The 58878-nt window shown below is 37.1% G+C and overlaps 3 protein-coding genes and 1 long non-coding RNA gene across 4 annotated transcripts; 1 reads left to right on the top strand and 3 right to left on the bottom strand.

Moving 5' to 3' along the window:
- Window positions 1-1119: 1119 nt before the first annotated feature.
- Window positions 1120-7822, top strand: LOC110870357 (auxilin-related protein 2). The gene is made up of 8 exons (XM_022119546.1): window positions 1120-1943; window positions 3148-4384; window positions 5754-5895; window positions 5987-6084; window positions 6197-6262; window positions 6959-7048; window positions 7224-7400; window positions 7638-7822. Exons 1-8 carry the CDS (start codon window positions 1384-1386, stop codon window positions 7674-7676), a joined length of 2409 nt encoding a protein of 802 aa, XP_021975238.1. The 5' UTR covers window positions 1120-1383; the 3' UTR covers window positions 7677-7822.
- A 20698-nt stretch (window positions 7823-28520) lies between these two features.
- On the bottom strand, window positions 28521-29223 carry LOC118480958. Its single transcript, XR_004864258.1, has 2 exons — window positions 28725-29223; window positions 28521-28638 (listed from the first exon to the last, which is right to left on the bottom strand). It is a non-coding gene; the product is annotated as an uncharacterized LOC118480958 (long non-coding RNA).
- A 3429-nt stretch (window positions 29224-32652) lies between these two features.
- LOC110870347 (MLO-like protein 1) lies at window positions 32653-38635 on the bottom strand. Its single transcript, XM_022119536.2, has 14 exons — window positions 38261-38635; window positions 38022-38079; window positions 36892-37103; window positions 36603-36719; window positions 36451-36511; window positions 36043-36143; window positions 35848-35922; window positions 35041-35129; window positions 34768-34817; window positions 34464-34504; window positions 34130-34339; window positions 33976-34043; window positions 33734-33794; window positions 32653-33207 (listed from the first exon to the last, which is right to left on the bottom strand). The coding sequence occupies exons 1-14, from the start codon at window positions 38384-38386 to the stop codon at window positions 32989-32991; spliced, it is 1488 nt and encodes a 495-aa protein (XP_021975228.1). The 5' UTR covers window positions 38387-38635; the 3' UTR covers window positions 32653-32988.
- Window positions 38636-42481: 3846 nt separating this feature from the next.
- LOC110919363 (uncharacterized mitochondrial protein AtMg00810-like) lies at window positions 42482-43393 on the bottom strand. Its single transcript, XM_022163661.1, has one exon. The coding sequence runs from the start codon at window positions 43391-43393 to the stop codon at window positions 42482-42484; it is 912 nt and encodes a 303-aa protein (XP_022019353.1).
- Between the last annotated feature and the right edge of the window lie 15485 nt (window positions 43394-58878).

Raw genomic sequence — 58878 nt, 5'->3', positions numbered from 1 at the left:
TGGTGTGGCATTGGTGCTATTTGGAACGGTTTTACGAAGGTCTTTAATAAATTAAGTTCGCAACATGCATGTGGGGTTCAACGTTTTTTTCGTCTGTGCTTTCCCGTTTGAAAGGCCCGTCGCAATGCGTCAATTTTTCCCGTTTGATAGATTCGTAGCAACCTGCGGGTCGTAAATCGATTTAGTTATTTTTTTCTACGTTTCTACGTTTCGGTCTAATTTCTTCGCACTAACACACCACATTGAGCGTGTGTGGCTCAACGTTTTTACGACCTTTTCTGATGTTGGTGGTCGTTGGCAGTGGTGTGGCACTGGTGCTACTTGGAACGGTTTTGCGAAGGTCTTTAATAAATTAAGTTTTTTACTAATAATTTGTTTCGAGTTTACCCTATACTTTCTTTACTTAAAAAAACAAATTATTTACGTGCATATTTTTATGTACGTCTCGGTATAAATTTGATTTGCTCTACGTTTTGACGTAAACTTTTTTCGAAAACGAGTTAGCTCAAATATAATACATTTTCTTTAAAAAAACATTTTACGTGCATATTTTAATGTACGTTTTGGTATAAATTAGAGTTAGTCTACGATTCAACGTAAGTTTTTTTGGGAAACGATTCAGGTCAAATATAATATGCTTTCGTGCTTATATTATGGATGTTTCGGAATTTTGTTTCGAACCGAGTGGAGTCAAATTGTGGTTTCATCTTTTTCTTTTTTAAAAGCTCTAATTAATCCCTTTTGATTTTACGTGTCAATTTTTTCTTTTATACTCGTTACGTTTCCTATGTACGATTTGGGTCACATACACGTGTTAGTTTTTTCTTTTATATCCGTTACGTTTTCTATGTACGAGTCGGGTCACATATAATATGTGATGATTGTACATTTAAACTCGATTTACTTTACGCTTTGAGCCAATCGCAATGCTTATATAAGTTATATAGAGTTCACTTGGATATGTTGAAACGTGTGTTTTCATATGGTTAACATATCATATAACGTTTGTACTAATTGATTCGATGTTTATAATGTACCCCGCCGCAACGCGCGTAGGTGTTATTCCTGGTTTAAAAAAAAATATATAGATCATCTTGAACAATTATTCGTGACAAAATCATTCGGTTGAAAATGTCATAAGACCAAAAACCGAGCTTTTAGGAATTGGAGATCCACGCAGAAAGTGAAATCAACAAGTAAACGAAAAAGATTCCACCGTCACCATCATCAACCGTCGATCAACCACCACCGTCACTAACCCTAACCCTAACCCTAACGATCAGTAGCTTTATAACACAACACACATAAAATATCACATAACCAATCAATTTCACCGTCAATAACCGCTCATTCACGTCCCTATTACGAGATCCGATCAATCAAATGGACGAATTCGGTATATTAGCGAAGGATTTCGGCTTCCGACCGCAAGGAAAATCCGCTCCGATGAAATCAACCGGCGGCGATCGCCGGAGCCGCCCTACGTCATCGTCTACGACGTTCACGGCGGACGGAAACGATATGTTTCACGACGTGTTTGGTGGAGGTCCGAAATTCACAAACAGTAACTCGAAATCAACGTCTTCGATGACTGATTTCGATTACGATTCAATATTCAAGGATTCTGTGTCGGTGAATAATAAGAATAATAATGAAATGAAAAGTAAGCCTAGGGTTTCGAATTCGCCGGTTTATGATGACGATATGTTTGATAAAACGGTGTCGTCTTCTGCGAATTTGAGATATGATGATGATGTTTTTGCGTCTGTGAGTGGTTATTCGAATAAACAGAGTCAACAGAGTGATCAGTTTGATGATTTGTTAGGGAATTTAGGGCGAACGGAGAAGGCGGAACCGAGTGGGAATTGGAGTGATAAGAGTTCAAGAGGTTTGGATGATTTGATTCCTGGATTTGGAAGCAGTAGTCCTGTGTCCAGTAGCAGGTACTTTGTTTTAACTGCGGTTTAGTTGTTCATGTGTTTAGAAAACGAATACTTATGAACAAAGTTGTTTATCGGTTTATACATATCAAAGAATTTGTCAATCTTGATCATGATGTGCAGAATCATTAATATTGTCCTCAGCTTTGAGATTGCATAATTTAGGTTTTCACATGGATCCGTTAGTTAAATTAGTAGTTGGCGCTAGAAACCGATATCCTCGGATTGTATGTATTTAGACAACTTGAGTAGGTTTATGTGTTAACTGGACTCAGTTGCGTCGTTGTTTTATTGTGTGCTCTTTATGTGGCCCCAGTTGCAAGCTTAATTTGTTGTCCACCTGCATTGGATAGTTATGAACTTTGCAAGTAACTATTGTTGATGGCTGTGATCAATGCATAGGGTCATGCATTGGAGAATGACAGTCAATGAAAGAGTCAACACACATCTTGCTCTTGAACCAATTTAGATGTGCTTTGGAGATTAGCTATAGCATATGTATTATCAGAATCTCTAATACGATCTTTGATCGATCTTTTATGTTGACAAGTTGCGCGTCTCTGATGCATTTGTTATAACTTGTGGGGAAGATATTGATCAGGAACAGGATTTATCACTGCTTTTCAGTGTTTTTTTATGCTTATCATGTTTAGCTTAAGAAACTAGGTTGGCTGTTGTCCTCCTCAAGAAGTACAATATTTTAATAGTGCTTTCAGATTTAACCATATGGTACCTCTTTGTTTTGCTTAAACAAGCATTTGGAATATGATTTTTCCTTCTGTTCATGTTTATTCTTCTATACTTTATAGCATCTATAGACAAATCACACAAAATGTCAATATACTTCTCGAGTTTCCCAGTTATATTCTCGAACGCAGTTTGTATTACTTGCATAATTATGCTCTCACAATTGTATCCATCACACATTTACATCATTGTTAGTCCAATCTTAGCTCAATTGACTTAACATACATGTTCAATTCGTGACAAGAAGTTGTCGAAACTCGATTTGGCAGAGAAACTGTTAATTATTTCAGCCGCTATTGATGATTTATGTAGAGTAATTTGATATGAGTTAAACAAGAGTGATATAATTGATAAGTTTCATTGTAGCATATAACTGAGAAAAGGAATGAAAGTACATAGTCAAGTTTATCTCTTTAACAGACTTAACAATTTTGCACATATATTATGTTTTCTTGAATAGGTGGAATTCAGACCCAAGTCCTACGTCAACTAGCAACCCAAAGGAAAAATCTAACGCAGTGGATGACCCGTTTGCCTCATCTGAAGGTTTCTTCACAGATCCACTAGAACAGTTCAGCAATATTGATAAATCGAAGAGCACAAAATCTGGAGTAACATCACCAAGTGAGGATGTGTTTGGTGACATGGACTCCTTTGACAGCTTCAATAAATCGCCACCTGCATCTTCAAACGAAACACACATCAGGAAAAAGGGCCAGAGTCAGAACCATTCAGAGGAACGATCCAGTGTGGGAAGTTTTGTAAGCAGTGAGCCAATAGAAGAATATTCTTTTGGATTCACCGAAAACCAACCACAGAAGATGCCTTTTGATCAAACCGGTACAAGTTCTAATGTGGACACGCCTCCCAAATCAGAGGAGCATGCGCAGCATACAAATGACATATGGCTCACTGTATTGGAGATTCCTCTATTCACGCCAGTTACTCGGGACCCACCACCTTCGAGGCCCCCTCCTCCGATACCAGCACATGGTTCAAGTACCAGAACATTTGATGATGATTTCTCGTCATCATCAGCTTCTACGAAATACTCCCATAATGCTAATGCTTCTAAAATGGATGAAGAGATAACACAGAAGAGGCTAGAAAGAGAGAGAGAAGAGGAAGAGAGAGAGCAAAGGAGACTTGAGAAAGAGAAAACTAGGGAAATTGAAAGGGAGAAAGCAAGACAAGCTGTAGAGAGGGCTAACAAGGAAGCCCGTGAAAGAGCAGCCACTGAAGCCCGGTTAAAGGCTGAACGGGCTGCTGTTCAAAGAGCACAAACCGAGGCACGTGAAAGGGCAGCTGTTGAGGCTAGGGAAAAAGCAGACCGGGCTGCAGCAGAAAAGGCTGCCACAGAAGCGAAGGAGAAAGGAGCACGTGAGAAAGAGAAAGAAGCACATGAGAAAGAGAAAGAAGCACGTGAAAAAGAGAGAGCTGCTGTTGCAAGGGCCCAAGCAGAAGCAAGGCGTAGAGCGGAGCGTGCTGCTGTAGATAGGGTCACTGCTGAGGCTAGAGAGAGAGCCGCTGCTGAGGCTCGAGAGCGGGCGGCGGCAGCGGCTGCTGAAGCTCGAGAGCGGGCGGCGGCAGCTGCTGCTGCCAAGACAAGCCAACAAAGGAATGATAATGACCTTGATTCCTTTTTTAGCATGGGTTCCCCACCAAACAGTGTGCCAAAAGCAAGGACAAATTTTAATGTGAGTAGTTTTATCTGCTTTACTTATGAATGGATTAATATGGGGTGTGTTTTATCCCAAACGGATCAAATGGGTAAAGTAAAAAAAATAGCTAAAAGAGGAAGTGTCAAATGGTAAAGTTAAAAATTAGCTAAAAGACCAATGAGGTAGTGGTGGAGTGGTTGTGGAAAGACTTGGTGTTCCTTGTGACCCAGGTTCGACTCCCACTCTCCCCATTATTTTCTGCGGCATCCAGGTGAAGGGCGAATACGGGTAGTACCGGTTCGTCTTGGATGGGGGGCGAGGTTTTACCGATTATTCCACTGTCGTGCCTTCGGGCGGGTGGAGGCCGGGTTTCCGCGCATCTCCAAGGGGCTGGCGGCGGTCGAGCAGTCGACCTTGGCCACAGCACCCGGTGTCACGGTGGTTGGCACGTTGTTCCTTGCCATTCAAAAAAAAAATAGCTAAAAGGGGAATGGTCAAATGGGTAAAGTCAACAAGTAGCTAAAAGGGGAAAGGGTTCAAATGGGTTGAACTGTTGAAACTTGAAAGTCATCCATAGTCTAATTTCTATGCACGTAACCTGGTAAATTGTCTTATTTAAATACTATGTTACAATCCCGTGTATTACACAGGTTGATAAATGTAATGTTATATAATTAACGATAAAAAAAGTTATGTTTTGAAAAAAAAAACATATGTATTGCATGGTCGAATAAACCTGTGTATTTTTTTTATCATTTAACATATTGTGTTTTTATCATTTTTACCATCCAACCACGTTAAATATTTGAATTTTCTTTAGAGATCACTCATAAAAACAATTATCATCATTATTCTTCGTTTTTCAATATTGTAACCAACATAATTTTGAACTTGGTGAATCTTTTAAGTAAAGGTTACAAGTTTATTTAAAACACTAATAAATAATTTCATTTTAAATTACTTGGTTCACGATACAATAATTATCTTTAATTAAAAATATATCCATAATTAAGTAGGAGAAAGAGGCTGGAAAACCAAAAAGTAGATGGCTCTAATGGATGACGCGTGTCCCTCATTGTTTTCTTCTATTATATAGTATAGATATAGATATAGATATAGATTCAGAACATTAATGTGAAAATCTTGTTTTTGTAATCTTGATTAAAGTGTTCCGTATTCATGATCTCTTTTAAGGATGGATGAAAAATGTTAGAGGGTCAACCAAACCTGATCCTGCGATCCGCTCCGTTTGAACCTTATTAAAATTTAGAAATGACTTGTTTCAATCCATTACCCAGCCCATCAGCTCTACCCATTTTACAACCATTATTTTTATGTATTTCGGTAATATTTAGCAAACTTCTATCTGTTGATGGTTATCTTATCTGTCTGATCGCAAATGTAGGACTCTGCAACTGATCCCCTATCCCAGGACAAACGTGGGCCAGAAGGGGCTCACCGGGCTTCCAGTAGTGCGGTTCCTTCCAATGTGAGGAAAGCATCTTCCACCGCCAATTTTGTTGACGATCTTAGCTCAATATTTGGAGGTATATTCTCTGTATTAATATGTTTTAAGATAATCCTATGATTTCTTCATCATATTTAGTGCTCACACACTGTTAATTCAAATTTCAAAAGGTGGTATGCCAGCTGGAGAATTCCAAGATGTTGAAGGGGAAACGGAGGAAAGACGAAGAGCTCGGTTGGAAAGACAACAACGTACTCAAGAGCGTGCGGTATGTGATTTGAACAAATGTTTTCATGATTTGTTTTTCCTTTGGGACAACATAATCTGAAGTGCTACAATTTTTTTACATGATTTCTGAGAGTTGAGATTTTCAATTGTAGGCTAAAGCACTGGCTGAAAAGAATCAGAGAGATCAGCAAATTCAGAATGAACAGGAAGAACGACAAGTGAGCAATAAATATGATTATAATATTACTATAATGGAATGATTTCATTTATCCTCACCAAAATTTGCATAATATTATGTTAACGCAACTAAAAGTCATAATATCAAAGATATCCATTTCCAGAATCCAGATCTATGACATTTATAGTTTTATACCATTCCCTTAAAACTCGCATAATATCATATGTGCCTAAAAATTCATAATATCAATATGCCTGTAAAAATATACGACATTTATACTCTTTTGTTTCACACTCTCACAAATAAAGATCATTGGATCTATACCTTACGGGTTACGCTGTTAGGGTTTAGGGTTTATGATTTAGAGTTTGGGGCATAGGATTTAGTGTTTAGTTTTAGGGTTTAGCTTAGAGTTTGAAGTTTAAGGAGAATGGGAAGGGTATAATGGTCATATATTAATAGTAAGTTCTATTAAATGAAATGGGTAGGTATGAAATTTTAAGTGTTTTGAAAAGGGTAGGTTATGATATTAGTTTTTCTGGTTATGCAAATATGGTACTATGCACGTTTTGAGGGTTGCAATAATAAAAAAAAATGGGTAAATAATTTAGTAGGTTGTTTGCATTAGAAATACACTTTGGGCGACTTTCGACCCGTTTTCTTTGTAAAAAATATATATATATGTTTTCAACTCATCGGTTTTTAATTCTACGTGACCTTTGTGTTTTTATCTCAGAGGATTTCTGCAACTTTAGATGTTGAAATCAGGCGTTGGGCTGCTGGGAAGGAAGGAAATCTGCGAGCAATGTTATCAACGTTACAATACGTATGTCACGTTCTCTTTTTCTACTTTTATTTTGTTTGATTCAAGGATTTCAATGCTTGTCACAATAGGTACGATCAGGTTAAAGTAATTAGTGTATTACAGATGATTTGGGAAACAAACTATACTGTTGGATGATGATAAAGTGAGCAACATCTTACGCTTGATTATTTTTTAGGTTCTTTGGCCCGAATGCGGTTGGCAGCCCGTTTCATTGACTGATTTAATCACTGGTGCAAGCGTGAAAAAAGTATATAGAAAGGCTACTCTCTGCATTCATCCTGATAAAGTTCAACAAAAAGGAGCTAATCTTCAACAGAAATATGTTGCCGAGAAGGTTTTTGACCTCCTTAAGGTACTCATTTATATTTGATCAAACGGGTAAAAACATAAAAAAAAAAAAATGTTTTTGGTCTTAAAAAGTTAGATTCATAATCTGTTTTTGCAAAAACTAACTATTGCGGCTTTAAGTTACAATTAATCGATATTGCAATACATATAAACACCCTGTAAGGTTGACCACAAGTTACGAGTGATGTATTGCAAACACCCACATTTCACGAAATATTTGTATATTGTGTTTGATTAATAGGAGGCTTGGAATAAGTTCAATTCAGAAGAGCTCTTTTGATCCTGCAATGATTAGTCTGATAGCGGGTTAGCGTGTTGATTTTGAGATAAATTTCTTAGATTTCAATTTTTGTTTTGTAATCAAACTGTATAAATATTTTTGTTTAATCCTATTCTTTTATTCATTAAAATGGGTCACTTCATATATGTTTCTGTTTTTAGAACAAGGTTCTCTCTTTAGATACACTGCTACATTATAAGCCTGGCAAAACAGGTCCGTGTTGACCCATTGTACAATTTGAGTATAATACCCAAATTGACCCAGTCTATAATTGAGCGGACCCAAATGAACCTATTTGCGAAGAAAACTTACTCAAACCAACTCGGTTCTTGAAGTATGGGTCCTGATTGTCATGCTTGCTGTTGTATCATCCAATTTTTGTTTTTTTTTTTTAACTATTGCAGATGGGTTATGGGATGTTTAGGTTGTATCATAAGGGTTTGTAGGAATATAATATTAAGATAAGTTAGTTGATTCTTTGGGATGAGATATTGTTTATCTGATCTGCCTAATATATTACAAGTTTTATTCAATATGAAAAAACGTGTGGGGCGACCAAGTTTAGTAACAGGTCAAAATGAGTTGAGTTGGGTTGGGTTGAGCTAACATCGTTTTGATGTCAGTTTTCTAAATTTTATAGATACTAAAGTATAAGATATAAATCCATTGTAATGATTTTAAACATATTTGACCAATTCAACATGTTTCTTTTACAACTATTGTGTCTATTTTATGTGTACGGTTTAACTGGTCGAATTAGCACTTTTTTTCCCTCCATTCTATTTTACTTGTAATGATATAGAGCAGTAAAAATTAAGCTAGCTTATAGTATGTGATTTGGTAACAGTTTTACTTGTAATTATTTTTGGTTTATGCCTCACCAACTCATAAACTAGTCGAGCTATGTGCGAGTTCAGCTAAGCTCGATCTTGGCTTGTTTCACTCAAGCTCGTCTAAGCTCTCAGTCAGTTTAAACTTTTAGCAAGTTGATCCCAAGTAGTTTACGAGTGGTACAACTCATTTACACCCCTAACCACCAACATGAGGTTCAAGGTACCTCAAGTCAAAACCTAAAAGTTATCAATCTTTTCATGTATTGTTCCCGTTGTCAATACTTTAAGACAAGTTGAGTTATAATGGAAGTATGGGATGAAATGTAATGTAATGAATAGATAATTCAAGCCCGGGTTCAAGGTAATTTATGTTTTTGAACATTGTGGATGTTTGTATATACTATGAAGCTTCAAGCTGCTAATGTTATTCAAATTGGAACTTTCAGTGATCACCTCACATGTAGACTACAAAAGCGCCACAATATTCATGAACCGAACAAAAGTTACTTTACTGAAAGACACATTCGCATGTATCAAATAAGTAGTGATATTAAGTTGATCTTTCTTACTTTTAAGCTCGGAGAGGAAACTATTATGCACTTTAAATGTTAAGGGAGTCTGATGAGAGATCATTTGCTTTACTCCACAGAGATCGATGCCTCAGGACGGTTTGAGTCTTCTTTGTCGTCATTTGATGCGCTGAGTGTTGGTGCACTTGTGTCTGTACTTTGTCTGTATTCGGTCTGTATGTAAACGATGTCCTAAGTCTGTAAGTTGACTAAGTCAACCATCCTCCGGATTGACTTGGTCAAACAGTTAGAAAGATAAGTGTCTGTCTCGAAGGATAGCCTCGAAGGATACTGTTGATCCTTCGAGGTGCTCGAAAGATATGGTTCGACCATTAGTCCTCGAAGGATGATCCTTCGAGGTACATGTTGATCATTCGAGCTTGTTGTCATCGATAGATGATCCTTCGGACCATCTATCGGATCCTTCGGAAAGGACCTGCTGTGTATGGGTATATATACTCATGCAGTGTGTTAGTGTTAGAGAGATGCACACATAGAGAGTTAGAGAAACTCTGCTGAAAAACACACACACACACACACTTTAGAGAGTTTGCAAACAGATTGTAAACATTGTGCTTGTAACCGTAAACCTTCATACGTATTAATACAGTGGTGTTAATCGGTGAACTTTGTGTGTTCTTGTGTTTGTTCTTGCTTCATCCCGGTTTGCCTACTAGCTTGGATTCCGCACTCGCTAGTGGGTTAGTATAACAAGGTTTAGGTTGTTCTCGATCCTCCGAGAAAAGGGACCTACAAGTGGTATCAGAGCGTCGCTCTTTACCTTGTTTAAAACCGGTTTGTTCGAGTTCTTTGGTGTGTTTGGACACTTGGTTTAGCACTCGTTTTTGGTAGTTTCCTTGCATTTTGAAACTGAAAAACGGCTACTAAACCTATCGGGAGTGTTCGGGGTCGGTTTGGGTAACATAAAAATCATTTTTGTGAAACTTTGAACTTTCCGGCCATACTTCCGGTTTGTCTCCGGTGACTGAACTTGAGGATAAGGTTGCCTATTTTGGTAAAATTTTTGAAAGTCAAATTGTTTGGTGAAAAGTAGTTGGCAGACCATCCTTTCAGCCGAAAGTACCTCACCAATCTATCACCTTTCTCACCAACCTGTCCTTTCGTGTCAGTGTGTCAGTAAGCTTTCGAAGGATATCTTTCGATTTCGAAAGATCATCTTTCGATTGGAGACAGCTCGAAAGATTAGCATCCTTCGAGTAGTCTTTCGAAGTCTGAGAAGTATCCTTCGTAGTTGGAATCTTTTCGAAAGTTGGTTGTCCGAAAGATAAGGATTCATCTCGAAAGATAAGGATCTTTCATTGTGAATCTTTCGAGATCAGTATTCGAAAGATATAGATCTTTCGAACTGTGAATCTTTCGTGATAATCAGTCGAAAGATAAGGATCTTTCATTAAGAATCTTTCGAAGACTTTGCTCGAAACTCAACAGTAATCTTTCGATCACTGTTGATCCTTCGAACAAGTCTTGATCTTTCGATCAGATTGTATCTTTCAGATTGTTGTCTGTTTGTTGTTAACAGTTTGTGGTGTGTAGGTTATTTGTTAATTTTTGATCAAAATGAGTTGCACAAGTCCTTGGGATTGGAGTACGGATCCACAACCAGATCTGAAACAGATGTCGATGGCTGAATATATGACGAGTGCCATACCTAAACAACAACAGTCAATAAGTTCATGTCAATGGGCTTTGGTATCCAATCAAAGTCAAAGTCTTCAGAATCTTCTGATTAGTGAGAGTGAAACAGGCAGTAACAATCGTCCACCAAAGCTGAACCACATGAACGACTTTCCGTCATGGAAAGGCCGCTTTCACACATATGTTCAAGGACAAAGCACCGACCTTTGGATGTGTTTTGTCAATGCATTCAATGAAAGCCTTGAAAGTAGAGCATCCACTTCAGAAGGTTACGCCAACATGCTTGAAAATGACAAGAAGGCTTATGAATTGGAGAAAAAGGCCTATGCCACACTTACTCAAGCACTCAACAAAGACATCTACCATCAGTTTTCATATTGCAAGACCACGAAAGCATTGTGGGATGCCTTAGTTGCTAGAGGAGAAGGCAATGCAGCTGCTCGAAAATCTCGGCATGATTTGTTGAAGAAAGAGTTTGAATCCTTTCAGTTTTTGGAAAACGAGACTCTGAATGATATGACCACACGTTTCTATCATTTGATTAGTGAAATGTGTGCTTATGGGGTGGCAGCTACTCAACAAGACATGGTGAATAGGTTTGCTGACGCCCTACCCCCAAAATGGAGTTCGTTTATTGAGTTGTTGAAGCATACTAAAGCTCTAGATGAAATCAACATCTACGAGTTCATTCAGAAGCTGGAACATAAAAATGATGAAGAAATTAGGAAAGCAAGGCGTGCTCCAGCTCCTCAGAATACAGAAATGTATCTTCCAGGATTCGATGCTTTGGCAAGATCCGCTGCAGCTCAGCAACAGCAACCTAAGCTGCAGACTGCATTTGTGTCCAATACAAGTTCAAGTTCATTTCCATTTCCTCAATCAACAGCTGCTCCACCACAACCTCAATTCGATCCGAGGTCTTACATTCCTGTTCCAACACAGCCACAACCACAACCTCAACAACAACAACAACAAGCTCACTATACAAGCAATCCTCAACCTCAATCCCAAAGTCATCACACAATCCGAGTCGACAACTCAAATCTCTCACACCTTAGCATTGAAGTTGCTAAAGAACATATGGAGATTATCAACACCATGGTCAGTGCATACTGTGGTTTGGTAGCTGGTCAGCTTGGAAACATCAACATGACCAATGAAGATTATGATCAGATCGACAAGGAAGAAATGGAGTTGATGGATATTAAATGGGCTTTTGCTAGTGCGGTTAGAAGGGCAAAAGATTTCATGGCACGAACTGGAAGAACTTCGTTGGAAGGAAAGAAAAACACGAAGTATGGGTTTGATATTAATGCCGTCACGTGCTTTAACTGTGGCGAGAAAGGGCACTTTAAACGTGAGTGCACTCGACCAACAAAACACGGCAATCACAACCCTTTCAGAAACCAGACGAATGTGAATGCCCAACAAGAAAACCGTGAACGGAGGATGGTGGCAGTGAACAACAATCAGGGACAGCCTGGAACTGCAAATCACAATCGGGCTTTGGCTGTTCAAGCTGATGAAGGCTGTGACTGGTCAGTGCAGTTTGGTGAAGGTGATCAGGGAAGTGGAACTGCTTTGTACGCTAAAGTCATCGAGCAGGTTCATAAAGAAGAATCTTCTGGAAGTGATGACAGTTCTGGTTATTCTGGAAGTTCAGATGAAGAAGGCTCTGTTTCTGGGGATAATCACTCAGAGCCTGATGAGGAGGAAGAAGGTGAAGATATTCAGGATCTTCTGAATGAAGCTGATGAGCTTAAATGTCAGAAATCAATTCTGATTAGGAAGGCTGCTGCTACATCAACGGAAATGGAAAAACTGTTTTCTGAAGATGGATCTTTTTCTTTTCAAACTGCCTTTATGGCAAATGGTTCAGCCTCTACTAGTCAGGTAACTTCTGAACCTCCTGCTCCTAGTATTTGTAAATCATGTGCAGATATGAAGCTTGAATCAGAAAAGCTTCATAGTCATAATCAGAATTTGGTTATTGAACTGTCAAAATGCCAAGAGGCAAACATGGCTTTAACCCGGAATGAAAAAGAATTTAAATCTGTAATAGAAACATTAAAGAAAAATGTGTCCGAGGTTAACAAAGTAGTTTACCACAAACAAGTAAGTATAAACGAATACATTAACCTTGTGGAAGAAACTAAGAAGCAATTAGCCATTGCCCAATGCAAGCATGATGCGATCAAACAGAAATTGGATAGTTATTCTAACTCCCAATTTGTGCTTGATCACATAATTGACGTTCAACAACTGAAAGGGAACGTGAAAGGAGTTGGGTATAAGGCATGTCCACCTCCTTTGATGAGCAACTATACCAAGATGCCTGATGAAGAAGAAATGCCTCGGTATGAACCCAGTGTGCCTTTGAACTTTGAGGAATTTTCTACTGGCCTAGGGTTCAAACCGGAGAATTCTGAAAATACATCCACAAAGCAACAGGAAGCTTCAACATCCGTGAAACAAAGTCCTCCAATCATCGAGGACTGTGAGTCATCGGATGATGAACCGGAATTGGATGTAGGTGATCAGGATAAATCACTTAGCAAGATGAAAGGAGTAGTCATTCCACCAGAGAATCACATCCTTTGTGATCCTGATACTCCTGATGTTCCATCTGTTAAGGAGCAAGTGATTGATCCTGTCAAAGTTGATAAAACAGGTGTGTCTACTGTTAAAAGCAGTAATGTGTTGTACACTTTGGTTGGAGATAATAAAATCTACTCAGATCATGTTTTTCCAATTAAAAATGTAAATAAATCTTTGATTGACAAAGTCTTTGAAGACAATACAAACAAATTTTTGGGAAAAACACTTCCGGGAATTGTGGTAACACAATGTGATCCAATTCCTAAGGCTGAGATTAGGAAACAGTTTGGTAATCAAAAATCTCCAACCACTCGACAACCTACTGCTTCTAAGGGTAAACAACCTCAACGAGCTCCAAAGCCAAAGGCTAAAGTTGAATCAAAAGGAGCTCGTTACATGAAGAAAGGAAAAGATGTTAAATTTGTAGCATCAAAAGGTACTGATAAAATTGAGACTTTTGAAAACAAATCAAACAATGATTTTGTGCAACAAGTCAAAATTTTGAAACGTAACAGTGATAACAATTACACCCAACATACAAATGGGTGTGATGAACGAGCAAGTACCTCAGGTTCTACAGGTTCAACATCTGTCAGTCGATCAAGCTCTCCTAAGTTTGTTGAAAGGAGAACTTGTTTCAAATGTGGGAAGGTTGGGCACATCATTAAGGATTGCACCAACTTGCCCAAACCAAATTTCGTTGAGCGAGCCCCATCTGAACAGTCTCACCCACAACGTCGTCCTGTTCCTCCAAAACATGATAAACGAACTGTTAAGGAACAAGAAACAAAACAACGACGTCATAACATTAAAACTGTTGAAAAGGCTTTGAAATCTGAAGTCAAAACAGTTAAAAGGAAACCTAGTTTGTCACAACCTTTAAAATCAGAAACTGTACATAATACACAATCTGGTAAACAAAAACAAGCTAGGAGACCTAAAAGGGGTGCTAGTTCAGGGGGAGTAAATGTGTTTGAAAACCATCAGCAAATCGAGCTCATTATTCGAGATGCTCAGGGATGACCCAAGACCACTAAGGCTTGGGTCCCCATCCTCAACTAATGTGTTCGAATGACATGTGCAGGATGTTCTAGGAGGAACTATTAATAGTCATTGGATTGTTGATAGTGGAGCATCCAGGCACATGACTGGCGACTTACGGCTCCTGTATGACGTGAGAAATATTAGAGGAGGGTATGTTGCCTTTGCGGGTGATAAAGGTGGGTACATCACTGGAGAAGGAAGTATCTCCAATGGTATCGTGTGCTTTGATAAGATCAATTATGTGAAGCAAATTGATCACAATCTTCTCAGTGTGTCGCAAATCTGCGATAAAAAGTTCTCAGTGATTTTTGATGATGCTGGCTGCTATGTGCTGAAACCTGGATTCAAAATTCCACAAGAATGGATTCTCTTATCGGCTCCGAGAGTTAATGATCTTTATATTCTCGACATGAGCCAAGCGATTACTACATCTGCACAAGTCACTTGCTTTGTCTCAAAAGCCATAGAAAAGGAGTCTATATCTTGGCACAGAAGAATGGGACACATTCACTTGAGAAAGATGAACCATTTGGTGAAAAATAATCTTGTGAATGGAGTGCCTGTGAGAAGTTTTCATCTACAAGATATCTGTGTCTCGTGCCAAAAAGGGAAGCAAACAAAGAAGTCTCACCCTTTGAAGAAAATCAACACTGTCAGCATGCCTCTCGAACGTCTTCATATGGACCTATTTGGACCTATGAAGCACAAGACAACGTTTGGTGATGCCTATTGTTTAGTAGTTACTGATGACTACTCTAGATTTTCTTGGGTATCCTTTATGGCACACAAGAGTGAAACTCCTGGCATCCTCAAGGATCTTCTTACAATGTTAGAAAATCTCTATACGTTGAAAGTGAAAAGGATCCGAAGCGACAATGGAACTGAATTCAAGAATCAAGTTATGGATGAGTTTTGTACTTCTAAAGGCATTCTTCATGAGTACAGCTCTCGTTATACTCCACAACAAAATGGTGTCGCTGAGAGGAAGAATCGGACGATTATAGAAACTGCAAGAACAATGTTAGTAGAGTCGGAACTCCCTATTCAATTCTGGGGAGAGGCTGTATCGGCTGCATGCTACACGTTAAACAGAGTTCTTACAGTAAAGAGACATGGCAAGACTTGTTTCGAACTCCTTCAGAAAAGGAAATCGGATCTTTCTTACCTTGAACCGTTTGGTGCTCCGTGTACTATGATTGAGCCAGATGGAAAGTTTGGTGCAAGAGCTATCGAGGGTTTCTTCCTTGGATATGCTACTCCGAATTTTCGTGTTTGGAATCTAGCTACCAAAAAGATTGAGCTATGGAGCGAAGTTAGGGTTCAAAGGTACACGAGTCCTGTTAGGGCTCCGGGTGATCCGTGGATGTTCGATTATGATGGGCTATTTGACTCCTTCAATCTGCCAACCTTTGACGAAGAATCAGCAGCGGCTCGGATGTTGTTGGAAAGTGACAACGCTGCTGTCTCGCCTTTGGTTAGACCTATTGTTGTTGACCCTCAAGCTTCTTCGTCAGTCAACAATATGGTTCAAAATGAGGTTTATGAAGATGCTGCTGATTATAATGACTCTTCTGAAGATGATGAATATCATGATGCAGCTGAAGGATCTTCAGCTCCAGCTGCTCCTGTTCAAGGTGCTTCTGTAGATACACCTCATACGCAGAATATAGATACTGCTGAAGGGAATGCATCCACCTCTACCCACATTCCAGGTGTGGAGCTGGTTGTTGATCTTAATTTGAATAATTTGGGTATCAATGCTCGTGTACCGGATAATCCTGAAATGAGGATTCACGATACCCATCCCCAGCAGAATATCATAGGAGATGTCCATCGCGGTGTGCAGACGCGTAATCAGCTGAGAAACAACCGGAATGCTGGTTTGTATTCAGCTATAAGAGAATCTGGTCAACAAAATGACTGGTCCTTCGCGTGTTACGTGTCACAAGAAGAACCAAAGTCGTGGAAAGAAGCATTGAAAGATAGTGCTTGGGTTGAAGCCATGCAGGAAGAATTACAGCAATTTCACAAGCTGGGTGTTTGGAAGCTTGTTGAAAAGCCTGAGAACTACAAGAAGATTGGCACTCGATGGGTCTTCAAATGCAAGAAAGACGACCGTGGAGTGGTTATTCGGAACAAAGCTCGTTTAGTCGTTCAAGGTTTTCGTCAGATTGAAGGGATCGACTACAACGAAGTTTATGCACCAGTTGCACGTCTGGAAGCTATTCGGATCTTTCTGGCTTATGCCTCATTCAAAGGATTCAAAGTTTACCAGATGGACGTCAAAAGTGCATTTTTACACGGTGTGGTTGAAGAAGAGGTGTATGTCGAACAGCCTCCAGGTTTTGAAGATCCTGTTCATCCCGATCGGGTTTGGTTGCTCAACAAAGCTCTCTATGGTCTTCATCAAGCGCCACGAGCTTGGTATGCAACCTTATCTACATATCTGCTGGAGAACGGTTTTCGAAGAGGTCTTATCGATTGTACTCTCTTCATCAAAGAACAAGATGGAGATCTTCTTCTGGTACAGGTATACGTTGATGACATTATTTTTGGTTCTACTAATGATGTTTTGTGTAGGAATTTCGAGCGCATCATGCAGGATAAGTTCGAGATGAGTGCTATGGGGGAAATGAATTTCTTTTTGGGCCTACAAGTGCAACAAACGGAGTCTGGGATATTCATCCATCAGACTAAATATGTTGGAGACATCTTGAGCCGGTTCCAGATGTCCGATGCAACGCCCATTGGTACCCCACTGCCAACTAATCACGGAATAACTCCTGACTTGAAGGGTGAACCTGTTAGCCCTTCATACTATCGCGCGATGATCGGATCCCTTATGTATCTCACAGCATCAAGGCCAGATATAATGTACCCAACGTGCCTACTTGCCAGATATCAAGTTAACCCGAAGGCCTCACATCTTGCAGCTGTCAAAAGGATTTTTCGTTATTTGAAGGCTTACCCCGACACCGGTCTGTGGTATCCTAGGGATAATAACTTTGACTTAGTCGCATTCAGTGATTCTGATTTTGGCGGATGTAAAATCGACGGCAAATCCACAACGGCTGGATGTCAGTTTTTAGGAAATCGCCTAGTCACATGGCAGTGCAAGAAGCAGACGTGTGTCGCTACATCAACATGCGAAGCTGAATACATTGCTGCCTCAAGTTGTTGCTCACAAGTTCTTTGGATCCAACAACAATTGCGGGACTACGGTTTTGAATTCCTAACTACTCCTATTTACGTTGATAATTCTGCTGCTTTAGATATCACTAAAAATCCTGTGCAGCATTCAAAGACCAAACACATCGAAATCAAATATCACTTCATACGTGATTGCTTTGAGAAAAGGCTAATCGATGTTGTTAAGGTCCACACCGATGACCAACGTGCCGACTTATTTACCAAAGCTTTTGACAAATCTAGATTTGACTTCTTATTATTGGTAAATGGCATTAAGGTCAAGCAAGAGTAAACCAACATCGGAAAATCATTTTTGTAAATATCTTTGTGTGTTTTTAAATTTATCTTAGTTTATTGATTTTAGGGGGAGTAAATCCAAAAATCTGAAAATCCAAAAACATCGAAAAATTTCAAAAACACAAAAACAATAGAAAATCAAAAATGAGTTTCCTGGAGAGCAAAAGAGAAAATGATAGTACATCAGTGGTCTATCCAAATCTCTTTAAACCTTAAATGCAAAACGATAAGCAGCTCTATATAAGATGTATCGGTAGGCTCACAATCATTTTAAAGTGTGCAGGGTGATATAAATCTTAATCGACTGAAGATCAGGTGGGAACCACTCATTGGCATATGGTCTTAGTACCGAAATTTCGTTTGATAGATTGCCGAGGTTCTGAGATATTCGGTCTTTATGCTGCTTATCATCTGGGTATCATGGTTGTATCTTTTACCGAAAAATAATAACGGGGACGCAAGTCTAGATCTTCCATGATACTATACATACGTGTACATATTACATACTGCATTCGACCTCAATAAGTGATAAACAATCACATGTCCAAAACAAATAAGTGATAAAAATATCACATTTATCCGGGTGCCAAGTTCGTCTCTCTGCTGTACGGAAGTACTGACCTGTTCACGGACTTGCACCTGTGCCCTCATGCATACGAAAATCAAGTTCCTCATCAATAAGTGATTATATCACATAGGGCTTGTTTTCAATTCAAAATAAGTGAGTATCTCACATTTTATACGGTCAAACAGATGATAATCGGTATACTCACCGGTAAGATGAACACTCGTGCATACCTTGATACGGGAATGTGTCGTGATGTGGATGAACACCGGTCGGTAAGTATAAATCATACCTTAACGTATCCCCTCGCCATGATTACATCTGATAAGTTGAGCTTAAGTGGACAACAATACCGATAATTGTTATAGGATGCTTATTTTAATGTTAACTAACTGAACAACAAGAGTGTTTTGGCATGACCGTACACTGATATGATTCTCTTACCCTCGAAACTCGCAAAAAGAATGTCTGTATATATTTATTTACTGCTTAACTTTTATTGTTTTTCTTTTAAACAGTTTCGTCGTTTGGTGCATATCAGCACGACATTAGCGGTGATGTCGTTTGATAACACTCAAAGGATATTAAAATTGTTTCCTTTTAATTTCAAAAATACCAAAAAGATTTTAGGCTTGTTTTAATATAAACTTTATAAAAGCCAAAAAGATTTTATTTCTGTTTTATTTTCGATCGTACGATGTTGGAGCTCAAGTCTTCGTTGCCTGAAACCTGAACGAAAACCGAATTGACTAAATCTTCATAAACGGTCGAAATTTGCATGTTTTGAAAGTTAAAGACTTAAATTGACAAATTTATTAAACTTTCAAACTGTCGGACGGTGTTTGATTGTGACATGGTCATTCGTGTGTCATTTGTTTATACTATATTCCAAGCAGTTGTTCTCATTACGCGTTTAGATTTCTTGCATGTGCAGATTCTAAAGGCTAGGAGAACATGGTCGATGACAAGCTTTGGAATGAAGACACGACGAGAAGGCGCTCAAAAGATGAAGATGATCGAGTAGCCGCTGACCATCATCAACACCACAAGGATCTCACTTCATAAAGATAAAGTCCATTCACGAGCATAACTCAAGGGGGAGCTTATGTTAAGGGGGAGTTTGTCAACACACTTCCTACACGGTACGGGTAGTTTGTTGATACACTCTCTGCTTTCAAGACGTGAAGACTTTGAAGATCCTCCGACCATGAAGACTTGAAAGGACATCAGAGTTTTGGGAACTCGAAGACCAAAGACCGTCAATGTTCAAGACGGGTCTACATCTATAGAAGATCAAGACAAGATAAAGACAAAGCTACAGCCAAGGGGGAGTTTGTTGGTGCACTTGTGTCTGTACTTTGTCTGTATTCGGTCTGTATGTAAACGATGTCCTAAGTCTGTAAGTTGACTAAGTCAACCATCCTCCGGATTGACTTGGTCAAACAGTTAGAAAGATAAGTGTCTGTCTCGAAGGATAGCCTCGAAGGATACTGTTGATCCTTCGAGGTGCTCGAAAGATATGGTTCGACCATTAGTCCTCGAAGGATGATCCTTCGAGGTACATGTTGATCATTCGAGCTTGTTGTCATCGATAGATGATCCTTCGGACCATCTATCGGATCCTTCGGAAAGGACCTGCTGTGTATGGGTATATATACTCATGCAGTGTGTTAGTGTTAGAGAGATGCACACATAGAGAGTTAGAGAAACTCTGCTGAAAAACACACACACACACACACTTTAGAGAGTTTGCAAACAGATTGTAAACATTGTGCTTGTAACCGTAAACCTTCATACGTATTAATACAGTGGTGTTAATCGGTGAACTTTGTGTGTTCTTGTGTTTGTTCTTGCTTCATCCCGGTTTGCCTACTAGCTTGGATTCCGCACTCGCTAGTGGGTTAGTATAACAAGGTTTAGGTTGTTCTCGATCCTCCGAGAAAAGGGACCTACACTGAGCTTAATTTTCCTTGTCATTTTATATAATTATTGTGTTAGTACTTATGTGCACAAACTTTTAAATTCAGATTTGAAGTTTCTTGTATCACTTGCAACCATTGAAGTTTCTTGTATCACTTCATTGTGGACTTTATGCAGTAGAATTTAACACTAGCAAAAAATGCGAAAAATGCAAAAAAAAAGGAATTTTAAAATGTATGACATGGACGGTTGCTAACATTGAGAAGTGCTATCCTTAGATACCGACTGATGATTCCTTTGTTCCCAGTTGACGAGCCATGTCCGGTATGCCGCAAAGCGTGTTTGGATTCTTTCGGCGAGCACGCGATCCACTGTAAAGAGCTACCAGGGTTTAAATATCGGCATGATTTGGTGAGAGATGTGTTATGTGATGTTCTTAAGCGGGCCGGGATCTCTGCCAAAAAGGAGGCTCCAGTAAATTTCCTGACTGACCCCTTAGAGGGGAGGTCCACTTTACGCCCGGCGGACATCCTTGTGTTTGGATGGGAAGGGGGGAAACACGCTTGTGTAGATTTAACTGGAGTCTCCCCCCTTGTTGGGCTCAAGGACAAGGGCTTTGTCGTAGGGCAAGCGGTGCTCAAGGCAGAGGCGAGCAAAGTGGCAAAACATGAGAAAGCCTGCCTGGAGAATCAACATGTGTTTGTCCCGTTTGCGTTTGATACCTTTGGTGGTCTCGCTCCTGACGCTGTGCGACTTTTGAACCGGGTTCAAAAAGTCGTTAATAGTAATTCTTCGGCGCTAAAGGTTTCAAACTTTGTATTTAGTAGCATTGGTTTTTCTATTCAAAAGGGGGTGGCGGCGCAACTTGTTGCCCGACTACCTGCCATTGCTTTGTAATTGCCCTTTTTCGTGTGGGATGATATAATGATGTCAATTTATTGTCAAAAAAAAAAAAAAAAAAAAAAATTTAAAAGCAACATTCAAAAAAAATGTGTAGTAAATGTGCATGGTGTAGTGTACTAGTGGTGCACATGATATTGTATGGATTGCATATAGATCATACAACTAGTTGTAAGTATTTGAATATGTAAAAGTTGTTAAATTGTAATGTTTTATAGAGGCAGTAACACCTATATTTTTATTATTTTTAAGATTCCGTTGTGTAAGACTATCTCCAACGGGCCTTTGGAGACAGTGACGATTCCAGGGTATCCCGGGATACCCCTCAACTTTCTTGGCGAAGTGTAATTTTCTTCTTCTTCGTTTTATTTATTGGATACTTCTGAACAAATCCGCGGAACCACCAAGAACGGTAAAAGTGAAAGATAAAGAAATCGGAGGTTGAATAGCATCATGGTGGATTTTTTTTTCCATCGAGGAGCTATGTAATGTAGTTAACAAAGTAAGTAAAGATGGTGACCAGCTTTTTACTTTTTAAATCATATTAATCTTTTGGAAATTTTAATGGTACAGCAAGTAAAGATTTCTGACATCATATTGCAATAGTCAAAGCAAATATATAATTTTATGATTTGTTTTCTTTCCTTAATAAATTTATTTTACAAGGGTATAAGAGTGGTTAAACACTTGAAAAATGGTAAACTTCAAAATTAATCAATGAGAGTATGTCATATCATTCAACCTTAAGATTTTAAATATACTGAAAAAGTGTTGACAATTGTAAGACACTTGGATTAGGTAAACTATTATTTGAAAAAAAACATATAAATCAAAAGCTGCCAATCATCTCTCACAAAAAACTTCCCCGCATCGGTAAAGCTTTCCCGCTCATCAAACTTCGCCGATCAGTAAAGGGGGTCGGCGACGATGTTTCCGCTCGGCAAACCCACTTTGCTGCCCACTGCACCCTAATGATTTGTTTGTTAACTTTACAAACTAATAAACCAATTAAGATTTTTTTTATTATTATACTATACACATCATCTATAGATTATAATTTTATTTTGTTATTTAGTAAATAATAACATTTATTATATTGTATGAATGTAGAGTAAATTGTCATTAGTACCTAAAGTTTAACCTAAAATGTCACTTTAGTTCAAATAATTTTGTCCTATCATTTTAGTCTAAATAGTTTTTATTTCTGTCATTTTAGTCTCTGACTTTTATCATTTTTTGTCATATTCATCCAACCCACTCACTCCATTCAAGAAAACCAGTTAACTTAGGAGCATTTGGGTCCATCAACATGTTTTTTGCAGGTTCGATGGTGTGGGAATGGCGGTGTGCCGATTTACAGTGAAGATGATGGCAGTGGTTGCTGGTTTACGATGATGGCGATGGTGTTGGTTGATGACGTGGGTGACGGAAAAGCGGGCGGTGGTGGTGGTGATGGTGGTGGGGTGGGTGGCTGGTGACGGTGCAGGCAGGTGGGGCGATGATAAAGGTTGTGATGGGGTGAATGGTGGGAGGTGGTGGCGGTGGATGAAAATGGCAATAAATGACAATAGTCAGGGACTAAAATGGCAGAAAAAAACTATTTGAACTAAAATGGCAGGGGAAAAACTATTTGGACTAAAGTGGCATTTTTTGTCAAACCTCAGGGACTAAAATGACAATTTACTCTATGAATGTATGATAAAAGAAATTGGGATACCCCTTAATTTTGTTTCTAGATCCGCCATTATTTGATGATCAAACTCTTGAAGATCTTTACCATTGGAGTTCATCTATCCTAAAATGCCCTTAGGGGAGATGCCCTTGTACAAGGGCATGGGTTTGCCTCGGTTCATGCGATGAGGTGGACCCAAAGTAAAAAAAATAAATGTTTTATTTAAATATTGTGTGTAATGGATATGTGATGAGGTGAAAATTAAGAAGGGTAAGAATATTTGTAAGGATATTATGTGGCAGATGATGTGACAGCTAAGGGCGTCTAAGGACGCATTTAGCATTGAAGATGAAGAGATAATTCTGATTTGGTGGATTATCCATAAAGTTAATATGGGTTAAGGATAATTTAAGTGAATTCAAGATAAATATAGTTTGGTTATTTATTTAAAATTAAATTGAATTATCTGTTTATTAGATAGGTTTATCTAATTAGTTTATTTAATTATTTAAATAGAGTTTGAGTTAGGTTAGGATTAGAATGAGTTTAGTATAAATACAGGGTTATGTATTCAGTTTCATTTATCGAGTTGATTTTAATAATAATTGAGCATGAGACGTATCGTTTGTATTTGGTTTTATATGTTCGTGATTGGAAGCCTGGGCCAACATCAGAGCTTGGTCAAAAGCCGAAGAAGACAAGCCGAAGCAACGATCAATCACACGTTGAAGATTTATTAAGCCGAACTCGACCAGGGGTGATGGAGATGAATAAAAGGATTCCCGAGTAAGTTTATCCGTCTACTTATAGTGTTTGATTATCATAGTAGAAAAAAGAAAAGAAGGAAAGAGTAAAAAAAGTTGGCTAGAGCAAAGATGGAAGAGGCTACTAAAAAGTTGGTTGTTATGTTTCATAACTATTCCAGCGATTTGATTTAGGCAAATAAATAAGAGTTGGCAGAATGGCAAGTTTGACTTTATGCATTGTTTGGAAATTTTATTTTGGTGGAGATCTTGAAATTGGTAAGCAAGTTATACATTGAAAAGTTTAAGTCGGTGAAGTTACATTAAATTAGATTTCATGTGGTCTAACCAAAGAAAGTGGGCTGAGAGTGGAATCGAATTCCAAAAGAGGAATTATGCAATATGTGGAAATAATTTGGCACGAAGAAGAAGAGGAGCAAACATATTGATGTCAGTAACCTTTGGAACAGGTGGTCATGATGTTGATGGATCAAAAATTAAAAGAAGGTACTTGCATGGGCCTGTTGGCAAGGGTGAATGCATGTAGATTACTAGAGAGCTGTTATACATGAGTTGGTTTGGCGGCTAGAAAAAAAAAAAAAAAAAAAAAAAAACCTCGAGTAGGTTTTCGTTATAGTTGGTTAATTATTATGATGTTTAGGGCGATGAAAGGCGGAGCAACAACGGTTCAGTGGCGAATCCATAACCAGTTGGGTTGTATCCATGCGAAGCTATAATTTGATCAAGGAGAAGATTGAATCCGTTAATAGCCGAATTGAAAATTCGTGTGAAGACAAGGAGAAGATCAAATGAATGAAGATCTGGCCCAGTGAAGAAGAAACGAATCGGATCCGAGCTAATTCCGATGTAGATTAGTAAAAGAAAACGAGACCGTTTTAGCTTGTGTGGAAGCAGCCAATCTCGTCGAAACCAAAGAAGATTAATCACTCCGTTAAAGTGATCAGAAGAGAAATCACTCCGTTTAAGTGATCAAAATAGGTGTGGCAATCGTATATCCGATGAAGATGTGATCGGATCCGACAAGATCAGGGCCAAGAAATCAAAGGAGGCACAAAATCTTGTAATTCGATAAAGGGGTGTTCGAATCCGACAAGATCCGTGCGCGTAATCAGGATGGTGTTAAATCTTGTAATTCGATTAAGGAGTAATCGAATCCGACAAGATGAGTTACACATAAGTTGATATTTTGTGGATAGTTTCTACCGTTATAGAAACCAGTGGCTACCACAAACAGTTTATGCCATACGTCAAGGAAGAGTTCATAGTCGAAGAACAGAGGATCAACTTGTGTAGTTTGATCATTCGACTCGGACTTAATCACAACATGTGTGAATTGCGATCAAATTTTCGGACAAGACCGGATGTGAAGCGGGTCCAAATCAGAATTAAGGGGGTGAATGAAGAGATAATTCTGATTTGGTGGATTATCCATTAAGTTAATATGGGTTAAGGATAATCAAGTGAATTCAGATAAATATAGTTTGGTTATTTATTTAAAATTAAATTGAATTATCTGTTTATTAGATAGGTTTATCTAATTAGTTTATTTAATTATTTAAATAGAGTTTGAGTTAGGTTAGGATTAGAATGAGTTTAGTATAAATACAGGGTTATGTATTCAGCTTTATTTATCGAGTTGAGTTAATAATAATAGAGCATGAGACGTATTGTTTGTATTTGGTTTTATATGTTCGTGATTGAAAGCATGGGCCAACAGAAGATAGTGTAACTAATGTGTAAACCTAAATACGTACCAGGATTCAGAGTGTTGGAAAACATTATGATCACTTGTAAATAATCAGAAACATGATAGTACCATTATTAGGAAATAAGGGACGGAAAAAAACGGGACTATTTATGGGTAAGGTTTGTCCTTTTTAACCGAAACCCGAAACTGAAGTTAATCAAACCCGAAGTAGACGAAACCTGAAGAACTTGTAATCGAATAACTATAAACCCGAACCCAAATATAGTTCTATAGATTGGTTAACGGGTTGAATAATGGATAATTGGTTTAACCCGAAATCGCTTTAAAACAATTAGCATATTTTCTAGTTATAGTCGTATCTTCTAAAATGACTTAATAATTTTTTTCCTATTCCATGATGCATCCAATCATATCTTCTAAAAATCTTACATCACCTTCTTCTAAAAATTTTAAATCACGAAGTCCATACATGTCTCTAATTTTTAAAAGTTTTAAATAACATAGATAGTAAATTCCATATCTTCAATATCCTCCATTCTTAGCGACATACAAGAGTTGCTTTACAAAATCATTTTTATAATGTTCGCTAATAACTAATATTGATAATTTAAAATTTAAAAAGTTGTACTTTTCTGTTAAACGAGTTCATTTTCTAACCCGAAATTCGATCTAACCCGGCCCGTTACCTGAACCATTTAACCCGAACCTAGAATGGTTCAGTTATCGAGTTAAATATTTAGTTTTGAAAACCCGAAAAACCCGAAATCCAATTAAAAGACCCGAAGAACACCCTATTTATGGAAATGGGATTTAGGGAGATAGTTTGACTAATTCATTCACGCCATAACATTGGAACATTCAAGGCCTTTTTATAGGGATACACTAACGAAAGGGAATACAAAGAAATCAATCACTACTAGGACTAGTGAAACTTAAAATTTCCCACTACTAGGCCCACTGACCTAACAATTGAAAGACAACTAATCAATTACGCATGGTTTAAACATGTGCAGGGTGCAACTTGTTGCCCATCAACTTTCTGTGATTTATATAACTTGACAAGTATTAATGACAATCTAATTAGATTTAAAAGAAATCAACGATAATATATGTTTGTAAATGTTTATTAGACAAATGTTTTGAAAGGTTTTAACTTACAAACTCATCAGCGTTACGTTTTAGTATGTGTTTCGCCAGTAAGGTTCGAGGCATCCCTTGGTTATGTGATGAGGACAGCCTAGTGGCATCTTGGGGTGGGACAAGACTTTGGAACCAAAAAGGTTCTGGGTTCGATTCCCACAAGAGGGTTTTTCCCATATTTATTTGGTTTCCTCCTGAATTGGTGTATAGGCATTATGCCTAGTGGAGATGGATATGATCGGGTGGTTCCGCTGGTGGGACGATGATACTCCAGTGGTCCGTCAGTGATCCAAATTTGCCGTTCAAAAAAAAAGAAGATAGGGTTATTAATTTTTCAATATTTATTATTTGTAAAAGTTTTTAAATTGTATTTTTTGAAGAGTCACTAATGTATTTAAAATTAAAAGTATGGCTGACAAATCGTGTCTTAGCAGGTTTAACAGTTATCTGATAACGCGAACAACAAAAATTTTAAACATGAATACGATTTGTTTAACTACTTTACATCCAATGTCAATAAGACATATGTATATTTTATGCACCTAGAAGGAGAAATAATGGATCCTAACTTTCAAATTTTGATTATTTTTAAAAACGTAAAAAATCACATGGTGTACCTTTCTGTTATCGTGTCTTAGTAGGTTACCTACATGTTACCTATTTTCAACCCTAATTAAAAGGTCTTTTTATTATAAAGGGGAATTACAAAGACATAACCACTCATTCATTACTACCCACTACAAGGACCAATGAGCCCTAAAATAAACTCCCCATTACTTGACCCACTAGCCTAACAATTGAAAGAAAATAGTGTTTGTTTCATGTAATGAAACTGGAATGGAAATTTGTACAGAAATTGATATTTGATTTATAATTCATGTGTGTTTGTTTTGCAAACTCGAATGAAATTTGGATGAAATTGAAATGTAGATTCTCTATTTTATGTTGTTTAATTCCAATTCATTTTCTTGTTGAAACCAACAAAATAATGTGTGAAATCAAAATTCCAATTCCATCAAGATTCCGTTCAATTCTGAGAAACAAACACTACCGCTTAATTTAGACATGTGCAAGTTTGTGATCAAACTTTATCTCCAGTGACCCTTTTGACAAGACTACCACAAAAATTGGTCGGCCAAAAGATAAGCGGTCCAAACCTACCAAGTCAAACTGGTACGTCCGGTCTGATTATGAAAACCTTGACATATACTAACAAAAGATGAATACAAATAAATAAACCCACTAACTCACTTCTTGATCCACCATCAGAACTAACAAGACTTGCAAAAAGAAAAACTACCAACTAAACATGCGGAGGTGTGTATAGGGATGAACATTTTAGTCTTTTCTAGATTCACTGGTTATTGGTCAAACTGGTTGAATTCCTATCCAGTTTGTTCGGTTTTTAGACAGTTAGCATATTTTCTAGATATAGTCGTATCTTCTAAAATGATTTAATAATCTTTTCCTATTCAATGATACAACCAATTTTCTAAAAATCTTACATCACCCTCTTCTAAAAATTTTAAATCATAAAGTCTATGCATATCTTTAATTTCTAAAAGGGGTAAATTACTTTTTGAGTCCCTGTATTTTATTGGTTTTAACTAGTTGAGTCCAAAAGCAAAAAGTTTAACGACCTGAGTCCCCATAAGTATTTTCTTTAACCATTTGAGTCCAAATTTCTAACACTGTTAGAATTTTTTGGTTAACTATTGTTAAATGACCAAAACACCCTTATAATTAAAAAATAAAAAAATATTTCTCTTTCTTTCTTTTTATAACCTAATTAAATCCGAGTTTCAATCCCCATTTCACACTTCCTTGATCTTCAATCCCCATTTCAATCTCTCTCTTTAACCTAATTAAATCCCCTTTTCATCACCCACAACACCTACAACTTCAATCTCTGTTGCATGTTGCAGATCGAAAGTTAACCTACTCCGGCGGCAACCGCCGTAGCCCCACCACCGAATTTTTTTGGAAAGCAATAAACAGGAGACATGGTCCTTGAAAAGTTGTAAAGAAGATGGCCATTATTCACAGTGCCCATTTTTCAGAGATCGACAATTCAATAACAACAGTGGCCACCACCACCACCAATCATCTTCCACCCGTCATAAATATCAATAACAACATTATTCACCATCATCTTCATTGAAAAGAATCGGGGAACAAAATCAAATGTCTTACCGGAAACTCGTCGGATCAGAACATCACCGCCGCCATCAATGCTCCGCTGCCGACGGCGGATTCGTCGCCGGAAAACGGCGCTCGCCGGCTCCGCATCTCGTTTCTCTTATTTTCCCCTCTCATCTCGATCTTTCTCTCCGTCTCTCCGTCTACCTCCGCCGTCGGGAATTCATTGGGGGTGGTGTGGTTGTTATAGATATAGGAAGAAGGTGAGTGGTGGGTGTGTGTTGGAGTAACAAAGATCGAGGGGGGGGGGGGTAGGTGGTATATGAAGGTGAGGGTTTGGGTGTCGGCTTGCCAGTTAACCGGCGCCAGCGGGAGAGAACGAGAGTGATGGCAGCAGGTGTGTGTATGGAGGATATAAGATTGCAGAGAGAAGAATTTGAGAAGTAGGGTTTTCTAACCTTGAAGGAGAAGAAGAATAGAGGAAAAAGGGGGTCTGTGTTTTATTTGTTTTATAGGGGTAATTTGGTCATTTAACTAAACTTAACAACAAAATTCTAACTGGGTTAGAAATTTGGACTCAAATGGTTAAAGAAAATGCTTATGGGGACTCAGGTCGTTAAACTTTTTACTTTTGGACTCAACTAGTTAAAACCCATAAAATACAGGGACTCAAAAAGTAATTTACCCTTCTAAAAGTTTTAAATAACAACATAGATAGTAGATTCCATATCTTCAATATCCTCCATTCTTAGTGACATATCGTTGTTTTACAAAATCATTTTTATAATGTTCGCTAATAACTAATATTGATAATTTAAAATTTTAAAAGGCTGTACTTTTCTGTTAAACGAGTTCACTTTCTAACCCGAAATCCGATCTAACCCGGACCTAGAATGATTCGGTTATCGAGTTAAATATTTAGTTTTGAAAACCCGAAAAATCTGAAACCCGATTAAAAAACCCAAAGAACACCCATATTTATGGGATTTAGGGAGATAGTTTGGCTCTGTTCATAATTCATTCACGCCATAATATTGAAACATTCAAGGCCTTTTTTTAGGGATACACTAACAAAAGGGAATACAAAGAAATTAATCACTGCTAGGCACACTGACCTAACAATTGATAGACAACTAATCAACTATGCATGCTTTAAGGTTATTTTGGGAGTGTTATGCGACAAGTGGTGAAATGCGTAAAAGAAGGGTTTTATGGGGCTTTATATCACAAGAGGATGTAGTGGTAAGGGGGTTATATAACCTTCAATTATACATACATACATATGTATGTATGTATATATATACTAGGTTAGAACCCCGGTATTACACAGGTTGATTAAAAGTATTTTTATATAATAAGCACGTGTACTACACGGCTTGAATAAATATAATGTAATCAGTTAACACACACAGTCGTCAAAATACGTTTTTGGTAAAAAGAACTTTGATATACTATTTACATATTAGAACATTTTACTTTGTCTTTTTTATTTTTCTATTATTAGATTATAAACTTGTGTACTACAAAAGTCCATTAAGTCCACTTATTTCTTCTTTCCCCATTCATGACCCATTGCTTTGTACCTAAATATTAGTTTTTATTCTTCCCTACTTAATACATATAATCTCAATCAAGTAATCAAAACTAAAGACGAAAACAATTACAAAAAATGATATACACTTTTCAATTTGAATTCACATTCAGAACTAACATGAGGCTATCAACTTGCAAATATGGCTTGTTTGGCATTTAGTCAGCGAAACGCGGGCTGGATCTCTCCTCCGAGTGGATGTTGATAGCTCAGAATGAAAAGGGGCTTGCTCCATGTGAATGGCCCCATAAATTTAAGAGATTCAATTGTGTTTGGACTACATCTCCGGTGAAAACAGAGGCAATTTTGCTTGGGTTTCAGGCAGTTGCGTTTGCACCACATCCCCATTCCATTTTGCGAGTCAGTTGATGTCGGTCATCAAACGATAGTGGGATCCTCACATGTTAGGCATGTGAGGGAAACAAACTGAGATACTTAACTTGGTTAGTCGTAAAGGATTAAACCAATAACAAAAATAAACTTAAAGGATGTTTTTAGCAAGTTTTAAACATTAAGGCTGAAACCTGCAAGTTTGAGGAAACATAAAGGACGTTTTGTGCAATTTACTGGCAAAATAATAAACTAAAGATAAGTATAAAGATTATATTAGAAATAAATATAAATATAGATATATCGTTATAGATAAGCGTCGATTTAAAATATGGGATAACTTGATAAATTATTTTAAAACTTGTAATTTTTAAGATAAAAATAAACATAAATATATGGCAAGAAAACTAAAAAATAGATGTCTCTCGTATCGACACGTGTCCGTTAATTGGTTTCTTTTATTATATGTATAGATGTGTGTGAGGAGGGGAAACAATGTGCAGAGAATTCATCTTCCTCACGCTGCGAACATAATCACGCCTTCCACCAAAATTGCACCCATAGCGCCACCTGTAATGGTGTGGCAGGCGCTATGGGGCGCCATCGTGCACATATCCCCCATCTTAGCGCCCCACTACGGAAGAGTGTGATATTCTAAATGCACGAGTGTGATATTCTAAATGCTTATTCATCAAAGATAATATATGTTTGTAAATGTTTATTAGACAAATGTTTTGAAGATAGGGTTATTAATCTTTCAATATTTAGTTATAAGTAAAAGTTTTTAAATTGTAATTTCTAAGAGTCACTAATGTATTTAAAAGGCCTTTTATTAAAATGGGGAATTACAAAGACATAACCACTCATTCACTACTTGACCCACTACAAGGACCAATGAGCCTTTAAAATAAACTCCCCACCACTTGACCCACTAGCCAAACAATTGAAGTACAATAGTGCTCGTGTTTCATGGATTGTAATAAAACTGGAATGGAAATTCGTGCAGAAATTGATATTTGATTTGTAATTTACATGTGTTTGTTTTGCAAAATGGAATGAAATTTGGACGAAATTGAAATGTAGATTCACTTCCTTATGTTGTTCAATTAAAATTCATTTTCTTGTTTGAAACCAACAAAATAAGAAGTGAAATCAACATTCAATTCCATCAAAATTCCATTCAATTCCGTGAAACGAACACTACCTATTAATTTAGACATGTGCAAGTTTGTGATCAAACTTTATCTCCAGTGACCCTTTTGTCAAGACTACCACAAAAATTAGCCGGCCAAAAGATAAACGGTCCAAACCTGCCAAGTCAAACTGGTAGGTCTGGTCTGGTTATGAAAACCTTGACATATACTAACAAAAGATGAATACAAATAAATAAACCAACTAACTCACTTCTTGACCCACCATCAGAACTAACAAGACTTGCAAAAAGAAAAACTACCAACCAAACTCTTATAAGAAATTTAGACATAAACATGTGGAGGTGTGTATAGGGATGAACATTTTGGTCTTTTCTAGATTGACTGGTTATTGGTCAAACTAGTTCAATTCCTCTCCGGTTTGGTCGGTCTTTAGAACGGTTTGAAACGCCGGTTTCGGTTCACAGACCAATTCTTGCGCGCACTTTTTAACTGTTTTGACGACGAAAGTTAAAAAAAAACATAAAATACAAGTATTTTTTTATAGCTTTTGAACTATTTTAGAATAAAATTAGCGGTTTTTTATAAAAAAAAAAAAAGAAAAAAGAAACTCGATAAAACCAAATAACTAGACCGGTTTTTCTTGCTGATTTTGAACCGGCTTTTTTCAGGTCGGTTTCCAAACTGCTTTTCACCAATTATCGGTTTTGGATTGGTTTTTTTGTCTGGAGTGGTGAAACTAGTGTGGAACCACCGGTTTGGAAATTGAACCCAACAGGTTCGTGTGATTACAATTCCAAACCAGTTCGGTTCTAAAAAAACCGGTTTTATATTCATCACTAGATGTGTGATAGCATAAGAGATTAATGTAAAGTGTCAAATCAAGATCAACTCACAAAAAAAAAGTCTAAAATATTAAATTGAGCCTATCATATCCCCAAATCAGAACCACCCATTTACAGAACTCAGTCATGTCATTTTCTATGTATTTTTAAAAGTGACTTCAATCATAACAAAACACAATCTAAAGCAAAAATTGATTTACCAACCAAGCATTTACTTCAAATATCACCAATAAAACCTCCAATAGTTACAAATTCAAAACCATTTTGCTCATCCAAACAAAAACTTGTTATATCACGATTACTATCATCGCACCATAGCAAAACGAGGTTCAAGATTGGACTTCTTCTTCAGCTACTACCGTAGTATATTAACATATGCATCAATATGAACCGCCGCAAGCTCACGACTGCTGGCTCTGATTAATTTTACCAAGTTGAATGGTCTTAAAAGCAGATGTGGCAGCAGCAGTAGTGGCAGAAGTGGTGGCAGTTGAACCATCATGGCTCGAGCCATTGGTCCCACCGTTATTGGCCATCTTTTTCTTGACATTTAGAGCCCAGCCCACAACTTTGGCCTGTATATGGTCTTCAAATATTGCTTTCTTGAAATTGGTCCCCATCTAGAATTTGGTCATAAAACAAATCAGGTGTTTATTTAGAAAATATATACACACACACTCACAGACACACACACACAGAGATATATATATATATAGAGAGAGAGTGTGTATACTAAACCCACTAAACTCAACTTAAAAAAATCGTTTCGTTTATAAAAAAATTTAGGGCATGCGATATGCATATTTTCAAGCGGCTTTTTATAAAAAAAAAACTATAAATAGACAAAACAGTTTTTTTAACACACGTTTTTTGTTAAAAAAAAAATAATTAAACTGTTTAACGTAACATGTGTAACATCATATGATAGCTCGGATGTAACGTATGTTACTCAGGTGTTACGTAGGTGATACAGTAGGTGATACACAGGTGTTACAAGCATGTGTTACATAAGTTACATAGAGTTTAGTGGGTTTAGTCTCTAACATAGAATTTACTATATATACGTTCTCCTATATATATACACACACACACATACACATACACACACACACATATATATATATAAAGGATCTTGAAATGATATACCTGTGTCACAAGGGCGTAAAGTGGTAGAGTGCTGTAACTGCACAGAACCTGAATAAACACCCTGAAAACAAAGTAGCACAAAAAACAGAATTACAACTACATTCCTTGTTATTCTGTAAGACAACAATATTACTTGAAAAAAAACAAGTGAGCCCAAAGTCCGATTTGTTGACTTTTCCGGGTCAGGCCCAGGACCAATGTGCATATTAATACCAAAAAAGTTCACACGATTTATAACTTACCCAATAATGAGCCGAGGGATAATATAGCGCACTTGTCCCATTATGCACGAGTCAAAGCCATATTGAACCTATATTAGAAATAAATAGTGTGATGCCAATAATTCAATATTAATTTCTGAATATTTTTGTATGCTTATAAAGACAAGAAACATACCCAAATCCAGAAGAAGAATGCGATCTCAAATGCATTTTGAAAGAGGATGAAATGTATGAGAAAAAGCACAATTTTGGGGCGGTGAAACCAAAAATGATCATCCGATGGTTGCACAACTAAATCGCCTTCTATGGCTATATGTTTCTCAGCAACCTCATGAGCTAACTGAATTATTATGTGCTCTAGCTTTGTTCCCACGGCAAGTAGAAGCTAGTAAATTTAAAAAAAAAAAAAAAACTAATGAGTTAATTTAAAGGAGAATAGTGTTATGTAAATGTAAAACAAGATATTATAGCTAGTAATTGGCCAATGGTAAGCGTGTTAATGCACTTACGATGAACGGAACGAAAGCTATCCAAAAATATGTATGCCAGCCTGCAAAATATCCAAAAAAAATCTTTTCACCGCTTGTATAAAATAACGCTGATTATTCATTTTGTGATATGATCTACCGTCGTAAAAATCATGACGGTATGCTAGAGGTAGCAAATTAGTTATTTATTTATTATATTGATTAGAGAGATCTTATGCATTAATAATACACTTGACTTTTAATGGTTCGACCAGTTTCTTTTTAAGCTCTTTTTGTAATTTTTGTTCAACCCATTTGACCCTATTTCGTTAAAGCGATTGCGTACCATTAACGTTCAGCAACAAGAATATGACAACGAAGACCCACAGATACCAGCTGCAAACAAAAAAACAAAATAAAACTTTAGTTTCATGTTATATGGGGTAGTAAATTTTTAATTTTGATGAATATAATTAACAGTATAAAAAAAATATACTATAAAATTTTAGATGTAAAGAGATGAAAGAATCTACTAAATATTTGGAAAGTATAAAGATGTAAATCTAAAATCAAAAAGCAAATTGTTCTTCCGGGAAAAAATCATAAACATATCACTTGCCTGATTCCAACCACTTTTTTAAAATCATCTTCCAGAGCACGTATCATGTATTTGTGAAAATTGAACTTCGGGTTTGCCTTGCAATGGGTCTATAAAAGAGTAACAAATGGTTAACAAAACAAGATAAATGAGCTTCACAAAATTATATATATACAGTGGCGAAGCTTGAGATTCCCGACCGGGGGGTCGAAAATGTACATACCCAAAAATTTCTATAAAACCGGGGGGTCAAAAACGTGTATACCCAAAAATTTCTATATGAAAAGTACATACTCTCCACAACTGAGAAAAAAGTTTGGGGGGTCGGACGCCCCCTCCCGCCCCCACTATGCTACGCCCATGTATGTATATATATATATATATATATATATATAGGGGAAGGCTAGAACGAAAACCCACTTGAGTTGTGTAAACTCAAGAAACCTTTGTAAAAAACCCATGTAACATTTTTATTTTTTTCTAAAAAAATAGGAAATGTAACATACATATATTTGAACATTTTTATAAAAGAAAACCAAAAAAACACCGAGTAGTTTTTTTTAAATGTTAAAAATTTCACATTACATAATATATATGTCCAAAAAAATGTAACATACAAATTTTGAACATTTAAAAAAAAATAGTAGGCGTTTTTTTCATTTTTTTTCATAAAAATGTTCAAGTACATTTATGTTACATTCCCTGTTTTTTTAGCAAAAAATAAAAATGTTACATAGGGTTTATTTGGGTTTTCTCAACTCAAGTGGGTTGATCAAATGAATATTCTTCTATATATACACACACACACGAGTCTTGGATGATGCTTACCGTAATAAATCCCAAACGCAGTGCTACATAATCTGTCTTTGTGACAGATCCATAGAATTGCTTGCAGAAGGAATGCTGTAATGTTCATAAAAAACAAAAGTCAACAATATATTATCATACACACGCGCACATATATATACATACATATACACATACACCCGTAAATATATAAATCAATGTATGATAGTAACTTACTATCCAGCCTCGAATCGCTGAGCCTTTGCCAATACCAACAAAACGGTTCCTAATAAAGTCATGCTCTTTTACATTTGTGAATTTCGACGACTTAATAAAAACTGCACATTTCATCAATAAAAAATAATTAAAAAGGTAAGAAATTACACAAAATATAAAAGAATTCCGCTTAGATAAAATTCTTCTTAGATTTCATCATCAAAAAATATACTGATTTTTTTCCACAAATATATATTTTAGAAAACTTCAAGAATAATCAAACATTTTGCTTAAAACCATGTGCCAAGTCAAACACTTTAAATTTTATAAAATATCATGAGAAAGTATTATTTTGTGTAAATTATTAAAAAAACGTCCTAAATCTAAGAAAATAAAATTATACAAAGGTTGACTCTTATTAACCCTTACCTTGTGAGTGATCAAAGTTATCTTTTGTGATAGATTCTTCCCAATGCTTCCATTGCCGTATCTAGAACACGACAATAATATCGATGATAAAACAGAACAGATAATCATGATAAGTGAAAAAAAGAATACAGTTATGTGACTTTTTTACAAACCTTAGCGCCTCCAAATACAACGGTGAGGACAGAAAACGTCACGTGCACGACGGCTAGAACGAAAATAAATATGTGTAGATGATGCAAAGCCTCAAGAGATAGAAGTGGGACCTTTCCCTGTATAACATAACATATATACGAATTAAGCATTTAATTAACGTTCATGCATCACATAAATTCTTTAACAAAACACTATTACAAATTTAAATAAAAGCTCAAGTGAACTTCGAGAAAATGACTACTAACAAAGATCAAACAAACATTTATACAAATAATCCAATGCTGTTACCTTCGCAGCACAATAGCCGACAGCCACTGCTTCTTCTGCGAGTAAATGACGAACATGAGAAGTACCCTCGGGTTTAGGGTTTAACGCCTCTTCTTTATCATGCAGTGAGCATGGAAGAAGGTGTTCCGTTATACTCTCCTTTACACAAATCTTGACAATTCTTGATTGGAAAACAGTTAATAAAAGAGAAATAAATCCCAAAAGCATCAACTCTGCATACAAAATAAAGAATGATCAACTTCACAACTACAAACATAATATTTTTTGTATAACGATTACGAACACGCCCCACTTGCGGTATGCGCGTATAATGTATATATGTGTGGGCCATCGGGGGGCAAAAGTGAAAGTGCACTAATTTTAACGTTATTTTACTAATTTCGTGAAAATAACGTTAAAAGCTGAGGACGGTTAATCATGCATCATGTGGTGGCGTTGATAGCTGAAAGACAAAAGGGTACATGCACTAATCGGTCTTTGTCCCGATTGCTGAGTGTTATGTGCCTTATATCCAAGGCTTGATGCAAAACTACTATCGAGCTGGGGTCTCACTGGAAACAGCCTCTCTATTCCGACGGGGTAGAGGTAAGGTTGTCTACATCTTACTCTCCTCAGACCCTACCTTTGCTTTGCTATTGGTGGGATTTACTGAGTATGATGATGTATAACGATTACGAACTTTATATGAATTGTTAGAATAGAACCAGATGAGATAGTTAAAAAAGTTGGATCACTTTTTTCAGGTTCAACTTGTTATTTTTAAAAAATTTGAACCGTATAAAGATTATTACTCATTTAGTACTAACATTGTTCTAACATAGCACTTGATGTATATGTCTTTCAAACATTACTTGAAAAGAATCAGCCTCATATCCCTATAAGTTTGAACTTTTGTAGTCCAAAATTAGCATATTTTGACCTGAAAGTCAAATCCCATTCTAACTTAGGAATATATGCTGTGATTGTACTCTAAATTTAGTATATATATTCCATTCCAAATCTCACAATTAAATTAAAAAAAAATAAATCAAATCCCGCTTATACATCCTCCAAATTTAGTAGACAAGATTTCTCCTATCAACCACACAAAACATGATAAAAAGTGAAAAAAAAAAAACACAAGAATATACCCTCTTTAATCTTTTGCAAGGCTTCAAAGAGTGGCTTTTGACCAGCCTTCTTCAATTTCTGCACACAAAAAAATGTTCATCAACAACAACAACAAAAATATTAAATTAAAAAGTAAAATAGAAAAAAATAAAATAAAAATAAAAAAATTTACTTTACACCACCAAACAATCAACCCATCAAACCCTCATCAAATCAACAAAATCCCAAATCAAAAAAAAAAAAACATAATCAAACAAACCTTTCCAGTATAATGAAGCAGGCGTTCAACAGCAAGAGAGATCCCAACAATAACAGTACAAACGGCAGCCACAACCCATGTGGGTGTAAACTCTAAAGAAGTACCTTCACCTTCACCACCCGCCATGAAAACACCCAAAATTACGATCTGGGTAAGGTTAAAAAATCGATCTTTCTTACAAAGACATCGTTATCAGTAAGTAAGTCTTGATGGGTATGCAAGATGTAGGGCTAATTTAGGGGTTTTGCTACTTTATAAGGTGGGTGTGGTGTGGTGGTAGATGAAGAGAGTAGAGTATATAGGGAGGTGGAAACTGAAATGTTGGGAGGCTCTAGAACGCGTGAATATGTGAAGGGGAGGTGTGAAAACAATCACTATCCAAGGTTTCGGACATTGATTGCTAATTTATGGTTTTTTATTTTGTTCATATATTTTTTGAATCTTTGTTGTATCAATTGACTAGACCCTTGTCTTTTTAGTTAGAATAATAATAATACAATAAACTTTTTAAATAATACAATAACTTTTTAAACTTGTTTAGCACACATTTGTTTAAACCTTTGCTAGTGAAGCTCATAGTGGTAAATCAAGTGATTTAACTCAAATACCCAACCTTTAACCTTTTTAAGTATGTAAAAATAATAACTCAAATACCCTTCTAATCGTTATTACCAGTCAAATTGTGGCAATCGGCAATCGATAAGTAATAATCAACTAGGCAATCGCCAGTTGTCGACTATGGCAATTAGAGTTGTGGAATGGATTTTCTTATGGAATTGTTGTAACGCTTCACATTTCTGTACTTTCCTTATTTAGAAAGTGTACTTCTACTTTTAGAAACTTATATTCGTATTCATTTCTAACTTTGTAATCCGAAACTTTGATCGTAATAAAATTCGTACTTTATGCATACGCGTTTTACATACAACCACTCGTTAATTACGTGTTTATTTGCAATATAATACTAATTGTACATTCGGAACATCATTCGTACATTCTTGATGCACAAATTATACTACGCTTTCCATACTCAAAAACATGTTAAAATGCAAAGTTATTGCATAAATTGATAAGGGAATCAAAGTTCAGGGGCCTTAATGTAACAAAACAAACTTGGACGGGTCAGATGAAGCGCCGCGTCGCGTGACCCCCACCCTTCCTGGCCTTCGCGTGACGCCACGGAGTGCGATCCGCAGACAGTTATTTCCCCTGAGCTGGTTGGCCAATTTCCCTCACTCCCTTCTTCCCAATCACCATACAACCTCCTTTATTACTAAACCCTAAACCTTCATTATAAAACTAAGCCTCCATCCTCATATTTTCACTTTCCCAACTAAGTTACACTCTCAAAAACACTCTCAATCTATTGTAATTGCAAGTTCTTGGCAGAATTATCTAAGTGCAAAAAGTGAGCTTCTACCTCACTTTTTCATCTTCTCTTTCACTACAAAGCTTGTAACACATCTAGGAGTGTTTCCACAAGTTTAGCATGGTAAAATAAGGTGGAACATCACCATTTTGAGGTCCAAACTTTCTGTTTTGGAAGTAATTTTGCAAACTTTTATAAAACTTAAACATTCTTACACGAATCTTGTGCCTAACTTGTTCCTAAACACATGTATGGTTATAGGACTTGTTTAAGGTTGATTCTTATGAGTTTAGAGGTGCAAACACCCTCTAAACTTTCTATTTTGACAAGTATTAAGATGACCTACAAGTGATGAAACCATCCAAGCTCACCATATTCAATATGGTGAGACTTGTGTTTTGGTAAAGGTGTGAACCATGGAAGTCTTGGCTTTCCAAACTTGTTCCACCACATCTCTTGATGTTTTATCAGGTTATTCCAAGTAGTTTCCTAGACCTAAAGTAACACAACCCCGTCGCATCTCCAACATTTTCCATGATGGGTATGAAACACCCGAGTTGTTCTTACTTGGCTATTTAATGAGCTAGTTAGTTAGTTGTATTTCATTTTTCATTCATGACCAACCGGATCATCAACTAAGTTGATGACCTTGTGCTTTGGTGAATCATATAAAGAGGTATACATGCCTCCATACTTGACTTCTATGATACTCATGATGGACTTATTACATAAACATAAATATATACTATATAATATACTTAACCGAATTATGGTTATATGTCATGAATGTAGGTTATATTATCTTTGTTCTTTATTCCTCGTTTGTGATTCTAATGGGCACGTTAGGACCCATGAAAACACATTAAAACTTAGTGTCCAAACGAGTGTTTAGACGAGATATACTTTTGCATACATATACTTTTCATACTTAATTCCGAATCCAAACACTCCATAAACTCCGTATACTCGTACACTTTCGTTTCTCCATTCTCATCAACTCGTCAATACGTGGATAATCAGAAAACTTAGCAAAACCGTGAGTATACATGAACCCTTTTTTCCGTTTTATCACTTTTGGGTGCAATATATATATATATATATATATATATATATTATACAAAAACTCACACAAACACTTATACGCAAATACTTTATACATACAATGGAATCCATCATACATGCTTAAACGTTTATACTTAGGAACACAAACATGCTAGAAACTTTACGTGCATAGTGCTTTGCCATTAACTTCGTAGAAGCCTCCCCTAACATGTATAGCGCTATAAGAGTAACGCATTGCCCGTATTCTTGAGGTCATGTTAAGTTAATCATAACTGTCTTGTCGTGGCTACGACAAGATTACGCTAGCGAGAATCTTTGGGTTGACATGTATGTGTTGCATGCTAGATTATGTATGTTATGCCTTAGTATACGTTATTGTCATGTGGATTTCGTTAAACTCTTTTATACTTATGCTAGTACACCTAAACTTGTATGCTCGCCAATACTTTATGTGTTGACATGTTACTTTACTACATATTGCAGGATTACGATCATGACGCATTGAAAATAATATAGTAGGAATGACTAGAAACGCACCAAACTTTAATCCATGTTTGTAGATTAGTCATACGTAACTTGTTTTATTTTGTTTCCAAATTCATGTACTTGAACCGTTAGCAATGAAATGAAATTGTACTTTTAAATACTTGTCATATTTAGTTGTTATGAAGTCTCTTGCAATTTTGTTTTCGTCTCACTCTGATGTTTCCGCCATCGGTTGGAGTGTGACAATTCTGTAGGTAATTATTTTTTTTCTCAAAATATTATTTCCTAATTTATTATAATATTTGCTCCATAATGGTGATAACTCAATGATTTTGATTCTCATTTTACAAGACTCAATAATCGCTTTCAATTAAATTTGAAATTTCCATAGCGATTTCAATTTTTGCAAACAAACTAAATCTAAGTTTGTGCTTTGATTTTTAGAGGTGAAACTACCTCCGTCTCTTTCTATCTATCATGTCTCTTCTGATTAAGAGGCGATAGGAAAGACGAAGAGTGGTCATGTGTTGAAATGGAGACGTTGTGTCGTAATGTACGAATGTGGAGAGCATTGCTCACACAGACTAACCAAAGGCAACCACGCAAGAGAACCGCTCAAATAGCCCAATTACTAAAGCTCACGACCACAAACACTATTCATTTCAGTTGTATTATTTGTGTTATTGATAGATATATTAATCAATTGTTAATGTTAGTACTTTAGCTTATTTAGCCTACTCTAATTTTGATAGTTAGATTGTTAATGCTATTATGATAGAGAAATAGGTTATCGTCACATTATTTTTAAAAAGTATGCCTCTTAAAATATATGTTAGTAAAAAACGTAAAACGAGAAAAAAATATATGAAGATAAGGAATTTAAGTTATTATATTTAAGAAGTAACCCTCTGAACAACTATATGGCAGTAATCGTAAAATGAGAAAAAGAGATGAAGATAAAGGAAATTTTGCTACATTAATTTTGTTTTGTTAATTGTTATAACATTTTTTGTCATACTAATGATTTATTTATTTTAAATTAGCGGCTTTGTCCACGCAATACGACGGGTGTTATCGACATACCTTAAACACTAATTATATTTGGGTATTATAATTGTGGAAATATTTAGTAATGATATACTTGCGTATTTAAATAAGATAGTACTATGTGAAAGATAACAAAATCCCTTGCCTTCTCATTAACATTATCGAACATAAATAGTGTACAAACAAATCTCCTTACATTGGGGAGAGATATACATTACAAATATAACATATATTTTCCTATTTTATGTCATTATCTATTACACCCCCGCAGTCAAAGCTAGAGGAGGCCGAATGCTGAGACTGGTCCGGAAATCGTCAAATAACACCTTGGGTAAGCCTTTCGTGAATATGTCAGCAACTTGAAAACGCATAGGGATGTGTAGAATCCGAACAGAACCTCTTTGAACCAGGTCACGAACAAAATGAATGTCCGGCTCTATGTGCTTGGTACATTGATGCTGAACTGGGTTCCCGGATAAATAAATAACACTAATATTATCGCAGTACACAAGACTAGCGGTGGTTAGAGGCTTATGTAATTCCAACAAAAGGTTTCGAAGCCAACAAATTTCCGCAACCACATTAGCGACGCCCCGATATTCTGCCTCAGCACTAGACCTAGAGATAACCGATTGATGTTTGGACGACCATGAGATAATGTTGGGGCCTAAATAGACACAATAACCTGAGGCAGATCGCCGCGTATCCGGACACCCCGCCCAATCGGTGTCAGTGTATGCTCGTAATGAGAAGCCCGGTGAAGCACCGATAGTCAAACCATGAGAGGAGGTACCTTGTAGATAGCGAATGATTCGTTGAAGTGCATTCCAATGATCCACTTTGGGTGCGTGCATGAACATACACACCTGTTGAACGGCGTAGCAAATATCGGGTCTCGTGAATGTTAAATATTGAAGAGCTCCCGCAAGGCTGCGATACAATGTCGGGTCGTCATAATCGTCACCCGAGTTCGACCCAAGCTTGGGTTTGGTATCAACTAGAGTGGCAGCGGGTTTGCACGAAGACATGCCAGCCCTGTCAATGATTTCTTTCGTGTATACCTGTTGAGAAAGAAACACCTTGTTACCTTGCCTTTGCACGTGAATACCCAAAAAATGACTTAGAGGCCCTAGATCCTTCATTGCAAATTCGGCTGCAAGTCGCGACATAAGATGTACCCGAAGAGAGACTGTCGATGTTGTAAGGATGATGTCATCGATGTAGATAAGAAGATAGGCAGTGGTGCCATTTTGCTGGTAAGTGAAAAGAGAATTGTCGCATTTACTTTGTTGAAACCTCAAGGAGAGTACAAAATTAGTAAATCGTTGGTACCAGGCTCGTGGAGCCTGTTTTAAGCCATAAAGTGATTTCTGTAGTAAGCACACATGATCAGGATATTGTTGTAACACCTCGAAAATTTGCGTCCAATTAAATAACGACACGTGTTACGTACGACAAAAGCATTATAAACCCGGATTTAGCTAAAGATGTATGGCAGGATTTTTGAACATGTCGACATGTTAATTGATACCTCTGAACAACTTCATTATAAATTCCAAGGCCCTAATGTGGATGTTAAACATTTAGTTTACCTTTAAATCCGGTGATTTATATTAATAATAGATTCCTAATTTCAAGAAAAGGATTCTATGAAATAATGCATGATATAGCCTTCGTTTATGAATTCCAATATTGTTCGAACCAATGTTACTTCAAGAAAGGATAAACAACTGTTCAAGTATGGGTTAAAGGAAACATACTGATAATTCATGGCCAGAAATCATAATACACATGTTGCCCTTTCAAAGTTAGAGAAGTTAAAAATTTTTGCCTTCTGGTAAAGGCTTACGGACCGTAAAGGTCCTGCCTTACGGTCCGTAAGGAGTGCCCAGCGACAGCAGGTTGGCTGTTGGCAGTTATAAAAGTTTAACCGACTTAGTAAGATATTTTCAGCAGCATAGGTGACCCCTAACAGTTCCTAGGCACTAGGAAACACTTGTAAATGATCTGGGAACAATGATAGACCTAGTTGTCATGATCCCAATGGATTAAAATCACTATAAAAGGCCCTTGAGTTGCAACATTGTGTTCACTCATCACTTATGCATTTCTGGAGCTTCCTGGAGCTTAAGAGCAGACCCTAAGCCTTCCTAATCGTGCATAGGACTTCAGTAAGTATGCTTGACCTTTCTTAGTTGAGTTTTTACTTAGTTTTAGCTTAAAAGTCAAACCGTCGTAATTAACGGTTGACTTAGCAATTAATCATTAATGGTCCAGTGATTAGTCAAATCAAAGGTAGTTATAAGTTGGTAATTAGGTGGGCATTAAACCCTTAAAAGGGCACCCCCTGGTTCCCACTCTAACTAGATCAAATGTCGGGTCAAAGTTGTTTAGAAAAAGTCAACAGAAGCTTAATTTTCGAATTAACATGTAATTAACAATGTAGAAGGCATGTAACCTATTTTATCACTCATATAACTTGGTAATAAGTATAATAACTGGTCTAAGCTTGTTTGATCCAACAATTTTCTGTTTTGACCCGGTTCAGAACCGAAAGTCGCAAAACCTTGACTTTTGCTTTGACTTCAGTTCTGATCCATTTTAGTAGAGTTTAGAAATGCCTTAGGACTTCCTTAGGACCAGGTTACATGATAGAATAACCCTCTGTGACTGGTTCGTTAATTGTCCGAGTCGTTTGCACATTTCCGTTAAATGCTTAAATGTTGACCATAATGCCCTTTTAATCATAAAACAAGAATTTTGGGAATGTAAGAGAGCAAAAATCCTTGCTACTGATTTATAAGCATGTCCCTAAAGTTTCATAGCAGATCGAGGTCCAGAATAGGAGTTATGCTAAATAGCGCAATTAAGAAACTTTTGTTAATTAAACGGCGCACTTAGCATAAAGCCTATCTAAACCCAATTTCAACACCAAACCTTTTACACACTGATGTAATATAATATTTTGAGATTTTTAAAGATTTTTAATTATTTTTAACCTGCTCATAACCTAAGGTTATGGCATTGATTAGGTAAATACCGATTATACCCTTTTCGGACATAAAATGAGTTCTACATAGTATTTTGACACAAATCCAATTGCTACTGATTTTATATAATAAATAAAGTATTTTGAACTTTATAACCTGATCAGAAAACTCAGATTTCCTGTATAAACCGGAAATCACTTAAAACGACTTTATACGCGTATTAAACGCATAGTTTGAGTTTGTAACCATTTTGTCATATAAAGACTTTTACCTACTGATGTAACTTGTTAAAGTAAGTGGTTTTACTGATCACTTCAGACCCCAGCATCAGAATTATAAATAATCTCTTTTATAATCTTTAAAATGACCAAAATACCCCTTCGGGGCTTGTATTAAGGTTAAACTCGTTTTGGGCATAATGGAAGGTATCCTATTGATACCACAACATATTTAGGACATATTAACTTAGGAAACCTGTAAGTGACTCTCGTGGTTACCCATTACGCTTTCTGCGCGTTCGGTTCGGTTTATGTAACTAGTTTACATAAATTAGCCGAAACGGGTCAAACCTTATCGTTTTTATCTCAAAATCCAGAATGTGGTTAGATTACCCATATTATACAAGTCTTCAAACTTGTCGGCTCTAAATCACATTCAATCCCGGTCTTCGCTTAATCACGCGTTCGAACCGTATCTTTCGTTAAAACTAACCGGTCTAAGCTTAGGCTAAATTAAAGACCCGTTAGGATTCTAATAGGTTATTATAAACCTTCGTTCCAGAATAGGAGACCCAGTAAAAGCTACCCGCACTTGCTATGTGTGATTGATACTTGCAAAGGTAAATACTTTTGACTTAATTTCCCTTATACGGGCTTGGGGTACGGTATATAAAATACCGCTTGGTCCAGCATTGAATCTTTAATCGAATAGAGATTAAATCATTGATATGCTTTGTTTTGAAATGTTATGTTTGCTTAAAGCTTTTGGGGGGTTAATGACCATGTCCCGGATATCCTTGGCATCATCTTACGAGATGGCCACGACCTGAGCACGGGGTGTAGGCGTACACTCGTCAGTGCATGAATGAATAAATAATGTGGTGTGTCTATTGATCTTTAACCTGGTCTACGGATCGGGCTACTGAACGTATAAGGAACATGTAATTCGTTTACAAGTATTATATTCAAATAATTATCCCAAGTTATAAAAGTTTGTGCCACGTGCATTCAAATCAATTTTATTAAACTTTTCAAACTGAGTCGGTTGAATGTATTTACCAGTGTAAACTGACGTATTTTCTCAAAAAGGTTAAGTGCAGGTACTATGCGAACTAGGCTGGCTTTCTCCTAGCGTCCTCAATAAGTCTCGCAAGCTTGGATGTCAAACTGTTGAACAATAGTTCGTATTTATTTTTTTGATCCCCCAGTGGATTATTTTCAACTGTTTGTGATACATGATATTACAATATTATTCGGTTGAAATATATCTATCTTTTGCTTCCGTTGTGCATTTAAATATTGTGTTGTTTGACTGTAATGTTGCCAACAACGTCACGATAATCCCCCACCGGGCCCACCGGTGAAGCGTGTAAATATCGGGGTGTGACAGGTTGGTATCAGAGCCAACGTTGAGTGAATTAAACTCTAGCCTTATGTGTTTAATCTCAATGACACAATTGCACATACTCGAGTCTAGACAAGAACTTAGGACAAATCCAAATTATTGCTTTAGTTTGTCCTTTATTGTTTGTTATATTATTTCAATTGTTTAATCAGTAAATATGCCACCGAGAATCAGAAGAGGAGGAAGAGGCAAAGGGCCAATCTCTACCCACAACGATCACGAGACCGGGCCTTCTCACCTGCGAACTCCTTCCACTACAATGAGTGCCGAACCTCAGAGAAACAGGAGGAACCTTTTTGAGCCCGCTAGAAGGTCTATCTCGAACAGTTCAACACCTTCTTACCGTCACTCTTTTGGGCCGCACTCGGAAAACGAGCCCGATAACCCTCAACCTTCATTCATACCTCTCCAGCGTTCCGTTTCGCACCGTTCCCTTGGCGACCCTACTCTGTCTTTCAGGGTCGGTTTAACCCGACAAACTTTATCCAAGAACCAGTAGGTTTTAACCCTCTTGGGCCCAAGGACCATTTCTCAGAAGACAATGCAGTGGACATGGACGAGGACACGGATCCCGTCAAACCTGCAAGAGGTATCCCCAACCATCCAATCGAGATCTCTGATGGATCATCTTTCCACGGGACACCCTATTGTAACACCCCGAAAACGGGTTTGGTAATTAAACCCCGTTAATACTAAAGACGGGGAAAGTACCGTTAGTGGTAAAAGTAAACTGGCAAATATTAGGAATTTATTTAATAATCCTAATATTTATTTGAAGTGAATAAAAAGCTTTTAAGAAATAAAGTGATAGAAGGCCCGAGTTAACGGGACCCGAAATAAACTTAGTCATAAATATTCTCGAACCCGCAAAGTTAACTAGGAATATTAAACCTAGTTAATAAGTGGGGAATATTGTTAGAAATAAGTAGGTTGTGCCCTACTTAATTAACTAACCAAATTAGAGGGGCCAATATTGTTAAAATTGAAACTTAACTTTAATTAATTAAATAAAACACACCAAACACCCCACAAGGAGGTGTCTGGTCGTACAAGAAGAACAGGGGGGCGATCCCCACACATCAAAACCCTAAATCTTCACCAAACTTGCAAATTGAAAGCTCAATCCAAGTCAAAATCGAAAATCAAGCATAGATTATTGATCCCCATTGCAAGAGGGTTGTAAGGTATGTAAAATTTGATGTTAATTCTCTGTTTGAAATTCTCATGAAATTGGGAAATCTGAAATTTGATGATGCATGCATGATATGTAGATGAAATAGGAACATAGTAGTGTCTAGGAGTAAACCCTAGACAAGTATATGTTGAAATCATGCTTAGCTCAAGTCTTTGTTGATACCAAATTCATGTATGAGATGTTTTTAGGGTTTTGATTTCAAAAGAATAGTGTTATGATGTCAAGAACAAGCTTAAACTGAAAGCTGAATTCAAACGATTCTAGATCAGAATTTACAGCCGATTTGTATTGGCTGTAACCTGGACAAAACCTGATAAAATCATGTGTTTCTTGAGTCTAAAATGTAATTCCAGGAAATATCTTTAAAACCCCACTGGAATCGCATTTTTTCGACGAAAATTGAGCGTTTTATGAATTTTTCCGTATCAAAGGTTCAAGCTGCGTTTTCTGGCAGAATTTGCAGCCCATTACGAATGTCATAACTCAATTTAGGAATTGAGTTATGATCTCAAATTTGTACTGTAGAAAGTGCTAAGTGATTAGAAAAATCGCCAATTGGAATTTCGTCAATCGGATAAACGAGGAATTTTAAATGAATTTTTCCGTAAGCTGCAGTCAGAAGTGACGAATCTGATTGCAGCTTAGTAAATGAATTTTCACGAATTTTTGGTAAAGAGTTAGATCTTGAAATTTTAACTCAAGGGCTAACCCTCCAAGAGGTACGCCACATAAAAAAATCATAATTTTTGAGGACTTGTAAACAGGTTAAACAAGTCACCAAAAACAGCCAATTTTCATTGATATGAAATGCCTAAATGAAATCGCGGCTTACTAGTTAGTATGTAAAAATTGATCTTTTGTTAAGAGTTCGGATGAAATATTCCTAAGTGAGTTCAAAGAACCAAATGTGCATATGAATATGTTGGTAAGTCAATTGACTTTTAAAAGTCAAACTAACCAATGATAAAGTCAAATAGTAGTTTCGACATAGAAAATACGTGAGGTGGAATAGTCGTGAATTGAAATGACTAATCTAACCACCTTGTGAATGATGATAGTTTGTCGCCTAACGAGCTAGGTGGAGGCTTGGGATAGAAGCGGTCAAACGAATCAAGCACGAGAAGAAAAGCATATTCGGATGCGAGGTAAGTGGAGCTTACGCCCCTTTACATTGCTTGCAAAATTACTTAATTTCAAGTATTGCATATGAATGCTACTAAGTGTTGGTATACAATGTTCCGACACGATTCAATGAGAGTCGGAACAAGGAAAAAGGGTAGAAATCATGAATCATGGTAAAAGGAGTAAAAAGGTAAATTAGTCATGTAATGACGAACAACTAAAAACGGTTTTAAGTAAAACAAGTTAAAGGAAAACCAGGTTAGGTTTAAAGGGATGAAATGGTAACTAAGTACCATCTCATATGGATAAATGGCAAATTAGACTAAATGGGTCAAATGGTGTTGTTAGCACCATTTGACAATTACATTTGACAATCGCTTGTTGAGTTTTGTAATCACAGGAAATAACATAAGTATGCGTTGCTTAAACTAGAAAGATTTAAAGCAAAAGTTATGTAAACGGGTCACTACCTTGACCCGAGCCAGGTACGTTTAAATATGCTTTTGGTTAAACATACAATTTTTGGTCAAATATTTAGCGAAAGCCCTTCGTCGTATAGTGATTCATATTCATGGGTCAAATGCTCAAAAACGGTCATTTGCGTAAAATGATCAACCAATGGGTAAATTTGGGAAAAAGGGATTCATTATGTTAAATCCGCCACAAAATAGTTGTGGTGGAATATTTGTAGTTAATTAGACATGGACTTTTGTGGCGTCAAAAGAAAAGCACAAGTTCTAGACTAAAATGAGTAAATACCTCAAACGGGTCAAAATAAGCATATGGGTGAAATGGATTAAAGAAGGTATGTAATTCTAAAATCGGAACCTCATATGTTAGACATTATTGAATTTAATAGGTTGGTGAGAAATAAGGGTCGAACAAACTTGTATGTTTGATAAAATCACAAACGGGTCAAATTTTGGTAAAAGAGTATTAAGCCGAAGACTTAAAAGTCTTAAATTTTATCAAGCCGGATATCGGATTTTAACACTATATGATGGAGAATCAAATTTTAAACATGCAGCAAGAAACGGTAAGTCAAACGAATAAGCGGTTGAAAGATACGAAAGATTTCGTGTCAAATTACGGCAAAAATGGAAAAGTTGCATACAGGGCCCACCGTAACTTACGGTGCCACCGTAAGTTACGGTGGAGTTGATATGGTTACGGTGGTAACCTACTGTTGTACGGTAGAAGAGTATGAACTCAGGGGCCACCGTAACTTACGGTGCCACCGTAAGTTACGGTGGAGATTATTTTTCAAGTCCTTGTTTTTCTTTTGAACATCAATTGTTTCCCGTACTCGTTTGGACATGATTTAAACCCCGTAAGACTAAAGCATTTCATGTTTATGAAATGTAGGTACACTTTGGGATGCCGGAAGACGATCAAGCTCAACGAAGAACCGAACACACTATAGATACACGCTTCCGCACTTTGCTATGTTGTAAATTTTAAACAACGAATTCAACCACGTGATGTAGAATAACTTATGATTTGTAAAAGTTTTTAGTAAACCCGTATTTCCGATGTATATATAATCATTAATTACATGATTATTTTCGCAAAATATACGTTAAGCCTTGATTTTTAAGAACGGGTCTTACAAGTTGGTAATCAGAGCTCAAGGTTGTTGACAAAATGTGTTCGGTTCGAGGCTTGATCGCAAATCCGGTAAGTACATGTATATTAATGGTTTGGTATGTGTTGAAATGTTGTGAACAACACATAGGGTTATCGTGTGATACACGTTACCCCAATTAAAATGATTGATATAGTTGACGAAAATACGTGCGTTGACGCGTATAGTAGAAAAAGCCTCGTATTATAATACGGGCGATTATTAAAGTTGATATTACTAACTCTTGTGAATGTTTTAAAGGACACTCGCGTTGAAGACGACGAGAGTCAAACGAATTGTGGATACGATGATGGAACGATCCTAAGTATGACAAGAGGAGTATGCTCACCGAGGACTAAATCGCGTAAAGACCGCGAACAAGGTTAATGGCAAGGAACGCCCGTCGGGGCAAACATTACCAGGTGCACATTTTAAATAATCGCACAAATAGTAATATGCAACAAATAAGTAGAAATTGAAAGTTGCATATGTAGATTAAAAACTTGGAAAAACCCGAATAGAAAATGTATTCGGGATATTGTTTCCAAGAGAAACAAATAGAGGCGTTATTTACATAGGGCGTGATGTGAAAACTATAAAAAGGTCATGTGCGCCATGTGTTAATCGCTTACTCTGGCCAAGTAAGTAGTGGCATATGATACCATGAACTTCTTATGGCGGACACGTTTACATCCGATGTAGTAAGGGCGGGGTGAATGGGACTAATTAAAAAGTACCCAAATGAATCAGATAAGCAAAATATTTGATAATAATGTAAACGCACAACCGAGTGACGGAAGCGTATTACATCAGGATAATGAGCCCGAGTGAAGGGACAAAGAAGCATGTAAAATGATTTAGACAAGTATTGGGAGGGAGTGTACTTACACTCGAACCCAGAAAACGCAAGCATGTAAAATGATTTAGACAAGTATTGGGAGGGAGTGTACTTACACTCGAACCAAGAAAACGCAAGCATGTAAAATGATTTAGACAAGTATTGGGAGGGAGTGTACTTACACTCGAACCCAGAAAACGCAAGCATGTAAAATGATTTAGACAAGTATTGGGAGGGAGTGTACTTACACTCGAACCCAGAAAACGCAAGCATGTAAAATGATTTAGACAAGTATTGGGAGGGAGTGTACTTACACTCGAACCCAGAAAACGCAAGCATGTAAAATGATTTAGACAAGTATTGGGAGGGAGTGTACTTACACTCGAACCCAGAAAACGCAAACATGTAAAATGATTTAGACAAGCATTGGGAGGGAGTGTACTTACACTCGAACCCGGAAAATGCAAATATGTCCCTTAACGGGTCGTTTTTGTAAAACGTCAAACTTAAAGACAAAGTCGGAATATAAAAAAATGAAGCGAGGTCTTAATGCATACCGGGAGGGTTGCAATAATAACGACTTCGGTAAAACACCCGGTTGATGGGTAAGAACTAAACGCATGCGTAAACCAAGAGACGTGAACGCGGGTTGAAAAATCAAAGGACTTGGATTACAAGTTATGACTATAAAATCTCGTATATAGAAATTGTGAGCAAATATGTTCAACTATTCGAAGTCGAATGGGTTAAATAAAGAATAAAGTTGATTGTTTATAAGTGATGGATTTCACATTAATAAGTCAAACAGGTTGAATACAATATAACGCCGAATGGCACAAATGAGCGCTAGCCAGATAAGGGTAACGTTAATGCAAGAGAATAATGAGCCCGGTAATGGGATATAACCAAATAAGAATAAATTATGGACTGTCAATATCCTGGTAGGGATAATTGACAAAAGTTAAAGAGAAGATCCTAAAACTAAAACTTCGGTTTTAGTAAGAAATAATGTTTTTACAAACATAGACTCTGATAGGAATTTAAATAATAAGTATGAAAGATACAAATCTTGACACTGATAGGTGCAAGACAATATATTCGAAAAGTGATATTTTCGAAGATGAAAAGGTTAATATAAATTAAACATGATGTGACATGATCACGGTCAAGAGGTACAATGTGAAGAAGAATCACATTATAACCAAGCGAGCGGTAAAAAGAAACCGGACTAATAAGTCTAGTTAGTGAAACCGGTTAAGGTCAGTAATTCAAGTTAAGAAATTTGGTTTGCTTGTAAGTGGTAAATTCGGTATAACTGAACCGAATAAATAAATTTGAAAATAAAAAGATTTGTTGCTAAAAGTGAAAGATTTCACTAAAGACCTTTAAACGGGTCAAAGTAACGGGTTCATAAAGAAATCCGATAGTATATGAAAGCATTGAATATCGCTAAGTTGATTAAACTAGTGGAAATAACGAGATTACGTTATTTCAAGTCGCATCATGTCATATAAGATACGTAGATGATTAATAACCAAAAGGATATTACCATACTTTTCTGGTAATACTAACAATCGGTTAAGATATGAGAAATGCTTATTTGATTATCGAGAGCAAATGCATGGAGTGGAACTCGATAAATTAAGTAAGAAAAGGTTTCGGGGACGAAACCTATTTAAGGGGGGTAGACTTGTAACACCCCGAAAACGGGTTTGGTAATTAAACCCCGTTAATACTAAAGACGGGGAAAGTACCGTTAGTGGTAAAAGTAAACTGGCAAATATTAGGAATTTATTTAATAATCCTAATATTTATTTGAAGTGAATAAAAAGCTTTTAAGAAATAAAGTGATAGAAGGCCCGAGTTAACGGGACCCGAAATAAACTTAGTCATAAATATTCTCGAACCCGCAAAGTTAACTAGGAATATTAAACCTAGTTAATAAGTGGGGAATATTGTTAGAAATAAGTAGGTTGTGCCCTACTTAATTAACTAACCAAATTAGAGGGGCAAATATTGTTAAAATTGAAACTTAACTTTAATTAATTAAATAAAACACACCAAACACCCCACAAGGAGGTGTCTGGTCGTACAAGAAGAACAGGGGGGCGATCCCCACACATCAAAACCCTAAATCTTCACCAAACTTGCAAATTGAAGGCTCAATCCAAGTCAAAATCGAAAATCAAGCATAGATTATTGATCCCCATTGCAAGAGGGTTGTAAGGTATGTAAAATTTGATGTTAATTCTCTGTTTGAAATTCTCATGAAATTGGGAAATCTGAAATTTGATGATGCATGCATGATATGTAGATGAAATAGGAACATAGTAGTGTCTAGGAGTAAACCCTAGACAAGTATATGTTGAAATCATGCTTAGCTCAAGTCTTTGTTGATACCAAATTCATGTATGAGATGTTTTTAGGGTTTTGATTTCAAAAGAATAGTGTTATGATGTCAAGAACAAGCTTAAACTGAAAGCTGAATTCAAACGATTCTAGATCAGAATTTACAGCCGATTTGTATTGGCTGTAACCTGGACAAAACCTGATAAAATCATGTGTTTCTTGAGTCTAAAATGTAATTCCAGGAAATATCTTTAAAACCCCACTGGAATCGCATTTTTTCGACGAAAATTGAGCGTTTTATGAATTTTTCCGTATCAAAGGTTCAAGCTGCGTTTTCTGGCAGAATTTGCAGCCCATTACGAATGTCATAACTCAATTTAGGAATTGAGTTATGATCTCAAATTTGTACTGTAGAAAGTGCTAAGTGATTAGAAAAATCGCCAATTGGAATTTCGTCAATCGGATAAACGAGGAATTTTAAATGAATTTTTCCGTAAGCTGCAGTCAGAAGTGACGAATCTGATTGCAGCTTAGTAAATGAATTTTCACGAAGTTTTGGTAAAGAGTTAGATCTTGAAATTTTAACTCAAGGGCTAACCCTCCGAGAGGTACGCCACATAAAAAAAACATAATTTTTGAGGACTTGTAAACAGGTTAAACAAGTCACCAAAAACAGCCAATTTTCATTGATATGAAATGCCTAAATGAAATCGCGGCTTACTAGTTAGTATGTAAAAATTGATCTTTTGTTAAGAGTTCGGATGAAATATTCCTAAGTGAGTTCAAAGAACCAAATGTGCATATGAATATGTTGGTAAGTCAATTGACTTTTAAAAGTCAAACTAACCAATGATAAAGTCAAATAGTAGTTTTGACATAGAAAATACGTGAGGTGGAATAGTCGTGAATTGAAATGACTAATCTAACCACCTTGTGAATGATGATAGTTTGTCGCCTAACGAGCTAGGTGGAGGCTTGGGATAGAAGCGGTCAAACGAATCAAGCACGAGAAGAAAAGCATATTCGGATGCGAGGTAAGTGGAGCTTACGCCCCTTTACATTGCTTGCAAAATTACTTAATTTCAAACTTGTATGTTTGATAAAATCACAAACGGGTCAAATTTTGGTAAAAGAGTATTAAGCCGAAGACTTAAAAGTCTTAAATTTTATCAAGCCGGATATCGGATTTTAACACTATATGATGGAGAATCAAATTTTAAACATGCAGGAAGAAACGGTAAGTCAAACGGATAAGCGGTTGAAAGATACCAAAGATTTCGTGTCAAATTACGGCAAAAATGGAAAAGTTGCATACAGGGCCCACCGTAACTTACGGTGCCACCGTAAGTTACGGTGGAGTTGATATGGTTACGGTGGTAACCTACTGTTGTACGGTAGAAGAGTATGAACTCAGGGGCCACCGTAACTTACGGTGCCACCGTAAGTTACGGTGGAGATTATTTTTCAAGTCCTTGTTTTTCTTTTGAACATCAATTGTTTCCCGTACTCGTTTGGACATGATTTAAACCCCGTAAGACTAAAGCATTTCATGTTTATGAAATGTAGGTACACTTTGGGATGCCGGAAGACGATCAAGCTCAACGAAGAACCGAACACACTATAGATACACGCTTCCGCACTTTGCTATGTTTTAAATTTTAAACAACGAATTCAACCACGTGATGTAGAATAACTTATGATTTGTAAAAGTTTTTAGTAAACCCGTATTTCCGATGTATATATAATCATTAATTACATGATTATTTTCGCAAAATATACGTTAAGCCTTGATTTTTAAGAACGGGTCTTACACCTATCAGGGTCCAGACAGTTACCAAGCAAGGTTCAACCAGTATGAGTGGTACTTTACACCCTCTCACCATTTATCGCCTCATGAGCAGCAACAACAACAGCAGCAGGATCCCTCCGACGATTCGCGTTTCGTGGCAGTCACGCCACCGCCTCCACCGCCGCCAGTTCATCAAGCACCTCCAGATCCTCCAAGGCATAGGAGAACAGGCGCGCGGATATCCGCACGAAGAGGGGATTTTCACTTTAGCACCCCTCGACACTCCAGTGGCAGTCATTATCCGCCACTGCATGAAGACCCACAAATGGGTGGACCTTCAAACCCAGTTCAAGAGGCGAATTTTGCACCAGTTGCACCACCTCCGCCACCGTTGGGTTATGATAACCCGATACCTATATACGCCGGTTCCACGGCATATAACCCATTTGAGCAGCCAGCTCACAACCACTACAACTATATTGGTGTCGACCCATACCTAGAAGCGGCGGCAAACTACCACGCCCTTCATCCTGAAGTACCTTATGAAACACCGTGGGGAATGGGATACTCAACTCATGGGTATCCAGTACCTGCTAGACCTCCGGCTCAGCACCTATCGCAGCCGCCATGTTTTTCCCCACCGGAGCAGGAAGAAATCCTCCACCATTTAAACAGGGTAGAGCAAGATTTTGAAGAAGAACGTAAGAACAACCGTGGATTCCTCAAAGGTTTGGCAAACCTGTTAAAAGGAAAGAAGAAGCGAGATCATTAATCTCTAGATGTATTATCGTAATTCCTATTTCAATCAAGTCCCTGTGTGGACATTTATATGTGTATTTAGTCCCTGCGTGGACTTGTCTTTTCAGTCCCTGCGTGGACTTGTCTTTTCAGTCCCTGTGTGGACTTGTCTTTCTGTCCCTGTGAGGACATCTATCCTAGTATTGGTCCCTGCGTGGACTTGTTTTCTAGTTTAACCTCTGGATAGGTAATTCGTCTATTAAAAGTCCCGTTTAGGGCAGTGTGTAATCCTTTTTATGTTTAATGGAATGTTAAGTTTATGAAATTCATTTTGTCATTATGTACATTATATATGAAATAAATAATTCAAAATCATTCCTTTTAAAATAATCTGCCTACCAATTATTAAATAAGAATCTCAAGGGTATAACCTAGCCTACATGTCTTTATAAGACTTGGCCAAGATGGTAAAACCTGTTTAAAAAGATTCAGATCCCTGTTAACCTCTGTAAATATGTTAACACTCCTGGCAGATGTGATTCATTAAAATCACACACGACTTTCTTACATAAGGATTCTTCAAAAGATTCATAAACCTAACTTAATGATATATAAATCATGGGTTTAAATCATCAATTAAGATGATCATATGTTAGTAGTATAGTGCCTACGGGCCATACTCATTGTCATATAAGACAAAAGACAGTGGTAGCCTATGACTCCCTGTCAGAAAAGGGTAAAGAACTATGTTCAAACCTTCATGCCTTGATCCTCTGAAATCATGGCTTATAATTTAGAACGTCCCTGTGACTAGGCTTTTGTGCCACTAATAATATTGTTTATAATTAGGATAAGTTACCTTAAAATCCTAAATAAATGTGAGTAACAAATCAACCAAATATGGTCTATGTTTACCATGGTTAATGAATTGCCCAAAAAGGCAAATTCCATAATAAACTCCCAAATAAAACTTTGCCTATATCTTATGTTACAGTTCAAGATACAATGGCTGATTCAGATGAAGCAAATAGTCACCCAAAGGAGAATCAGAATGATGCTCGGATTAATATAGCGGGTGCGGAACTCCAAGCATTAATTGACAATGCTGTTTCAAAAGCCTTGGATAGGCAGTATAGCGAGTCGAGCGGTACTCGGAGCAGGACTCTATCCGCACCGCATTCTAAACCCAAGACTCATTCTGGGGCGCATAGAAAGCCTCCCTCCAAGAAGGAAGAACCAAAGAAAGTTGATGACGATCGTCACTCTTCAAACCATCATAGTGTCCCGTCTCAAGGTATTGTACTGAATCAAGGACCCCGTGATAAGGGTTGCTCCTACAAATACTTTGTGTCATGCAAACCCAGGGATTCAACTGGGGAAAAAGGGGCTATAGACTGCATGACTTGGTTGGATGAGATGGACACAGTGGTAGATATCAGCGGGTGCGCTGAAAAGGATGTAGTGAAGTTTGTGTCTCAATCGTTCAAAGGTGAGGCCTTAGCCTGGTGGAGATCGTTGATTCAAGATATGGGAAAGATTCCACTATACAGTATGTCATGGGAACAATTTGTTGCCCTCATCCGAGAGAACTACTGCCCTCAGCATGAGGTAGAGAAGATTGAGTCGGATTTTCTGTCATTAGTTATGAAGAATCTGGATTGCCAAGCTTACCTTACGAGCTTTAATACAATGTCAAGGTTGGTTCCCTATCTGGTGACCCCGGAACCCAAAAGGATAGCTCGTTTCATCGGGGGTTTAGCCCCGGAGATCAAGGCAAGTGTAAAAGCCTCTCGGCCAGCCACATTCAGATCTGTGGCTGATATATCTTTGTCCCTCACACTGGACGCGGTCAGGCAGAGATCGCTGAGGAACACGGATGCCGAGAAAAGAAAGCATGATGATGACAGCTCACGACGGTCAAACAAGAAGCACCGAGGAAACAATGACCACAAGAAGGGATTTGGTTCAAAGAAGGATGGGCATCAATCTGGGGATAAGCCCAAGTGTAAGACTTGTCAGAAATACCACTTTGGGAAGTGTAGACTTGACTCAAAATCCCAGTCTCAGTCGAGACCTTTTGCAAATCCACGGAACATAAGACCCTGGAATGCAAGAAACTGAAGGACGCAACATGCTACAGTTGCAACGAAAAGGGCACATTAAGACCAATTGCCCAAAGTATGCAAAGAAAGCTGATGAAGGAAAGAAGACCAATGCTAGGGTCTTCAGAATGGATGCAAAGGAAGCTGTGCAGGACGACAATGTGATCACAGGTACCTTCCTTATAAATGATGTTTATGCGAGAGTACTATTTGATTCAGGAGCTGATAAATCATTTGTAGATAATAAGTTTTGCAAATTGCTGAATTTACCTGTCAAAACCTTA

Source organism: Helianthus annuus, chromosome 1 (genome assembly GCF_002127325.2).
Source record: "Helianthus annuus cultivar XRQ/B chromosome 1, HanXRQr2.0-SUNRISE, whole genome shotgun sequence".
Taxonomy (NCBI): Eukaryota; Viridiplantae; Streptophyta; class Magnoliopsida; order Asterales; family Asteraceae; genus Helianthus; species Helianthus annuus.
Note: the sequence above shows the minus strand (reverse complement) of the source record. Positions and strands in the feature narration are given on the sequence as shown.

Bases quoted from the DNA above. Each gene is read 5' to 3' on its own strand.
- LOC110870357 (XM_022119546.1), top strand. From the start codon at position 1,384: ATGGACGAATTCGGTATATTAGCGAAGGATTTCGGCTTCCGACCGCAA. The intron at 4,385-5,753 runs GTGAGTAGTTTT...TCGCAAATGTAG, and splicing joins AAGCAAGGACAAATTTTAAT to GACTCTGCAACTGATCCCCT. The intron at 7,049-7,223 runs GTATGTCACGTT...ATTATTTTTTAG, and splicing joins TGTTATCAACGTTACAATAC to GTTCTTTGGCCCGAATGCGG.
- LOC110870347 (XM_022119536.2), bottom strand. From the start codon at position 38,386: ATGGCGGGTGGTGAAGGTGAAGGTACTTCTTTAGAGTTTACACCCACA. The intron at 34,818-35,040 runs GCAAGTGATATG...TTTTGTTTGCAG, and splicing joins AAAAAAGTGGTTGGAATCAG to CTGGTATCTGTGGGTCTTCG. The intron at 33,795-33,975 runs GTAAGTTATAAA...CTTTGTTTTCAG, and splicing joins ATCCCTCGGCTCATTATTGG to GGTGTTTATTCAGGTTCTGT.
- LOC110919363 (XM_022163661.1), bottom strand. From the start codon at position 43,393: ATGTCGCGACTTGCAGCCGAATTTGCAATGAAGGATCTAGGGCCTCTA.